Source organism: Miscanthus floridulus, chromosome 9 (assembly GCF_019320115.1).
Source record: "Miscanthus floridulus cultivar M001 chromosome 9, ASM1932011v1, whole genome shotgun sequence".
NCBI lineage: Eukaryota > Viridiplantae > Streptophyta > Magnoliopsida > Poales > Poaceae > Miscanthus > Miscanthus floridulus.
Genome location: NC_089588.1, coordinates 45,455,735 through 45,525,754, shown reverse-complemented (window position 1 = coordinate 45,525,754; position 70,020 = coordinate 45,455,735). Strand labels below are relative to the sequence as shown.

The 70,020-nt window shown below is 44.9% G+C and overlaps 4 pseudogenes; 2 read left to right on the top strand and 2 right to left on the bottom strand.

Moving 5' to 3' along the window:
• Window positions 1-10,270: 10,270 nt before the first annotated feature.
• Window positions 10,271-15,801, bottom strand: LOC136479794 (probable cinnamyl alcohol dehydrogenase 1; annotated as a pseudogene).
• A 13,095-nt stretch (window positions 15,802-28,896) lies between these two features.
• LOC136479793 (uncharacterized) lies at window positions 28,897-30,222 on the top strand (annotated as a pseudogene).
• Window positions 30,223-42,943: 12,721 nt separating this feature from the next.
• LOC136479792 (putative serpin-Z8) lies at window positions 42,944-44,147 on the bottom strand (annotated as a pseudogene).
• A 2,953-nt stretch (window positions 44,148-47,100) lies between these two features.
• LOC136479791 (uncharacterized) lies at window positions 47,101-57,383 on the top strand (annotated as a pseudogene).
• Window positions 57,384-70,020: the final 12,637 nt, after the last annotated feature.

Sequence of the window (70,020 nt, the reverse complement as noted above, 5' to 3'; positions counted from 1 at the left end):
CGCAGCAGGTTCACCTCCTGTGAACTGACCGGACGCTGGACTTCAGAGTCCGGTGCAGCGTCTGGTCACTCTTTTTCAAGCAAATCTTCAAAGTCCTTCATGCTGCCTGTTCCCAATCAAGTCCCAACTTCAATAAGATCCAAATAAACACCAATTGGGACTGATGTGAGTGACCTCCCTCAAATCCTCAAATTTTTCAAAATATTTTGCCTTAGGCTATAATTCTTTTTAAGAAAATAGGCAATAAGAGGGCAATTGAAGATAAACGACAAAGCAACATTCATGCATATGTAATGCAATATCTGAAAGTAAATCTAGTTGCTTGTCAAGTTTGATCCAGGGTTAAGCTTCTTCACAAGCTTTACGGTGGTTATCTTAACCATGTTAGACAAGCCCTAAGTGCATTACCATAAAGTAAACATGTTGTATATTACAATGCAATGCAAAGGACAACACAAGCTCATTTTTTAGTGAAGTTGCTAAAATCAAGAACATTGAGCTCATTCCGCAATCGACAAAAAGTCACCTCATCTAGCGGTTTAGTAAAGATATCTACCAATTGATCCTCGGTCCTTACACCTTCTAATGATATATCATTCTTTGCAACTTGATCTCTAAGAAAGTGATAGCGGATATCTATGTGCTTGGTGCGAGAGTGTTGAACCAGATTATTTGCAAGTTTTACCGCACTTTCATTGTCGCACAAAAGAGGTACTTTTTCTAGAACTACACCATAGTCTAGCAAAGTTTGTTTCATGTAAAGAATTTGTGCACAACAAGCACCCGCGGCAATGTATTCCGCTTCGGTGGTGGACAAAGCCACACTATTTTGTTTCTTGGAGGACCAAGACACAAGTGATCTACCAAGCAAATGGCACCCTCCGGATGTGCTTTTTCTATCAACTTTGCAACCGGCATAATCCGAATCGGAATAGCCAACTAATTCAAATATAGCTCCTTTGAGATACCAAAGGCCAATGCTTGGTGTGTGCTTAAGATACCTAAGGATTCTTTTAACGGCAATCAAATGAGTTTCCATAGGATTAGCTTGAAATCTAGCACACATACACACACTAAATATGATGTCGTGCCTAGATGCGGTTAAATATAACAAGCTACCAATCATAGAGCGGTAGAGAGTTTGATCAATCGTGTTACCTCCCTCATCTAGGTCGAGATGTCCATTAGTTGGCATTGGTGTCTTGATTGGCTTACATTCATCCATCTTGAATCTCTTGAGAAGATCATTTGTATATTTCTCTTGAGAGATGAAAATCCCTTCTCATTTGCTTGACTTGAAAGCCAAGAAAGAATGTAAGCTCTCCAATCATTGACATCTCGAACTACTTCGACATCAATTCACCAAACTCTTTGCAAGAATCTTCATTTGATGATCCAAAGATGATATCATCAACATACACTTGACAAATGAAGATATGTCCATCAAGCTTCTTGGTGAATAGTGTGGTGTCGACCTTCCCAATGGTGAAGCCCTTCTCAATGAGGAAGTCCCAAAGACGCTCATACCAAGCTCTTAGGGCTTGCTTAAGCCCATATAACGCTTTGGACAACCTATAAACATGATTAGGATAACTAGGGTCTTCAAACCTAGGAGGTTGATCAACATAGACTAGTTCATTAATAAAGCCATTTAAAATGCACTTTTCACATCCATTTGATATAGTTTCATTTCATGATGTGATGCATATGCAAGTAGGATATGGATGGCTTCTAGTCTTGCAACCGGTGCAAAGGTCTCTCCAAAATCCAAACCTTCAAGTTGAGAGAACCCCTTTGCAACTAGTCTTGCCTTGTTGCTCACAACAACGCCTTGATCATCTTGCTTGTTGCGGAACACCCACTTTGTTCCAATGACTCTTGCATCTTTTGGTCACTCTTCAAGAGTCCAAACATCACTGCGGGTGAAGTTGTTCAACTCTTCATGCATGGCATTTATCCAATCCAGATCTTGAAGAGCTTGTTCTACCTTGGTAGGCTCAAAACAAGAGACAAAAGAGTGATGTGCAATAAATGAAGCAAGTTTTTGTGAGCAAGTCATTACACCCTTTGATGGACTCTCTATGATGAGATCTTGCGGATGATCTTGTAGTAGAGGTGTATTTCTTCTATTAACCACTTGAGGGGGAGGTTGTGGAGCATCAACATCTTGTGCTTGTACCACCATTTGCTCATGGGAGACATGAGTATCTTCATTTTCTACTCTCCCATCTTCTTCACCATCTTGTGGCATATTTGATGAAGAAGGTGGATCAATCACTTGTACATCATCTTCATCATCTTTAGGCTTGATGTCTCCAACCAAAATGTTCTTCATAGCCTCCCTCAATGGTTCATCACCTACATCATCAAGATTCTCATGTTCTCCTTGGGAGCCGTTAGATTTATCAAATTCCACATCATATGTTTCTTCAACCAAGCCAGTGGCATGAATAAATACTCTATATGCTTTGGACTTTGATGAGTAACCAACAAGAAAACCAATATCACAACGTCTTTGAAACTTTCCTAGGTGTTGCCGCTTCTTGTAGATGTAGCATTTGCAACCAAACACCCTAAAGAAGGAGACGTCCGGCTTCTTCCCATTGAGCAACTCATAAGGTGTCTTGCCAAGGAACTTTTGAAGGAATAGGCGGTTGGATGCGTAGCATGCGGTGTTGATAGCTTCTGCCCATAGAGCTTAGGGGGTGTTGTACTCATCTAGCATTGTTCTTGCAAGAGTGATCAATGTCCGGTTCTTTCTCTCAACTACACCATTTTGTTGAGGAGTATATGTTGCGGAGACTTCATGCTTGATCCCAACTTCATCACAATAGGCTTCTATGTTTGTGTTGTCAAATTCTTTACCATTGTCACTTCTTATCTTCTTGAGCTTCACTTCAAACTCATTTTGTGCTCTCTTGGCAAACTTCTTGAAGCATGATGCAACTTTGGATTTGTCATGAAGGAAGAATACCCATGTGTACCTTGAATAGTCATCAACAATCACAAGACAATAAAGATTTCATCCCAAACTCTTGTATGTTGTTGGTCCAAATAAGTCCATGTGAAGGAGTTCTAGCACTCTTGTGGTTGACATGAAAGCTTTGGTTGGATGAGTATTTGCAACTTGCTTGCCGGCTTGACATGCACTACAAAGCTTGTCCTTCTCAAACTTCACATCCTTCAACCCTCTCACCAAATCATTCTTCATTAGCTTCTTGAGTGAGCTCATTCCAACATGAGCAAGTCTTCTATACCATAGCCAACCAAGTGTTGTTTTGGTGAATAGGCATGTCTTCAAGTTAGCATCTTCGGAGGTGAAATCCACTAGATATAGGTTGTTGTACCTAAATCCTTTGAATATCACTTGATCATCATCCTTCTTAGATACAACAACTTCCTTCTCGGTAAACAAGCATTGGAAGCCAAGATCACACAATTGTCCAGTGGATAGCAAGTTGAAGCTCAATGAAGCAACATATAGCACATTTGAGATTGAATGATCATTTGATATTGCCACTCTGCCCAATCCTTTGTCCTTGCCCTTTGAATTATCTCCAAATGTGATTCTTTCTTGTCCATCTACTTCTTCATCTAGTGAGGTGAACATACGAGGATCACCGGTCATATGTTGTGTGCAACCACTATCAATAACCCAATGACTTCCACCGGTCTTGTAGTTCACCTACACACAAGAGATCAGGCTTTAGGAACCCAAACTTGTTGAGGGCCCTTCACCTTCTCAACAAGTGACTTTGCTACCCAAATTTTCTTAGGCCTATTCTTGTTGGGAGGTCCTAAGAACATGACTTTCATCTTCCCACTAGAATCCTTTTCTAAGCATGTAATGAGCATTGAAGGCAAAAGGTCTAGCATGCTTGGGCAAGGGTTGTGGTGGTGGAGTTTGGCACTCATGGGTAAAGTGGCCTTCTTGTCCACACTCAAAACATCTCTTTGGCTTTGGCTTTGACTTGTGTTGTTGTTGAGCTTGAGCCTTCTTCTCTTGGTTTGCCAAGTACCCAATGCCACTTCTATCCATCTTCATGATAGTGTTCATTAGTAGCTCACTTTGAAGATGCTTGCCTCTTGTGAACTTGCTCAATCCAATCTTGAGATGCTCTTTCTCCAACTTGAGCTTCTTGTTCTCTTCCTTGAGTGCATCATTATTTTTCTCTTCCTTGAGCTTCTTGTTTTCTTCTTTGAGCTTCTCATTCTCAAGAATCAAATCACCATCATGATCAAGAGTTTCTAGCACAATAGTGTTGTGGCTTTTGATCTCTTCAAGATCTTTCTTGAGCTTGACAAACTCATCATAATTATCGGTCTCAACCACTTGCTTGCCCTTGCTACTAGAACTTTGATCAATGCTCTCAATGATCAAATCATCACATGATGTAGCTATATCAATCTTAACAACATCGTTAGTAGCATCATGTGGCTCATTGGATAAAAATTCTTGAGCAATGACAAGATTATCATGATTAATCTTAAGAGTAGTATATTCTTCTTTTAGCTTGTTGTGGCTAGTGATGAGCTCATTGTGTATCCTCTCAAGTTTATCATGTTTATCTTTAAGCTCTTTCTTAGAAGATTTGAGCTCCTTGAGTTTGGATGATATAGCATCATTTGCTTCTCTAAGCTCAACACTAGCCTTTTCCGCTATATCACATTTAGCTAAAAGGGAATCATTCTTAGCTTCTAGTTTTTTCATTCTTAGCTCTACTCTTTCTAATGATCTTAGTGTATTGATTTAGTAATTTAACAAGATCATCATAAGAAGGTGACTCATATTCATCATCATCACTATCGCTATCATCATTGCTAGCATGTTCATCACCACTACTATCATCATTATTTGATACCTTGCGTTCACCCTTGGCCATAAGGCATAGGTGTGTAGTGGATGATAGCAGTGGTGGCAGTGAAGATGATGAAGAGTCAATAACAATGGCAGCCACCTTCTTGTTGTCACTATCATCATCAGATCGGATGAGCCACTAGATGAGTCAATGTCCATGAGCCAATCACCGACGATGTATGCCTTTCCACTTTTCTTCTTCTTGTGGAAGTCCTTCTTGCCATCTCTCTTCTTGTATGGCTTGTTTTTCTTCTTCTCATCTTCTTCTTCATTGCTTGAGTCATCTTTCTTGCCCTTGTACTTGTTCTTGAACTTGTCTTTCTTGGGCTTGGTGCATTGGTGTGCTAGATGACCAAGTTCTCCACAATTGTAGCAATCCATCTCGGAGATTGGCTTCCTTCTAGAGCTAGTGAAGAACTTCTTCTTCTTGCCATCAAACTTGATGCCACTCTTGTTAAGCTTCTTTAGCATCTTGGTGGTTCTTCTCACCATGAGAGCAAGACTTGCATCATCAATTTCATCATCACTTGAGCTCTCATACTCAAGCCTTGCTTTGCCCTTCTCTTGACTAGCTTTGAATGCTAAGTCCTTGTCTTTATTCTTAGTAGAGGATGAGCCATCTTGTGGTGTGATGTGCATGTACATCTCATGAGCATTGATCTTTCCCAAGATTTGTGTCGGTGTAGTGGTGGAAAGATCACCTTGATGAAGCATGGTCATAATATGCCCATATTTGTTAATGGGGAGGACACTCAAAATCTTTCTTACAACATCGGATGGTTGCATTTGAGTGAGTCCAAGCCCATTGACTTCCTCTACAAGAACATTCAAATGTGAGTACATCTCATTAGCACATTCTTTAGGAAGCATCTCAAAAGAGTTAAGCTTTTTCATGACAAGATGATAGCGTTCCTCATGCTCACTCTTTGTTCCCTCATGGAGCGCACAAACGTCCGACCATAGTGCATGGGTGTCTTTGTGGTTCCTCACCCGGTTGAACACATCTTTGCAAAGGCCTCTAAAGATGGTGTTTCGAGCCTTTGCATTCCATTTCTCGTAATTCACCTCATCGCCTTGTAGGTGTGTATCATCCCGAGGTTTTGGGAAGCCTTGTGAGGCGGCTCTAAGTATTCCAACATCTAGAGCTTCTAGATACGACTCCATGCGGATTTTTCAATAAGGAAAATCATCCCCCTCAAAGATAGGAGGAGGTCCATCCCTGTGAGACATCTTTCTCTAGGCGGTTAAGCCTAAATACGTGAGCACGAGGCTCTGATACCAATTGAAAGGATCAAGATGCCCAAGAGGGGGGGTGAATTGGGCTAATTCTAAATTTCTTTGGAATAATTAAACCCTACGGTTAGCCCAATTAACCCCTTGTGCCTAGAATGTGTTTCTAATGTTCTATCGCACAAAAAGTCTTGCAACCTAAGTTCTAATCCTACTCTAGCATAGCAATTCTATTAATGTAAAGACAAGAATTGAATTGCTCAAAGTAAAGAGAGAAGAAGGAACGCGGCGATGTTTTGCCGAGGTATCGGAGAGTCGCCACTCCCCACTAGTCCTCGTTGGAGCACCCGTGCAAGGGTGTAGCTCCTCCTTGATCCGCGCAAGGATCAAGTGCTCTCTACGGGTTGATTCTTTGACACTCCGTCGTGGTGAATAACCCACAACTGCTCACAACTTGAGTTGGGTCATCCACAAGCTCCGTCGGATGATCACCAAGCTCCCAATCACCACCAAGCCGTCTAGGTGATGGCGATCACCAAGAGTAACAAGCACGAACTCTCACTTGACCACGACAAGCCTAATGAGATGGGTGGATAAACACTTTGCTACTCTTGCTTTCACTAATGAGGGCTCTCTTTGGGATTCTCAAATCTCAATCACCTCACTAGGACCTTGCTCTTCTTGGCACTCTCAAAGGTGTTTCTCAGCTGTTGGAATGAGCAAAAGTACCCCCTCACACGAATGGAGGAAGTATTTATAACCTTGGTTGAAAAACAAACCATTATGTGCCTCTGCGGGGTGACCGGATGCTCCGATCAAGTTGACCGGACGCTCCGGTCAGTACTCCCCGAACTCCAGTGTTTAAGCTGTGACCGGACGCTGGACAGCGTCCGGTCACACCGGAACCAGCATCCGGTCAGTATTTGACCCTCCATTCACTTCCAACTCTCAATCATATGTGAATGAAGTTTGCTCCAATAGATCTAAGGGCCTTTTAGGAGCTACCTAGTGCTAGATTTAGCAAGTGTGCACCACACCTAACCCACTAGACTCACCTAGGTCAAGCTATCCGTCCATACCCCCCTTAATAGTACGACCAAAGAAAAAACAAAGTCCTAAACTAGTCTAAGTGTCTCTTCAACTCCAATCGACACTTAGAACTAGTCTATCCTTAACCTTGTCGTCCATCCTTTGAAAACCGAAACGATTTCCATCGTAAGGGCATGACCACCAAGATTGCCCAATCGATCTCCATTACCATGTCCTAACTTAATTGCCTCTGCAAAACACACATTAGTCATAGTAATCACGTATTGTCATTAATCACCGAAACCCAACTAGGGGCCTAGATTCTTTTCACCCATGACAGCGCTGGTACGTCTTTGATACCACTTGTTGGCCCACAGGATCACCGGCACGGGTGAGTCGACCACTCACCAGCGTTGGCGACCACGACTATCGTTGTCCGACCACGCACTATGGCTAGAGGTAGAAGAAGGGAGGGATAACAGAGCACACACATAGCACAAGCACCAGCGTTGGCCGGAGCTCTGCAGAGGAGATGGCAAAACTGAACTCGCTCTCTTTACTGAGTTACAGTGACAAACTATATATACAACTCTACATATCTAGTCCTAGTACAGCTGCCATGCTGCTACAGTGACTAGATGTGACAGCAGGGCTGACTTTGGCCCCTACCCCTGCTGTGGCTACAGTGCGGCATGTGAGCCGTTCGACGCCTGCCCCTGCTGTGGCTACATTACCACAGCAGGGAGCTTTTTCGGCGCCGTCTTCCCCTGCCGTGTGTTCACACAAGGAAACAGTAGTTTATTTAACATCATCCCAGTCATGTATATGTATAGAACTCTAGGTTAAGTCTAAACTGGTGGAAGTGTCAAGTCGATACCGCCATACCGGTTTAGATTTGAAGGATTGGAACTCTAGATGTTGCTTAATGCATTTAAAGGTTTAGCATGTTTAATTAACCAGCGGTTGGACCCCTCCTGCACGGCTGCACCGTTCATTATTGTGTGGCCAGCTGAATTCTGCAATGTACTTCATTTTAGCCAAAACTTGTAATCTTCTCGATGTTTGTTTGTGTCCATAAAGTTTAAGCAGCCCAGTTTGTTCTATAGCGTAACATTGATGGTTCCTTTCGTTCTTGAGCATGTGTGTATGGAATATATGCCTTTTGAGTACTGCAAGCCCGAACACTGAAAGAAGAGGTATTTTTTTAGAACCATTCCTCTCTGACTCTGAAATTGCTGCATTCTTTCTAAAGCTGGTGGATGCAAAAATGAGGTTACGAAAGCTAAAATGAAGACAAGAATCAGAATGGAATGGACGAACGGTTATCTGTATTAGATTTGTGCCACTGCTTTAGATTCAGAACTACCCAATTGATTTCTGGCTGCAAACCTCCAAATAATGGGACGAGCTGCAGGGTGGTCGAGAGGACACAGGAGGGAGCGCGTCAATGGACGGCCGCAACCGAGCGAGGGAAGGGAGCACGTCAATTTTGGCCTCGATCGAATGTGAGGGGGTGACCGACACCGGTGGGTGCCACATTGCCAGTGCCACGCGAACCGATCCTCGGTTTCCTTGACCGTTGTGGAAGCCATGCAGGTGGAATCTATTTGGGGAGATTGGACGACGATCTAGGGATGCTTCTGATTCTTTTGCATTGGTTGATGGCAACTGTCATCTAAATGAAGAATCCTGATTTCAAGGTTAAGAGAGAAATAGAATGAAAAATGAACTAAGAAGGTGATAAAAAAATTATCCACTAGGCACCCACTTTGCATCCTACTCCTACCTACAACATGGCTGTGAGGAATCAGGCATAGATGAAGACGAGATGGCATATTGTTGTCAGGCAAATCTAGGTTCACCGACTAGATGATCATATCGGGGCCATTTGTAGTTTATCATGTCTGTCCACGGACCTCACTACCTCGCTAGAAAAAATATCATATTTTACAAATGGTATTTTGAATTCTATTTGCTATATCTAATATTTCAGGCCAGAAGTGTGGAATTAAGGTTGAAACTGCATGAGATTGCTCACTTTCTGAAAGAAAATGACTGTAAAGAACTGAAATCAGGGTCCAAAAGGAAATGTGAGAATCATCAGACGCGAGGCTATAGCAAGGTTCTGGGATTCTTTTCTCAAAAAATTTCAGAGCCCACCGAATTGGACGAAATTCGGAAAATTCGGCCCGGTATCCACTCAAAATTTGAATGAAATTTGAACAAAATTTCCCCAAATGACCAGGCATGGCAGTGGGCTTGGAGAGGGTGCACGCGGCGCCTACAGGGAACGCGCAGGTGGCGCGGAGGGCAGCGACGGCGCGGTGGTGGCAGCAGGGGGTGCAGATGGCAGCAACGACGCATCAGATGCAGTGACGTCGAGCGTCAAGGAGTGGCCATGGCACGCGGGTGGCGTCGAGGAGTGTACATGGCGCGAGCTCAGACGTAGGGAAGCAACCACAGCTCTCGCAGTGGCTGCAGTAGCGCTGGCGCAGGCGGCAGGGAGCGGAGACGATGCTGCCGGCGGCGGCTCGCAAGAAAGCTAGGCACCGTGACGAAGTTTTTTAGCGTCATACTGATGGACGTACATTCGTGGGCTCTTGTTGGACCATAAAACGGGCAGGAAATTTAATTGGGCCGAAATATTTTGACCGATTTAGTTTTATCTCGGACCTGGCCAAAATGGACGAATTTCGGTGAAATCCGGTCCATTCGGGCCGAATCCCAGAACCCTGGGCTATAGGCAGATGTAGTAATTTGAAACATTCCATTTATTTTTCTGCTAGATGTTTTCATAAAAGGAAAAATGATAAGGTCAATTAGTGGATAAAAATATAATAATTTTTTTGATACATATGTGCATATGTCTACTAGTTGACTCAAACTGTTGCAGGTAAAAGAGCACTACTGCTGATATGGGCATTGCAGATAGACTAGTCTGCTATTATTTTATTTGTAAGAGCAAGCAGCAAACTAGGACTAAGAGGTATTGTCGATCACATTGACACAGTGCTTATTCTAAACACTACCAAAACGGGTCGAACCAGTCCTTCCTTGGCCACCCCTAAACCAAACACGCTTGAGCGACTTTATCATTACAAATATACTTATTTCCCCTATTATTTATTATGTTTACACTTCATTTGGAATGACTTACATTGTGATTGCTCTCATATATTGACAAAAAGACGAGAGAAAGCGGTATTTCACATCTCGATTAACAAGCCTCGCAAGAGCCTCGTTGATATAATCCATCTTGATAATCTCAATCGCTGGATAGATTTTGTTCTCTGCAGAAAAAGTTAATCATATATTCGATGCCTTTTGTACCTCCACCTAAAAAAGAAGTTCAGTTTAAATCTAAATGATTTTGCTTCTGTTACCACGTTTATATATTTTCACTACACGAGTGTCAGAACAGAGAATTACCAAGATTGAGGCTTGCAGGATGCATTTTCATCTCACTTGGAAAGCACACTATTGTCATCACACCACCAAACTTAAGGAGTGAGAGATATGGATCAAATGGATGATCACCAGAAGCTGTGTCAGCTATGAAGTGCAGCAAGTTTTTCAGGGACTCCAAAAGCAAGAGATCAATATAGTCACAATCAATTTTCAGGTTAAGCAGAACAAACATTATTTAGCAACACATCTTTCTTTTCAGCATAAGAAAGCTATCCATGGTCATATACAGAACTGGTTGCCTGGAACTTTGGAATGAAAGATAGTGTTCTGCTGGCCTATTTTTTTCTAGTGAAAATAATGTGATATGCTTGTATATTTGACAATAAAATGCAGAAAAAAAATCTTACCACCAAAAGGTGGTGTCATACCGACTTTATTGTTGTTTTGCTACTAATACAAAATTATGTGATCATTATCAACAAGAAAAACATGGCATCTTCCGTCCTTTCCGAAATGCAATATATTTTAGTTTTGTCCTAAGTGAAATTTCTCTAATTTTGACCAAGTTTATAGAAAATATATATTAACACCTACAATACCATATAAGTGCAATATCAAGACATATTTCATGGTGGATTCAATTTAATGCTGTTGGTACTGGTGCATTTTATTTATTAACTTGATCAAAATTAGAGAAATCTGACTTAGGACAAAGCTAAAATGTCTCATATTATGGAATAGATCAAGTACTAAGGTATGTTGAAACTGTGCAATGTGTGGTACCTCCATCTGCTGTGTGTCTGATGATATAACAAAATTATCTGCTCCAAGGATGCTGATGGCTTCATCTCTCTTTGATTCACTTGTACTGAAAATTGTGACCTTAAGACCAAAGGCTTTACCAAATTTCACTGCCATGTGACCCAGACCACCCAGTCTAATGACTCCTAGCGACTTTCCAGGTTGGTTCATGTTGTGCCGCACCATTGGAGTATAACACAGTGATTCCAGCACATAGAAGAGGTGCCGCCTTTGCCAAATGGTAGCCATCGGGTATTTTGAAACGGTACCTAAAATGTTAATTAATCAACAGAAAGTTTTACCTTATCAGAAAAGCTGTATTGAACTTGAACCAGCATCAAGGTATAACTACTTATATGGGCCCTATATATTATTCTTTCATCATTTATTGATTTTAAAAAAAAAATGGTTGGACAACAATAATACAATTTTACTCACCTCCCATAAGAGACTACACAGTATGATTAAATAAGAAAATAAAATTATAGTGGAACAAAATAAATTAGGAGCCTGTTTTCATCCCTAAAATTAGCTTTTATCAATTTAGAGGTTCTTGTTTGAACAGGCAACTAAAATGGTACTGCCTTACCTTTCATGGACTACAATATGAGTGGAGTAACCCCACTTTGTGATAGTTCCATCAGTATCAGTTCTGTTGAAAGTAAAAACTGTTTCTGGGCAGTAATTCTCTAGAGAGCTGTTGCAGTTCTCACAATCCCGACATGAGTTCACATAGGTTCCCACACCTACATGGTCACCCACTTTAAAGCCTTTGATCTGCACCAACATCAGTTACAACCCCAGCTATCTCATGCCTGCACAAATCAATAACATTGACAAATATACAGTACAAACACCACGTTTAGCCAATAGGCAGCACTTCCTAACAATTTGTTTTTTTACTCTGAGGGATTCAATGTACATATTGATCTAAAAAGCTTACCCAGGAACCAAAGGATATTTGAATTATTGTGCTTATTTTGTGTAGAAATAATGTCAGCATAATAGACTCCACGGTATATGATCTTCAGTGAAACGTCGCTGCTTTGCACTGCTCTGCAAATTATCATACACACAGTACCTCCCATAAGAAGACGTTATGAGAATGAAACCAATAAGCTAGCTGCACAAGAGACAAGCATGTTGCTATTTGCACTCAAATTTCTGCAATCCCATGGACCCAATATATACCCCGTAGTAAGCATCAACTTCACTATTTACTTAGTTTGACACACTGTCACGGGTTCGTAACCGCGGCGAGCATCGTGGTTATTCGTCAGAAGTCGATGTGTGGGTCTCCGGTGGCTTGGGCACTCAAAAACACAAGAGAGACATGGCAATCTATCGTAGTTCGGGCTTCTGAGCTCTATGCCCAGCAGTGAGGTGTTCTTCGTGTTAAGGAGCACCCAAATCGGTGGTTACAACAATGGAGATCGAGAGTTTAGCGGGGGATCGCTCGGTGCTATCCTACGGCCCGTCGGAGGTGTTCATCCGCAGCGAGTAAGGAACCGGCCTTCTCTAGCTAGGTTGTCGAATTGGCCTAGTTGGGGATTGTCTACTATTCGATCCTCCTCTCTTCTCTTCTCTTTTTGTTCCAGGAGCTGACCCTCCCCTTATATCCTAAGGAGGGGTCGGGTACAAGTTGGTTTTGGGTTCGAGTCTATGGTGTACGTACGCCGGGTGTAGGAGTATGATGCCGCGGCGTGTATGGACCTTGCCTTCGTCACGTAGGGAGGAGTCGATGGAGCTGCAGCCACTGCCTGACATTGCTGCCACCGCCTGGCACTTGACCATTAGGGGCTGTCGGCTCCGGTGCGGCCTCCCTTGGGTGAACCTTCTCGAGGCTTCCTTTGTTGTGAAGGAGCCCTAGGTCACTTGTCCTATTGTGTCACCCAGTTGTGTGACCCTATCGAAGGAGTGGCCAATAGAGCCTCACGCCCGTTGAACAGGCAGGCGCTATGGAATCTCCGTACTTGTCGGGCCTCTGAAAGCCCTATGTTTGGTTTTGGCTAATTGAGACAACCAAGTGAACTAACCCTATGCTCTAGTGTTATTTATGAGATAGGTTGGTTCACATCCAAGGCGGAGCAAGGATGGCACTCAAGGTGATGGAGATGGCCAATTGATGATCAAGTGCTACAAACTTGGAAAAGAAGAAAGAGAAAAACAAAATGCAAGGGCTCAAGGCAAAGGTATAAGCTTGGGCATTTTGTTTGCCGGTCAAGATGCAATAAGAGTGCATGATAGGGTTTAGGATAGATAGCCGTACTATAAAGAGTGGAAAACTCAAAGTGAAATGCAGTTATCTAAGTGTCACTAGGTGAACTAACTCTTTGCATGTGCATTAGGACCTAGTGAGCTAACAAAACCTTGTGAAAATGCTTTGGAAGATGCTAACTCATGTACACAAGTGATGGAAACGCTTCCGAGTTAGCACATGAGGGAAAGGGTTGACGAAATAGAAAAGAAGGTGGCTCTGCGTAGCATCGGACCTTGATAAGGTAAAGCATCGGACCATTGGAGGCAAGGTCCTACGCCTAACCCTAACTGCGCAGAGAGGCCGAGAGCACGTGAGAGCGTCGGACCATGGTGAAGTGCACCGTTGGACTATACTGTGGCACTATTCACCATGGTCAGCTGAGTGGGCGCACAGTCAAAGGGGCGTTAGACCCTTGGAATTGGTTCGACGGTCTGCGTCGGACTCAGTCAAAGTCATTTTGCGCTCTCTGGCCCCTCTCTGGACTGCATCGGACCGTGAGTGGCATTGGTCTGATGGGTGTCGGCCTCAGACCATGTAGTCGACTGTTTGGGTACGTAACGGTCGAATTCAAAGGTGCGGACATGTGGCGATCGCGGAAGAGGTCAGACCGAGCCGTCGGCCGGTCAAACGGTCCCATAAAGAAGGTCTGACGGTCGGTTTGTTGGAGTAACATCTAGTGGAGATCTTGGGGGTCTATTTAAGGGGCTTGGCCAGCTTGTGGCCGGCTCTCTTGGCATTTTTCATGTGTGATACACCCCCTAGAGCTGAGCCAAACACCTACCTCTCATCTCCTTGGTCATTGCTTCATCCTAAGTGAGATTAGGAGTGATCCTAGTGCACTTGCATTGAGTTGAGGCATCTAGTGGCACTAGTGATCATGTTTGCTACGAGATTTCTTGTTACTCTTGGTGGTTGCTGCCACCTCGACGATTTGGAGCAGCAGAGGATCGTTGAGCGGCTTTGGTGATTGTTGCCGGCTCCGATCAAGGCATTGTGAGGGGTTCTTGTGCTTATTCCCCGCGGGAGATTCGCAAAAAGCAACTCTAGTGGAATTGTGGCTTGTGGAGTGCTCTCTAGTGTGGTTCTTACGGCGCCCTTGGTGTGGGCTTGGCGTGTGATGCCAATTAGCATGTGAGCCACCTAGCTTGGACTCGCCACAACATGGACGTAAGTTGCCAGCAAGCAACTGAACAACAGGAATAAATCTTGGTGTTCACACTACTACAGATCGAGCGATCACTGTTGCCATTATCACCGCCATTTATTACATAAGCGATGGTGATGTAGTTCCACCGCCGGTTGGATCGATAGCGGGGCCTGGAAAGGAATCAAACCGGTGAATCAAACCTTGGAATTGTGATCTTTTGTGCATCATTTTAGGGGAGGTTATTGTAGATGCTTGTGTAGATCTTCTCCCCCACACTTATTGTTGTACCTGGTTTTTATTTCAAGACATAGAAAACACAATACAAGTGGAGATAAAAGCTCTACCAGTAAAAATACTGGGGAGCTGAGTTTTTATAAAATTCAAGATGATATAGGTGCATTACATGATTGAAATAAGTAAAGGAAATAAAACTAATCAGGAAAATAAAATGCGCCTAAGTTATTCTAGTAGGGAAGGTTTAAAAGTATGGGTCAACCGCGTCTTCTTCCCTATGGCTCTGGCTAGGCGATTCATTTTCATGCCCATACCATTGTGGATGTGGTTGATGCCATCCTCAAAATTTATAGTTTTGATGATGTACTCCGCTAAACGGTTGTGAAGTCGCCTATTTTCTAAGCGCAAGGATCTAATTGCGGTGCTTAGCTGAGCGATGGTAGGCTCCTTTGGTTCTTACTCCTCATTGCTACTTTCAAACTACCTGGGAGGTTGCTTGATGGTAGGAGGCAGGATGTGCCTCCTGACTTTGATGTGCCTGTGAGAAGACTCAGGCTGCTCCTTATCTTTTGGAGCCAGCACTGGTTTTACAGCTTTCCCATACCCACCTCCTTGCTTGCGGATTCCTATAACAGTGAAGCGAGGTTTCGAAGGAGGGCTTTTGGGAGGGAAGGACGAACTAGAGTAAGTATGGTAGCACACGTCGCCTGATGGCGTTACAAGAGAATTCTTGTATGTCTCTCCCGGTTTCATGGTTGGACCGTCATCCCCTTGGAAGTTACCCTTCTTCTTGAGATCGATGGCACCCGTGGTAGGTCTTTGATAGGGATGCATGCGCCCCACTTTTGCCTTTTCGTTGCCATTGGGTGCAACGGACCTTGCTACTAATCCAGAGTTGTTGAGGCTTGACCCTTGGCTGGCTCCGATCTCCTTTTCTTGTGGTGTTAGAATGGCTAGGGGTTTTAGGGTGATGGCTCTAGCTTCTTCTGTGATGCACTCATTGGTGAAGAAAAGCTGGTTTGCAGGTGATGGAATTCCTTAAAGCTCATAGGTGGAGCTAGAGCCAGTGTAGAGAGCTAGTGTCTTACCAGCCATGAGAATGTTTGGAGGAAGAGAGGGAGAGGTGTTGGTGTGAGGAGAAGGCAAAGGCTTAGGGGGTTTAAATAGTGGAGAATGGCCTCTACCGGAATAAAACGCAGTCAAGACGTGCCATAACTCAGGAAATCAATGTTGGGGCACCAAATCTACTGCTGACAAAAAATCTGGGGCATAAAGAAGCTAGGGCTGGGTCACCCGACCCCTGGAGTCAGTCGACCCCACTTGATCTCCGCTGGATCCCAAACTTTTATGATATTTTTAAGTGTATTTAAGTGAGAGATATGTATGTGGTCAAGATTATTTGAGAAGAGTGAATAGAGGAAAGGCTAATGCAATGCATTGAAATCAATTAATTCTATGACATATATCTCCTCTTCAAATTTGTGCAAGGGTTGAAGAAAAACTTTTAATTGCTGACCATTTACCTTTGAAATATTACCTTCATCATCTTGAATTGTGATCGTGCTATGTGACGATGTGTTGATGATGGTGTATGGCCCCTTCCATTTTCTATGAAGTTTTCCTTGCCCAAAAAGCCTGACCTTTGAGTTAAATAGTAACACTTTATCTCCCTTTTTATTTCTTTTGGTTTGATTCTGCGATCGTGCCATCTTTTAGTTCTTTCTTTGTACAACTTGGCACTATGGTATGCTCTTTCTCTCCATTCTTCTGCATTTGCCTATTTCTATTGGCTAGCTTAATATCCATGTTCCAGCTCTTGATGGCCCAGTGAGCTATGTGCTCTAGCTCAACTGGTAAGTGGCAGTTTTTTTCGTACACAAGCTAGTATGGTGACATGCCGATAGGGGTCTTGTAAGCTATTCTGTATGCCCAAAGTGCATCAGGTAGCTTGTTTTCCCATCCCTTCCCCATCTCGTTGACTATTTTCTACAGAATGTTTTTGATTTGTTTGTTGGATGTCTCTGCTTGACCACTTGTCTGAGGGTGATGAGGTGTGGCGATGTTGTGCCTTGCTCCAAGCTCTTCCAAGAAGTTTCGGAAGGTCTTATCAGTGAAGTGAGACCCTCCGTCACTTATGACCATCTTGGGTGTTTCAAAGCGAGGAAAAAACACTTCATGGAACATCTTCTGTGCATGCTTGATGTCGATAGCTCTACATGGTAGTGCCTCCACCCACTTGGACATGTAGTCAATGGCTACTAGGATATACTCGCATTCATAGGACTTTTGAAATGGTCCATGAGGTCAAAACCCCATACGTCAAATAACTTCACTTGTAGGTTGTATGTCAGGGGCATTGCATTGTGAGCAGTGATGTTCCCATGTAGCTGGCACTTCTGACATCTTCGGATGAACTCTTTGATGTCTTCGTACATTGTGGGCTAGAAGAATCTACATTGCTAGATTTTTGCTTGTGTGCGGAACACTCTGTAGTGGCCTCCGTATTTTGCTGCATGGCATCTTTCTATGATCTGTATCCCTTCTGCCATTGGTACACATCTCCTTAACAATCCGTCAGAGCATACCCTGTACAGGTATGGGTCATCCCAAAGGTGGTGTCTACTTTCGAATTGGAGTTTCTTCTTATTCTACCCTGGTGGCACATATCCTGCAACCATGAAGTTCACGATGTTTGCATACCATGGGTTGGAGTCCATCACTTTAGTAGCATGTCGTCGCATAGAAAATCATTTATGGGGAGCTCCTACATGTTAGTGACTTGCATACACGACAAATGATCTACAACAGTATTCTCTACTCCCTTTTTATCTTTTATTTTGAGATCAAATTCTTGGAGTAGAAGTATCCATCTTATTAATCTAGGTTTAGCATCTTTCTTAGTGAGTAGATATTTTAAAGCAGCATGATCAGTGTAAATGATAATCTTTGTTCTAACTAAGTAAGATCTAAACTTATCAATAGCAAAAACAACTGCTAGGAGTTCTTTTTCAGTGGTTGCATAATTAAGTTGTGCTCCTGTCAGTGTTTTGCTTGCATAAGCAATAGCATGATGCTTCTTATCTTTGGTTTGGCCAAGGACTATCCCAACAACATAGTCACTAGCATCACACATGATCTCAAAAGGTAGCACCCAATCATGGGGTTGAATGATTGGCGCCGAGACGAGTGCTTTCTTAAGGATGTGGAAAGCATCTAAACACTCATCGGTAAACTCGAAAGGTGCATCTTTAGCGAGGAGGTTCATGAGGGGTCTAGTCATCTGAGAGAAATCTTTAATGCAGCATCGATAGAACCCTGCATGACCTAGGAAGCTATGGACTCCCTTCATGTTTACAGGAGGCAGGAGTTGTTCTATAACTTTGATTTTTGCTTTGTCCACCTCAATCCCCCTTCCGGACACAAGGTGTCCAAGAACAATGCCTTCTCAGACCATAAAATGGCACTTTTCCCAATTAAGCACCAAGTCCTTTTCTTGGCATCTTTGCAAGACTCTGTCTAAATTTTCTAGACAATGATCGAAGGTTTTCCCATAGATAGAAAAGTCATCCATGAAGACTTCCATGATTTCCTCGATCATGTCAGAGAAAATAGACACCATACACCATTGGAACAAAGCGGGTGTGTTATAGAAACCAAAAGACATTCTTCGATAGGCGTACGTTCCATATGGGCAGGTAAAGGTGGTCTTGCTAACCGCAATGGCTAGTCTTCTTGCTCAATGAGGCGCTAGAATAAGTGACACAATCACCCTATGCACAAGAATTATTCTAGCCGCTCAAGATCTTCATAGCAAAAGGATAGACCATAGAGGATCCAGCGGAGTCGAGAGCGCTCGAGGGAGCAGATGGAAGAAAAACATGGCTAAATTGATTGAGTCGCTCTCGCCAGGGTCGGATAGGCATTTCATAGCCGGCCCGAGAAGATGAATCCAAGTGCCCGTGAAGCAGTGACATTCTTGTTAAAAGGTTTTGAGGCATGGGCTCATGAGTGGATGCAAGCGGCGATAACAGTGGGCCCCAGCTCAAGGTTCTCTACCCATGACTGTGGACCAATCAGGGATACAGACATGATAATTTTGGAATAAAATTACTTTTATCCCAAAATTGGGGGCATGTGTTTACACCAGAATTTGGAAGAAGAGTCGCAGGGACTCGAAAGCTCCCAAGATCATGTCATCAAGGAATCAATTGCGTGCAGATCGGAACCAGCTGATTCGGATGCAAAGACTGGAATCGGCTTTCTTCAGATAGCGCCAGTGGATAACGACAAAGGCTACGTTCGGCGCCAGGACAAAACATGTTGGACTCTACAAAAACGGAAAGATTAGAGTCCAAGTTATCTTAAATTAGGAATGTTTTCTTTAGGGTTAAAATTGTGATGAGTCATGCTTAGATAGGAGTCATGCGCAGGTTCCAGGTATAAATATCAAGCCCCGGCTATTGTAAAGGACAACAATCAATCCAATATACCAGTTATTTAATTTTTCGGCTCCGGCCACCCTTAGAATAGGAGTAGAGTAGATCTCGGTGAGTTCTTCAGCAAGTACATCTGCATAGATCCGGTCGACCTCCACTGCTTGTTGTAAGTACCGTCATGGCTTATACCTCTGTTCGTATGGCTGCATTGATCCGGTCGACCTCCACTGCGACTCTGGTATAAGTTAGTTATCGACTCTTGCCTAGTTCAAGTATGGCTGCATCGATCTGGTCGACCCCCACTGCATGAACTAGATCAAGGTTAAGTTATCGGCTCTACCTTAGGATGACAGCCTTTGGTAGATTCATTAAGTTACCGATATTGCTTATTGCTTTCATTATTTATTTAATTATAGCAATATCACTCTACCCGATTGGGATTGATCTAGATCGGCCTTATATCTTATTTAGCCCATCGTTTGTTAATCTAAATTGATCTAATCTACACCTTAAACGATGAGTTATATTTTATCGGCTGTTTTATGTCAATCCTGATCATGCATAGCGTGCGGTTAAGGCGTGTTGCATCTTGAGTAGATTTATTGGCTAGCGAGAACCGTTCCATGGCCCGTTATCACGACCTGTGTGATTCTGCCTCACACCCCACTGTTAGCACCGTGGAGTGAGGATCGTTATTTGATAGATCTATTGCTAATAAGGCATGACTTTAACTATGCGCTATGCCTGAATCGGCTATTTTAGCCGATATCGAGTGGTTTCATGAATAGTTCGCATCACGAGACCATTGAAGTAAAGATAGGTTGAAAGATATGTTAGCCCCATGATCTTATTATTGTATTACGACCTGCATGATTTAGCCTCATGCCCCACTGGTCATAGCGATAGATTAGATCTAACATGTTCATTAGATTTATCTCTATTAAACGGTTAAATGGTGTTGAATTGTTTCTTTATATAAAAAGGGGTTCGGTTACTTGTAATCATTGGCTCAGTACAAACCAATCATTGTTGACATCTTATTGCCATTGATTAATATTTGTGTAAATAATGACATTTATCCTGAATGATAACCGATTCTTCTTATGCAACCCAATGAGCTTTAACCAATTGATTCTCATGAATATGCTGGAATCGACTATTTAGTCGATCTCCTTTCATATCGGCTCTTATAGCCGCACATTTGGGACTGTCTGGCAACACTAGCAAGTTCCGCCCTTAATTACTGATGAACTTTCTCTCCTTGTCAATTACAGGGTCAAATTGACTAGCACGTCTCGGGAGGAGTGCACAAGATCGACCACCCCTGTGCTGAAGCAAGGCGGATCTACAGCTCCATCGAGCATACCCTTCCGGCTTGCTGCGTGTGTCCTCGGCACAGGACGAAAATTCTATGTCGATAGTTGCTCCATTAGAGAAGAATAAAAAGAAAAGAAAGGTAAAACAAAGGGATACACAGGTGAACTAGGTTTGGAGATAATACGATGACCATTCCACGGCAACGGCGCCAGAAATGCTTGTTGGTATTTATTAATGTTCACAAATAAATCCACAAGTGCATGGATATACCGTTGTAGCACTTCACCCGGGAGTATTCAGGGTATCGTATTTTCACAAGGAATGGAAATGTACACGTCTCTAAGCTAGTTAACCCAAGATGACAAGAGGGAAAGTGGCTCAGGTAGCGTGGTTTTCTAGGGATAGAGATCTTAGGATAAGTTAGCTTGATCACTATGAGCTTGCTTAGAGCACCGGATCGCACCTGGTCTGCCAAGTGATGTCGGCCAATAGCTCTACACCAAACCCAAACGTGGAGGGAAATAAAGGATGGACATGGCTGTCACCACCTGCCTCCTACCTCTCAACTGTGGGGAACAAGGCAAATGAAGGTAACCTATAGCTTAGACACCATGTCTAAGCTACCGATTACTACTCTAGTGTCGGCCAAGATTTTTCGTCTTTATCAGGAGTCCTCTATTAGAGCATTCGTTACTAGAACGAATGACAAACCCGCAAGCAAATAGTAAACAAAACTAGCTTTGCCTTGAGAACTCACCACCGTAGAGAACACGAAACTCTGTACTCCAAACAGCAAGAGATTCATTGAGGTACAAGCTTAGAGAGAGTCGACAACTTCGGTACTCCTCTAACTCTTCCTCACTCACTCCCTACAGTAACCATAGCTAAAGAGCTAAACTTGAAATGGGGCTCTTCTCTTGTCTCTTGTGTATTCTCCCCGTTGGATGAGAGCTCTTCCTCTCTTTAAATAGTACTCCAAGGTCAGTTCTGGGGGAATATTATAGGAATCCACCCTCTAACCGCCTTCAAGGAGTAATGCATGGTTGCCACATGGAGGCTGGGGGCGAAAGGCGCGGACAGGGGGTCGGCTGACCCCCTGGGTCGCCCGTCCCTAGGTAGTGCCGCCCCCAACCACCTTTGGCTGGTCGGTTGTGTGCTAGGCCTGGGTCTGGTCTTCTCGTGCTTTGGCCCAGGTTTGTCTGGTAAGTGGTCTTTTTCCATTTCTCTATTTATTCAAGGTATTTTCTTGGCCCTTTTTATGTATTTGCACACATGTCCTCCTGCAAATGAACAATCACCAAAACTTATGGAATTTGTTAGTTATAATCCCTAATACTATGTTTGGTGTTTATATGAGTGCATTTTATGCGAGATTTGGTGGTTGATTTTAGGAGTTAAGGACCGCCAACACTCCCACTAAGTATTGAAGCCTCTCGATTAGTATGTATAAGTACTGCATAATTGTTGAACTATTCTTTTGGTTGAACTGTTAATTCAATGTGTGCCTCGGTCGACTATATATGTGTTGGTCTTGATTGTGGTCCACGTGTACATCTCTATGTATGCAAAAAAGAGGCAAAACGGGCCTCCTTCTATGGTGGATAGTTCCATGAATCACCGGATAGAGGATCTCATCTTGTTAGGAGTGCGAGGGTTTTCCAGGACGTGTTGAAGCCTTGGAAGGAGGCACACAAAGCAAAGACAAAAGACCCTGGCCGACCTTATGACTCAGTGCACATTGAACCCTGATTGCTCGATAACTAGATCTAGCTCCAACTCCTCGCAGTGGTCGGCACCATCCCCGGGCAGCCTCGTGAGAAGAACACCGGCTTCCAGCGGAGGAGGCTACAATGGGAGGGGGCCGCCCATCCTGTACCATGACCACCCCTTTGCATACCGGCCACCAATTTTGTGTCGCTGCGGCTTGAAAACGCCTCGGTGGATTTCATGGAGTGACGAAAACCTAGGACGTCTGTACCACAGATGCTATAGGGCAAATGTAACTCGATTTCTTTCTTGTTTATTCAGTTTTCCCAATGCAAAAGCTGAAATCGCGATGTACTTATAGTATTTTGGTTTTTTTTGTAGTCCGACTTAGATTGCGAGTTCTATGAGTGGTATGATCCCCCATATAGAAAATTTCAAAAGACTTTGCTTTTGGATTCATGCAACAAGATAAGGGATCTAAAGGAGGAGGCGAATGTTAGAACAAATGAAGACCTGCAGGAGGTGGAACATATGCCATAGATTGAAGAAATGGCGAGGGTTCCAACGAAGATGAAGGAAGATTTAGTACCTTTGAGAAAGAATTGTGCTTACTATTCTTCTTTCACCTATTTTGAACTTACCTTAGTCGTGGGCATCTTCATTGGCAAGCTTAGTTCACTGCAGTAGTTCCAAGTATCAATTGATGTGTCCGACTAAATTGTGTCACTTTTGTAAAACTATTTTTGAACTAAATGCATCGTGATTAACCTGGTGTTGAATTAAATGCATAAGAGAGGCACTGCTATAGGAGCGAACAATTTATTGAGCTCTATATAGACTCCCACGGTCCTACCACACCTCCTTCCCATCCATTCCCCTCTTTGCTCCCTTTCTCTGCTTCACCTTGCTACCAGCGGACGGAAGGGAGCCTCTCTCTTGCTCTCTGCTACATCACCTCCATCCTCGCCAACGCACAAATCTTTAGCGCATGGTTAGCGCTTATATGCTTCTCCCGGATCTATGGTAACTTCACTTGATTCCATCTTCCTTTGTACTGAATCGGACCTTTTTTGATGGACCCAAACTCAACTACAGTACTGTTGTTCCCTCAGTAGATGAAAATGCATGTTCTTGTTTTGGAGTTTTTGGCCTTTTATTTCCGTGGAGTACAACTTGTGAGCCTTATTGTCCTCAGTATTGGTTCTTCAAATCAGTGCTTTGTGGACAAAGACGATGAGGTAGATGAAAGTGTACTAATGGATGTGGATAGGGTAGTAGTGGTGAATGCTCGTGATGACATGGAGATTCACAACGATGCCATGGAGGTCGACCAAGATCTACAGGATCTTATGGAGATTTATTAATTATGGAACAAATGATGCACATATCATGACCTTTTAGCTTTTGCGTAGTGTGGGCCTAATTATTATGTTTAAAACAAATTATATGTGCATTATAGCTTTAGGCATGCTTGTTAGCTTTGTACTATCGCCCTACTTAGTAGCTATGAATGTATCAAACTCAAGTTGGCTTCCTTTCAATCCGAGTAAAGGCATTGTGCTTTTCTAAGTGCGTAGATTGCCTTTCTTTCAATCCGAGTACATGCTAAACGTTGAATCTGCTATCCAGCTGATATGTTCATCTTCCGGTGTTAACATCTTCGTAGGCCACAATCTCCACCGACGGTATGTACAGCATTAGTCGCCACTTCTATCTAGTTGTGATGGTACTGTACATTCACCGCCGCTTCATTCCAAAATTTGCATTCCCGCGTGGGAGCCCTCTCACGTGGAATTAGGAAGTTTTGATGAATTTTTCATTCCCACGGGTCGTAAAAGTTACACGGCGAGCCCATCCCACCACCCTTTCTCATCCTCATTGCTGCTGTTCCTCACCTCCGCACCTGGTCAACACTGCTCAATGGCGACACCAGCCATACTCACAGGCATGCAAGCCACCAATCACCGGCAGGACAGAATGTAGACAAGGCCCGATCTTCCGATAGGTACGATAGCATCGATTGGTGGAGACTTGACGTTCACGATCTAGGCTTCGAACCAAGACTGATTTGGACCCTCGTAACCGTTACACCACTGCTCCTTTGGTTATCAACCACGCGAACGCGATTGACCTCGCCGAGAAGGCTTTCCTGCAAGCGAATCGAGAACACAAGCAAGAACGGGATGAACACAATCTGAAATTGCAAATAAATATGAGGCTTATGATAATGAGAAGGAGTTCAAGTCTTTATTCGAAAGGACTAATTGCCACAGGCGAACAAGATTAAGAACTGGGGCCCTAGTTCACAGCAAGCGGCCTTGGTGGCACAGTTACAGCAAAACGACGTTTGTTTCATGAGGAAATCAAGAACTAAACAAAACCCAAACCCTAAGGAGAGCGATAGCTGCTAATTATAGAGTCTTGGGCGTCCCCCCTGGATGCGCCCCTAACGGGCCCAAACACGATACACGGTCCAACGGACCAAAAGACAGTGTCGCAGCACCCTGGCAGATTTTGGATGCTGACTTGTTTCGACGATTCCCATTGATTCTGAAGGTCTTTTGATGTGAGACCACTTGCATTGGCTTCCTTATCTAACTAGCTTTCCATCCATATGTGGATCGTCGAAAATGGAGCCCGGACGCGCCCGTGTGACCAGTTTTATGACAGACTGGTCCTGGAACCCGAGATGGACTCGAACTTGATTTGGGCCTCCACCTTGGTGACTCGAACCTGATGAGCTTCGGGCCTCCTTCTTGGTTAGGACACCCTTGCTGATCTGCTTGGTCTCCATATGGTTCTCCAAGAATGGTCATATGTGTGGAGGTCATGTCCTCATCATCCTCCCTTTCTTGACGAAAAGTCATCCTCGGCGTCGATTTTGTTTGAAGTCGATCCTGCACAACATGAGGACAAACGAGGTTTCCAAAATAATGGGAATGGACAATGTTGTGAGAAAGAATATGACCACATGTCCAAGTTTGTAGCATGTCTTGTCCTACAGACATGTGGTCTGCTCGATTGAAATACACATGATCTTTGCCAATACTATCCTACAAAAGATTAGTACTAACAAGAAACATATGCTCCCTTTCTTGGATTCCACTTGTGTTCGAAAAGCAAAACTAGAGGAATATGACATAACAACAGTGTTGATTTTATTGTCCTCTAGTTGATTATTACTTTGCACAACAAAAGAAGAATTCGGATTTGTACAAATGTTAACTCGTTGTATCAAATATTGTCCTTGGTTGTTATATTTACCAAAAACATGATATGTATGTCTAGAGAACCATGGCAAATCAGCATATGCATAAAGTTTCTCCTCTAAAGAACTAAGATTACACAGAACATCAAATTCAGTGTAACCCAAAGTATTTAAAGAAGACAACAATTTCAGCTCATCAACTTCACTAGCATTATGAATAACAAGTCTATTTTCAGCACAAGTGCTCGATTTCAGCACACATATAGCATGATCATTCTTCAATGATTGCATGGGTATAACATAAATATCATCATGCAAGTCATCTTCGTCATAAGGAACATCAAGCAAATCATCTTGTGACAAAGGTAAATCAAGCGAAGGCTCCACTAAAATTTGCTCTATCACAGCATGATTGGTGGAAAAATTCAGCACATCAAGAGAACTCTCACCTTCCGTGAGTTTAGCATCATGGGCATTACCTTTGCTCTCATGTTCAGCAGGAGTAATAGTTGATGGTTCTAAATTTTCATATGAGGCTGTGAGCATCTCATTTTCTGTCACGTCATCCTCGCTCTTTTGTACATTGTCCTGCAAAAGGTTAGGCATAGCAGGAGGAATAACAAGAGACTCTTCCTCTAAATGGTGCACCTCAGCATATAAAGTCAAAACAGGAGGTGGATTAACAAAGGTTTCTCGCATAAGGAGTTTCATATCATTCCAAGTTTGAGGTTTATCAGAAGGATCTAAAGACTCCCACAAAGATAAAGCAGAATGTCGCAAACACACTAGCTGCATTTTTTTACCTTCCTCCTTGGACCCATAAAGCGAGTAGCAAATATGTTATCTATGGCAATTTCCCACTCCATGTACTCATCAGCACCTATACCATCATAAGTCAATGGATACGAATAACATGTCATTATTAGAAGACAACAAAAGACAATACAAAAGTATTATCCCTATCAACTAGCAACTACTGGGTGGTGGTGAAAGTGGAAAGCAATATCTCAAACGGCTTACCACCGTCTTGCAAGTGTTCTTACCAAAGCCAACAGGCGGTGCAATCGGTCGGTGACTGTGATACCGTTGTAGCTTGAGTGTAACAGTTGCAAGGCGAACCTGTACTTGGTTAGAAGAAAGTGGAGCTTGGACAGGCACAATATAGTAGCAAGGAATAGCAAATATTCGCAACTGAATAGCAAAGCTGAATAAGTATCCCGAGTACTTGTCTTAGTTGCTGGCCTATTCACGTTCCAAGTACCAGATGTATCAAGTGATGTGAACAGTAGAAATATGATTAGGAATAAGATGAAAATCTGCACACACAAACACAGCTCAAATTGTGCTCTCTATGTGCTCCTCTAGATATTGTTCCACTTTTGCCCCTCTTTTTTCTCTATTTTTTGGCTATTGTTGTTTTTTGGGGATTCTTTGACTTTTTCTTTTTATTTTTTTGATATTTTTTCTTCACTTAGGAGCAGAAAAGAAGTAACCATAGAAAATATGAGCATAAACAAGTGAAAGTCGTGGCCTATGGAAAATTCAAAAGACGTGCTCAAAATTGACAAAAAGTTTGTGACCACGAAAAGAGGATCTTGTGACCAGTTTTTAGCCAAAATAAAATTTTCCGAACCCGACAAGGCAGGGGACGAATGGATCTGAAATATTTTTCTGATCGATTTTCATATATGGAATGTCGAAATCCGAGTTCGTATGCGAAAACTAGACCAGTTTTGAGAACGGACTCCGAATTAGAGGACAAAACGGGAACAATACGCACAAAAGTTGTTGCGGCGGCTATGGATAGATGCAAACGGGGAAATAAGCGTAATAAATTAGATGGCATGGACTAGGGTTTGATGGATACAAAGGAAACACAACAAGACGTGAAGGTGTTCATGGATTATGATGAACAACAAAGGAAAAGACACAAACTGGACTAAAAAACAATCTATAACTAGCAACCAGAACTTGCGCTAGGACACAAACTCAACAACACAAAACAGAAACAAAATTGCACGGCACAACGAGGCTATAGGACAGGGAATATGAGGCGGTGTATATTTTTTTTGCTTTTTGTGGACTATAGATAAAAGGAAAAATAAAAGTATACCTAACGGGCAACAAGGTCTCTGATACCACTTGATGTAGACAAGGCCCGATCTTTCGATAGGTACGATAGCGTCGATTGGTGGAGACTCAATGTTCACAATCTAGGCTTTGAACCAAGACTGATTCGGACCCTCGCAACTATTACACCACTGCTCCTTTGGTTATCAACGACGCGAACGCGATTGACCTCGCCGAGAAGGCTTTCCTGCAAGCGAATCGAGAACACAAGCAAGAACGGGATGAATACAATCTGAAATTGCAAATAAATATGAGGCTTATGATAACGAGAAGAAGTTCAAGTCTTTATTCAAAAGGACTAATCGCCACAGGCGAACAAGATCAAGAACTGGGGCCCTGGTTCACAGCAAGCGGCCTTGGCGGCACAGTTGCAGCAAAACGACGTCTGTTTCACGAGGAAATCAAGAACTAAACAAAACCCAAACCCTAAGGAGAGCGACGACTGCTAATTATAGAGTCTTGGGTGTCACCCCCCTGGACGCGCCCCTAACGGGCCCAAACACGATACACGGTCCAACGGACCAAAAGACGGTGTCGCAGCACCCTGGCAGATTCTAGACGCTGAATTGTTTCGACGATTCTCATTGAGTCCGAACGTCTTTTGACGCTAGACCACTTGTATTGGCTTCCTTATCTAATTATCTTTCCATCCATATGTGGATCATCGAAAACACAGCCCGGACGCACCCGTGTGACGAGTTTTATGACAGACTGGTCCTAGAACTCGAGATGGACTCGAACTTGATTTGGGCCTCCACCTTGGTGACTCGAACCGGATGAGCTTCGGGCCTCCTTCTCAGTTAGGACACCCTCGCTGATCTCCTTGGTCTCCATATGGTTCTCCAAGCATGGTCATATGTATGGAGGTCATGTCCTCATCAGGACACCTCTTGCTCCACGCCGGTGCACCTCACCAGCCTGCCCGCACAGATCCACCAGCGACTGAGCTGCTGTTGTCACTAGCGTGGTTGCTCGTGCTCACCGCCGCCAGATCCAAAGGCAAGGGCAATAATTATTTACTTCCATCATTGGTCGTTCTCCTCAACACTCATCTACTTACTAATATTGGTTGATACAATTGCACGGCAGGCAGCCTCATCTCTTCGACGGGTGGTGTCCTGGCTCTTCCAGATGGAGGAGGCCCCCAACACGAGGAACGTAGTGGGCAGCCTCACAAACCATGTGCTTGTTGAGATCCTCCGCCGCCTCCCCGCTCGGTCCTTGTGCTACTGCAAGTCTGTCCGTCACTCCTGGAAGCGCGTCATCTCCGACCCCGACCACCGTAAGGAGCTTTCCTAGATTGTTGTTGGCTTCCTCTTTGGCAGTGGGTGGAATGACAATCGCCACTTCACCAGCATCACTAGTTAATGACACTCCTTGTCCTTCATGCCCTTCCCCCTTGACAAAGTCCTGGTCTCAGATTGCTGTAGCGGCCTCATCCTCTGCTAGTGTCTTGGGCCTGATAGATTACGTTGCTATGTTCTCTGCAATCCGACGACCAAGAAGTGGCTTGTACTGCCGCATAGCATCCGTTATGCTAGTGAGGCTCGCTTGGGTTTTGATCCAATAGTGTCCTCGCACTTCCATATGATTGAATGTGTGCAGGTGGAGGGTGTGTGCGTAGGTGTAGAGATCTACTCATCTAAAATTGCAGCTTGGGTCTTTAAGGAATCTGAATGGGGCGAGGGTATTGTACTACGTTCATAATGGTTTTATGCACATGCTTGAGTACTCTATGATAGTTGCTGTGGATATGGAGGACAATTCCTAAACCACGTGGTGCTAAAATCTCCATCCATCAAACTCAGGGTCACTTGTGTTTGTGTTGTGCCGATATTCACAATATGTCCCAGCTTTCAGTGTGGATACTTGAAGACTATGGTACTAATAAATGGAGATTGAAGCATGTTGTGAGCACGCAGGAGCTATTTGGATAGAACAATATTGAATTTGGTTTTGAGCTTTGTGATGCAGACTATAGAGTGATTACAGTTCACCTAGAATGGAATTTGATTTTTTTTGTTGGGGAGGAAAAAACACTAATTGCATATGACATGGACCGTAGAAAGGTTCATGTCATCCATGCCTGTGTCATCCGTTATCATAGACCAAGAGGGCATATGCATATGAACAGGCCTTACTATCTTCCTTATGTTCCCTTATTCTATGAGTCATTAGCAGAGTAGTAAATGTGCATTTGCTGTATTTTGTTGTTACGACATGTCTTTGTTCAGGTACACAGTTCTTTTGATTGTATATATAGGCCAATTTTGGCTTATTAACAAAAGGAATGGTATGTTGAATATTATTAATTCTGCTGCTTTTGTGCAGGTTATGGAGTCTGAGTACTTTTCAACAATTTTCCTGCAAAGGCTAAGGGAGGAAGAAGAGGGGTTCCATGGTGCATTGGTTACCAATCTAAAGGAAGCTTTGCCTTGCAGCAGGAGTGCCACATAGGAGTAGCACAACTACCTCGTTTTCATTGTGTAAGTCTGTAGAAAGCAGTACCTTTTATTCTGCAATCTATATACCACTTGTTTTAGTACATCAGTTCACACAGTTGTTATGTTAGCATTAATTGTTATTGTAAAAAGTACTCTTGTTTGTGGACATGATGTATGGATATAACGATTATATCTGTATGGTGTATGTTCAGTAAGCTATTAAGGCCCAATTAGTAAATATAATGTAATACCAAATGCAATTCTGTCACCGTCGGATATGCATTTAAGCGCTGTTGATTGTTTTGTCATCACCGTGAGGGCATGTTCAAAAGAAAATGAAAGACAAGGCGGGAGGTCAAAACAAAAGAGCACCCTTGCAACATTCCCATGCGAGGGACTCCTAACCAAACCTCACCTTGCCTTTCAAAAGAAAACAAAAGACAAGGGGGAGGTCAAAATAAAAGAGCACCCTCGCAGCATTCCACGCGAGGGACTCCTAACCAAACCTCACCTTGCCTTTTGAAAGAAAACAAAAGACAAGGCGTGAGGTCAAAACAAAAGAGCACCCTCGCAACACTTCACGTAAGGGGTTCTAAATCAAACCTCACCTCCCCTTCAAAAGAAAAAAGAATGGACAGGTGTGAGATCAAAACAAAAGAGCACCCTCGCAAAACTTCACGCAAGGGGCTCCGAATCAAACCTCACCTCCCCTTCAAAAGAAAAAGAAGGGATAGGCGCGAGGTCAAAACAAAATAGCACCCTCACAACACTTCATGCAAGGGACTCCGAATCAAACCTCACATCCCCTTCAAAAGAAAAAGAAGGGACAAGCGCGAGGTCAAAACAAAAGAGCACCCTCACAACACTTCACACAAGGGGCTCCGAGTCAAACCTCACCTCCCCTTCAAAAGAAAAAGAAGGGATAGGCACAAGGCCAAAACAAAGGACCACCCTCGCAAAAAACACGCGAGGGGCTCCGAATCAAACCTCACCTGACAGGCGCGAGGTCAAAACAAAAGAGCACCCTCGCAACACTTCACGCAAGGGGCTCCTAATCAAACCTCACTTTGCGTTTCGAAAGAAAATGAAAGACAAGGATGGAGGTCACAAAAAGGACCACCCTCGCAACCTTTCATGCAAGGGGCTCCCAACTAAACCCTAGCAGGGGCCTTCTTCTTCCTCAAGTAACCAGAACCTCCGCCGAGCCAACAACAAAGAGCTAAAAATGCACAGGATCATCACCAATGCAACCTCCGCACGCACCAACAACACCAAAGGGCATGTATCAACATCGGCAAAGAGTACAACCTCCTACATGTATCTATGTATCCTAGGGACAAAAGAAAGTGTAACCCTCGCATGTATCAATGTACCAAAAAAAGTCTTATTTGAAAACTTATACTCTAGCATCAAACGATAAAACATAACCCTCGACTAAATCAAAAATCCAAACGGACCACGTGCAATGCCACATTCCAAACTCCTCTACCCTCGCCGACACGTAATATGTCAACAAGACGCCAAGCCCCACTCATTTCAACACCCTCCATAGCAAACGATAAACATGTGAGCCTTCCAAAAGAAAAAAGTGGGCGTCGCTTTGACCAAGTCATTTCAAGCAATTGCGCGAGCCTCGCCAAAGAAAAAAAGGGGTCGTCGCTTCGACCAAGTCATTTCAAGCAATCGTGCGAGCCTCGCCAAAGAAAAACGGGGATGTCACTTCGACTAAGTTGTTTCAAGCAATCGCGCGAGCCTCACAAAAGAAAAGGGGGCGTCACTTCAACTGTGCGTTAGGAAAAATGAGTGAGCCTCGCTAAAGAAAAAGGGAGCACCGCTTCGACCAAGTCACAGAACAAATCGAGCGAACCTCACAGGAACAAAATAACATGGCGTAGAAGCCCAACCTTAGTCAAGCTCATGCAGTCTCATCAGTACAACAACAACCATCGCACTCCACCTCCACACCTTCTAAAAAACACATAAGTGATTACATATTACAACACAATACAACAACAACCACAAACACTGCACTGCCTTCCCAACAACCAACAAGAATACAATAGTCGAATAACATGGGCCTTACTACTCCACAACAAGAGGCCTCACAAAGATACCAGAAGCAAGGTATTCGGCTAAGCAACCCTACGACGGTACTCCCAAACGCTAGGTGCATCTTCTTCAAAGCAGACATCAAAGCAAACCTCCTCGACCATCTCCTCCACAACCTCTTCAAGAATGCCTTCGGCAGCAGAGCCAACACCACACTCACCCACCCAGGAACCCCTGTTAGTATCCACAATGGAACCTGAACCACCCTCACCCGAGTCAAAGCCAACCAGCGGCCCCTAGAGCAAGGGCCCCACCGTCACAATAGGCAAGTCCCCGACAAGAACCCTCGCTCGATACATATACCGTCGATCCCTGTCGTCTATCTCAATCGGCTCAGGTTTAGGCACCCTCTACAAACTGTCCTGCCCAAACGTTGTGTTCCCACACCTGAGCACAAAACTTACCGCATCATCCAAGCTCACATGGTCAGATTCATATCCCAACCCCTTCTTACCAAAAATTTCTTGCCCCGCTCTACGCTCCGATAAGTCAGAGTTCTCCTAGAAAAGACGAGCGCACCGATTCTTAACATCATAAGACCGTACCTTCGCCCACCAAAATTTTTCAAAACCCAACCATGGCCGCCAAGCCCTCACACGCTACCACGATTCTCTAGAAACAAACACGTCCTAATAATTCGTCATGAGCGAAACCATGTCCAAAACCTAGTGCGCAGGCCCCAGAGGAACCTGCGCAACAAGGGCAACCGTCAGACCAACTGTTACTTTTTACAACTGCCAAGGCATTCAAGCCCAGCTCAAATGACCAAAATTCCCTACGGCCTACAACCTCCCTAATCCCATGCCTCAGACCTGATCCGATGGATTAGCAGAAGTATCTGCGGGAGCAGTGTTAGCATCAACACCTTTGGCTGACTCTCGCCCACCATCGCCGGCACCCTCCAACGCATGAGCCTCTGCTGTACCCGATGCCTCCCACGAGCCATGAGCACCCGAGGAATCCCCCAAGGCACTTGGTACAGACACCGCCTCAGTCTCGGAAGAACCACCACCAGCACTTGCATTAAGCTGCATCAAAAAATAACACAAAAAAAGAGGTCAACACAAACCAAATAATATGCATCCCCAACAAGCCTAAACACCCAGCACACAAATACCTCCGCCTGAGTAGCAGCAGCCTTCTCAGCGGCAAGAACACGACCACCCTTCATCCAAAACTTAGAAACAAATCGCTTCGCAACGTTCTGGCAAGCTTCGTCAGACCGTCTGACCTCATCCACTGAGGGGAACCTATGCGGAGGACGCCCCAAGGTAGGGACGTGGTTACAACCTGTGTGCTGGAACCACCGAGCGACAACCAAGAGCCATGGCAAAAGCTCCAAAATCACCAACATGGCTAATAATGGGAACCATCAAACCAACTACGGCCCGGAGCCACTCAGCAAAAGCTCCCGCATCTGCCTCTGGAAGAGCTCTGCTAGGGGCAGGCCCCGCCTCCGCCAAAACAGCGTCCAACGCCTCCTTCGTGGGCAACATGCAACCACGGAGGATCCTCACTCATACGCTTCATACGCGCTTTACCTTTGCCTCCTCCACTTCCCTCAGCTCTGACCGAAGGTCGAGATTATGGTTCATAATTTGCTACTACTCCTCCCAGCTCTTCTGCGAAGCCTCCTTCTCCTTTTTAGCCAATGCCTCTGCCTCCTCAAGACTCTTTTTAAGCCACTGGTTCTCCTCGGTAATATGGACAACCGCAGCTTTCTCCGCCTTAATAACCTTCTCCTGTCTAGCCAGCCGCTCACGCAACTCAGTCTCAATCGCATCACCCTTACGCTTTAGCGCTCGAGGAGCAAGACGGACCGCAACGCGCTCACCTCAGCATCATCACCAAGATCGTCAAAATCCTCCCTCAGTCGTTTGGCCTCAGCCTCAGGAAGGCACGTCCACCGGAACACACTAGCTAAGAACCTCTGCTCCTCCACATTAGACTCAAACCTATAGGAGCGGGGGTCGGGGCTAGTATAAAGCTCCGTCCGCTCGTCGTCCATGCCCAATTTGTTGCTCAAGTGGACTAGAGTCCCCCGACTAGCTTCACCATAGGGTGTGGCTCCGATCCAATCAATGTCCTCATCACTCCCCAACTCCTCTCCATCCACCAAAATATGAACACCCGGCTATCCGCGGTGCGAACTGCTGAAATTCCGGGCTGCCCCAGCAACCCCTAACCTTTGATCCAAGTTGGACCCAGCCTCCTCCTCAGCCACATCCACCTCCACACCCAGAACCTCCGGATAGTTAACTCTCGCATTATCATCAGCCTCCTCCTCCTCTGAGGACCTGCTTGTAGCAGCAGAGCTCCCTTCGGCGCTGGAGCTCCCAGCTGACTCATCACCCTTATCAATGGAAGCCTCCCAAGTTGGAGCTTTCTCCCCCGCCTTACCAACACCAACACTACCCTCATCCTCTTCCTCATACTCCAACTAAATGAACATGGATCCAAGGCCAACCATTTTCACGCTGCCATCTGCACCCGTGATCCCGCAGGAACTTGCGGCGACACGAGCTACCTTCGCCGGTCGCTCTACCCCAACTTTAGAAGCAACAGAACTGTCGGCCTTGGCTCTCAACGCGGGTCTCTTCGCCGCAACTGCCCCCCCCCCCCACGAGGAACCTTCGACTTACCACGGCCACGACCACCGCGCCTCCCTGCCTCGAGAGCCCCCTTCTCGGATCCATCTCCTTTCTTCCTTTTTTGGATGCGCCGACTTTACCAGCCGTAGCGGCAGCCGTGTCACCTTCCAAGTTTGGCCAATCCGGGTACACAACCCCGAGAAGGTCAAAAATCCGATTAACCCGATGACGGTCACCTAGCGAGGCACAAATCTGGCGGATCTCTATGATGCCCAGATCGCCAACTATATCCTGCACCGAGTGCTGGACATCCTCGTAAATCCGCGCCACACCTTCATCACGGTTCGCGACCTTGTTCATCACGCAAGACCACCAGGACTCCACATCTATTATCGGGCATTGTCACCCTTTCCCCTCATATTTATCCCCGATACGGCAAACCACTCCTCGCTAGCGCATAGTCGAACAACCCTCATCGCACATCATCTCTTCAAAAAGATCACGGGCACACAAATGGCAGCCCAACAAGCACAGCGCCTCAACAACCCCACAAGCAACCTCCGTCACCGCCCCGGCATCCTGGGCAAGCGAAGTCAACTCCCCACAAAACTCAGTACCAACACCCTTGCCAACTCCAAGTTTGCAATAAAACCAATACTTAAGCCAGGGCGAGGCCCACTTGTTCTTCTAAGCCTGCGCTGGCAAATTCGCGCCAGACCGGCCGGTAGCAGAATGTGTACACTCCAAACTGACAAACTGAAACCAAAGTTTCGCCCACTACCTTCCTCGGTTAATAATGAACTCTGTGTGTACGTAAGAAGGCATTAGCGTCAACCTTGACCGCCTAAGATCTGCACGCCCATACAAACGCAGACAACTGTGAATAACAGGAAGCCTCCGCATGACCTCCAATACAAAGTGAATAACAGGAAGCCTCAAGCCAGCATAAAAAACTCCCGAAAAACAACAACCTCGTCATCACGTGGCTGCGGCACTGTCTTACTTCCAGATGGCCTCGCTTCACCAGCCACAAACCACTTTGGCTTGGCATAAGTCTCCAGATCCTTCTTAGTGATAGGAGAGGCCCCAAAGTCAAAAGACTCAATCTCTGGTTTGGACACACTCTCCGAACCCTCGACCAACCTCGTAGTCTGCTTAGTACGAGCCATCACTGCAAAAAAGAGAGACAACAGCAAAAGCAAGATATCCACTCAGCCTCCGAAACAACGGACACGCCCTCAAACAAATCCGCAACGAGCAGAACAACTCACCTGCAACCAATCCGAACCAAGCCCAACAAGCCTAATCAGCAAAGAAGACCTTCGCCAACCGCAACCCTCGTCAAGCACCAAACCTCCGCAGCAGCTGCAGCAATCAACAACAATCGAAACAGGAGAGAATGCACGCCACCTACCGCTCCTATTTATAGGCCCGAACTCCCCACCACGCGCCCGCCAAGGCCGGCGCCATCCCAAAAATTGAGGAACCAAACGCCGAAACACATGAAAACGCGTCCCCACGCACACCCGACGCGTAACTTAAAAATAAAAATACAAGCCGATCACCTCAGGTCCAACACCAGCGGCCAAAAGCAAACAGGTCGTCGCTTCGGCTGAGAGGCCCACGAGCTCGAGCTCCACTCATCCCTCTCCAGATCTAATGCTGCTTCGTCCCCCTTGGTTGGACCAAACCCTCGAGGGGCTACTATTGGGGGGTCACCCACGGCGCGCCACCCTAGTCTGCTTTTGGCTAGAGGCGGAACCCTCGCCCGCCCAGGCGGAGGTCCTCACCGCCAAAGGAAATTCCCCATTAGGCTGTGATCGACTGACTCTTGTGAGGAGTAGCAAATTATGAACCGTGATCACTCATACGCTTCATACGCGCTTTCCCCTCAGCCACCTGCCCCTCAGCCTTTACCTTCGCCTCCTCCACTTCCCTCAGCTCTGACCGAAAGTCGAGATTACGGTTCATAATTTGCTACTCCTCCTCCCAGCTCTTCTGCGAAGCCTCCTTCTCCTTTTTAGCCAATGCCTCTGCCTCCTCAAGCTTCTTTTTAAGCCACTGGTTCTCCTCGGTAATACGGACCGCAACGCGCTCACCTCAGCATCATCACCAAGATCGTCAAAATCCTCCCTCAGTCGTTTGGCCTCAGCCTCAGGAACACACTAGCTAAGAACCTCCGCTCCTCCACATTAGACTCAAACCTACAGGAGCGGGGGTCGGGGCTAGTAAAAAGCTCCGTCCGCTCATCGTCCACGCCCAATATGGGGTGTTACCTCCGATCCAATCAATGTCCTCATCACTCCCCAACTCCTCTCCATCCACCAAAATATGAACAACTGGCCACCCGCGGCGTGAACTGCTGAAATTCCCGGCCGCCCCAGCAACCCCTAATCTTTGATCCAAGTTGGACCCAGCCTCCTCCTAAGCCGCATCCACCTCTACACCCAGAACCTCCGGAGAGTTAACTGTCGCATTATCATCAGCCTCCTCCTCCTCTGCGGACCCACTTGTATCAGCAGAGCTCCCTTCGGTGCTGGAGCTCCTAGCTGACTCATCACCCTTATCAATGGAAGCCTCCCAAGTTGGAGCTTTCTCCCCCGCCTTACCAACACCAACACTACCCTCATCCTCTTCCTCATACTCCAACTAAATGAACATGGATCCAAGGCCAACCATTTTCACGCTGCCATCTGCACCCGTGATCCCGCAGGAACTTGCGGCGACACGAGCTACCTTCGCCGGTCGCTCTACCCCAACTTTAGAAGCAACAGAACTGTCGGCCTTGGCTCTCAACGCGGGTCTCTTCGCCGCAACTGCCCCCCCCCCCCCCCACGAGGAACCTTCGACTTACCACGGCCACGACCACCGCGCCTCCCTGCCTCGAGAGCCCCCTTCTCGGATCCATCTCCTTTCTTCCTTTTTTGGATGCGCCGACTTTACCAGCCGTAGCGGCAGCCGTGTCACCTTCCAAGTTTGGCCAATCCGGGTACACAACCCCGAGAAGGTCAAAAATCCGATTAACCCGATGACGGTCACCTAGCGAGGCACAAATCTGGCGGATCTCTATGATGCCCAGATCGCCAACTATATCCTGCACCGAGTGCTGGACATCCTCGTAAATCCGCGCCACACCTTCATCACGGTTCGCGACCTTGTTCATCACGCAAGACCACCAGGACTCCACATCTATTATTGGGCATTGTCACCCTTTCCCCTCATATTTATCCCCGATACGGCAAACCACTCCTCGCTAGCGCATAGTAGAACAACCCTCATGCACATCATCTCTTCAAAAAGATCACGGGCACACAAATGGCAGCCCAACAAGCACAGCGCCTCAACAACCCCACAAGCAACCTCCGTCACCGCCCCATCGGCAAGCGAAGTCAACTCCCCACAAAACTCAGTACCAACACCCTTGCCAACTCCAAGTTTGCAATAAAACCAATACTTAAGCCAGGGCGAGGCCCACTTGTTCTTCTAAGCCTGCGCTGGCAAATTCGCGCCAGACCGGCCGGTAGCAGAATGTGTACACTCCAAACTGACAAACTGAAACCAAAGTTTCGCCCACTACCTTCCTCGGTTAATAATGAACTCTGTGTGTACGTAAGAAGGCATTAGCGTCAACCTTGACCGCCTAAGATCTGCACGCCCATACAAACGCAGACAACTGTGAATAACAGGAAGCCTCCGCATGACCTCCAATACAAAGTGAATAACAGGAAGCCTCAAGCCAGCATAAAAAACTCCCGAAAAACAACAACCTCGTCATCACGTGGCTGCGGCACTGTCTTACTTCCAGATGGCCTCGCTTCACCAGCCACAAACCACTTTGGCTTGGCATAAGTCTCCAGATCCTTCTTAGTGATAGGAGAGGCCCCAAAGTCAAAAGACTCAATCTCTGGTTTGGACACACTCTCCGAACCCTCGACCAACCTCGTAGTCTGCTTAGTACGAGCCATCACTGCAAAAAAGAGAGACAACAGCAAAAGCAAGATATCCACTCAGCCTCCGAAACAACGGACACGCCCTCAAACAAATCCGCAACGAGCAGAACAACTCACCTGCAACCAATCCGAACCAAGCCCAACAAGCCTAATCAGCAAAGAAGACCTTCGCCAACCGCAACCCTCGTCAAGCACCAAACCTCCGCAGCAGCTGCAGCAATCAACAACAATCGAAACAGGAGAGAATGCACGCCACCTACCGCTCCTATTTATAGGCCCGAACTCCCCACCACGCGCCCGCCAAGGCCGGCGCCATCCCAAAAATTGAGGAACCAAACGCCGAAACACATGAAAACGCGTCCCCACGCACACCCGACGCGTAACTTAAAAATAAAAATACAAGCCGATCACCTCAGGTCCAACACCAGCGGCCAAAAGCAAACAGGTCGTCGCTTCGGCTGAGAGGCCCACGAGCTCGAGCTCCACTCATCCCTCTCCAGATCTAATGCTGCTTCGTCCCCCTTGGTTGGACCAAACCCTCGAGGGGCTACTATTGGGGGGTCACCCACGGCGCGCCACCCTAGTCTGCTTTTGGCTAGAGGCGGAACCCTCGCCCGCCCAGGCGGAGGTCCTCACCGCCAAAGGAAATTCCCCATTAGGCTGTGATCGACTGACTCTTGCGGCGAAGGTATGTTCGATCCTATATCCTTGCAGGGTATGGCGATGGATGACGGAAGACGGAGCTCCCAGAGGACGGCGTCTGGCCGTGCTGTTTAAAGGGTGGTTGAAGCAGGGGCGTAGAATGACCAGCGTACCCCTGCATTCCTGCAGAGTAGTGCCCCGAGCGATAGGGGCAGGCTGTAATATTCGCCTTGCCTCCGGGTATGCCCTATAAATACCCGGTGGGTTGCGTTGTAATAGATGACGAATAATGGCCATTTACTCTAGAATTTATTGCCTCATTTCTGTTCCGTGACGTGCTTTCACCTTCGCTCTCTCTTACCTGTGGGAAACCCTTGTCCTCCCCCGCGCTGGTCCCTAGCAAGGGTGGGAGGCCAGGTACAACCCCACATCCAACTAGTCAATGCATTTCACAAGTGTGAGAGAGCTATGTCACTGTCCAATGTTAGACTTGCCACATTGTGGTCTTGTTCAATCATATTTTACGTATCTTACTGTTGGTAACATAAGAACCCCTTTGATCAGACTTTGTAATGATATGAGGTAGTTTGAGATTGTGACAAGTATTTTGCAGTTTACAAATGCTTAACTATTTTGCGATTTCATAAGTTGTTGAGTGAGTTTCCTTGGGTGGTATTTTTACTAGCCCTAGGTGGATGAGTATGGGCTTGCAGTAATAAAGTTAATTGTCTTCCAAGAGTCAATGTGAAAATTGACTGATCTAGGGTTGTAGAAAATTAGTATCTATTCATTATTGTCACTTGGATAACTGGTTCTCTAAGTACTTAAATGTATTGTTTGTCTTCTTTGTCATGTTTGCTTCTAAACTGCTTGATCTTTCATAGATCTTTGAGTGTAATCCTACCACAATCAAGAACTATGGCATTTGGCTCTATCGTTACCAGAGCCGGACATGTTACCACTACATGTACAAGGAGCACTGTGATACCACCTTGAATGGTGACATGGAGCAGATGTTACGATGAGATGGCCTCTCATCATCATTTGAGGTCTTGCTGCATCTAGCATCTAGATCACCAAGATGGCAACAATTCACTTTGAAGCTCTGCAAAATGAACAACACCAAGCAGTTCAATAATGCGAAGGTCAAATTTCCTTTGGTTTACCGCAATGTCAAGCCACCAATAAGGAAGCTTAAGACCACCTTCAAAGCTTTCAACATCAACAATTGAAGAACAAATTGCAATACCACCCACTCTTTAGTACAACCTTGACTCTTCATACAAAAGTTCCTTCAGTGCTTTCTTCAAGGCCTTCATATCTTCTGCAAGTAACATTGAGGGCTCCGAACAATTGCAGCACTAGAGATGACTATTAAGCCCCGTAATTATAATTTAGACATAGATTAATTAAGATAATATGGTTGTATATGGAATATATTTGTATATTATTATTAGCCATACAAGGGAGATACTTATATGTTGCATTTCTACTATAGGGAAGCGAGTTGAAGAGCGTGCTATAAGTTGGAGAGTAGAAACATAGCATGGTGATCTATAGAATCAATTTCCATCTCTTACCCTATGAATTTGAGATAGGCTTATATGTGAACTTGAGAAAGTTGTGGAATGTGACATTCCAAGCCAAATAGCCTAATCCACTAAGTAGATTCCAATTCCTCCAAAATGAAAGGATCCAAACGGCCGCTTAGTGAATTTCAAGACTTGATATGCAACATATGAGTTCAAACTTTCGATGTATATGTGATCTCTTTGATGTGTATGTATATATGATCAATGGTCTATGGTACATGGAATATGTATTAGTGTTTGTGGATACATGAAATTGTGATTGCCTATGATTTTTTATTTCAAACTGCTGTTATAATTGCCTGTGGTGTCTACTTGAATTTGAATAAGATAAGATTTATACTAATATGGTGGAAACATTTGAATTTTAAAATTACTTTTACAGATGGTTTATGTTAAACAACCGCCTATGGAAATCAGTTAACAAAGATGGATATATTACACAAACTGCATGTGTAAATTAAACTGCAGTTTGTGTAAGCATACAACTAGAGTAAATCGATTTGCTCTGGTGACAACCTTAAGGCAACTGCCAATGTATGTATTATTTACACCGGTGGTTCTCAAATTTAAGTCCAATGGAACGTCACCATTTCCACTGTGGCCTTTCACACTGTCGATTTAGAAAACCACCAATGGAAATCGAAAAAGTGCCGCCGCCAGTATAAACATTTTCTGTACTAGTGGTATTGATTTGTACACCCATGTCCCCATGCAAGCAGGACTATATAATAAGAGGTACAACAAAAACCACGGTACCACTAAACATGCAGGAAAAAATAGGGTTGAAGATGGAAAGTCACAAAAAGATTCTTTGGTTCACGACAATAGTGCTGCAAGAAGAGTTGACTTAGTTCAAACCAATGTCTGAGCTATTCAAATGTCGAACACACCTCAAAGGGGTGACCCAAAGGTAAAAAAAACTATGAATAGCGAAGAAAAATCATATGGAGTAATTGGTAACCGTAGTCTGTCACAAATGGATAAAAACATGCATACTATGTATACCTTAGGTTAGTGGCTAGGATTTAACAATTTATGTAATATTATAGTATTTTTAATATTTTATTACATAGCATTAAGGGGTTTGTTTGGATCACATTTTGCATTATTACAATCCAGATTATGAATCAGATTGTTATAGTCAGGATTATGGATTATACTATTCTAGGTTGCTTAGATTTCTAGGTTATAGGCGCTGGATTATTGTCTATTCACCTATAATCTCCTATTAGTAGGTTTAAGATCGATCATAGGATTACAATACTATCGGTTGGAATATTGTAATCCAACAGATTATTTTATCTGATTACTATGGTCCAAAAAAAATGACCCAATCAGATCCTAAGTTTATCCCCAATCAAAAATTGTTTTGTGAAAAATTGTGTGGCCTTGGCATGGTTCCTTTGTCCAATTTACGTCCAAACAAGTGCTTACCGAGGTTTCAGTAACAAGAATGCAAAGAAAAAGAAATTCCCCTCTGTCGATGATTTCAGAAGCGATATCACACAAGAAAATTATACTAATAAAAAGAAAAATATGGGGAACGTGATCTGAACCCAAGAGAGAGAGAGCAAGAAATAGGTTTGATAGCTCTCACCACAGGATGAATTCAATCAGAAAAACCACAAACGAAACCTTGGATACTTTAGCAGGTGCGCTTCTCTTGTTATGCCATATATTGTCTTCTTCTCGATCGTTTCATGTCACTATGTATATGCGTGAGATATTGGTCAGCAAGAAATTCTAATTTCTACGGAGGAAACTCGATCGAACTCTAGCTTACAATTTACTAGGCCACATATTAGTGTACTTATATTAATATGAAGTATCAGAAGTTTACTAACAAGCCATCACCCTGAAATCGAAGGGTCGAGGACGCGGCCAACAAAGATGATAGCATGAGACACCTCCTCGATCACAAAGAACACAAATGGGTGGTCAGCAACGAAATCCACCTTCACCGGCTGATCCATTATCGGCTATCGCACTTGCCCCACAGAGCATGTAGCTGGCAGTGGCACCAATGGCAACGGTGCCACCCTCGTTCACCTCGAGCACCGCCTTATGGCAGACGTCGGCAACGTACAGCGGCGTGCAGCAGCGTCCTCATCGCGCTTGGCCGCCATGTCGGCCAGGTCAGCTTCGCCAGCAACGAAAACGGAATTGATCCCCATGCCGTTTCTCAGCACCTGCCTCACGCTGCCGGAGGCGGACAGCTTGAACTTGGGCAGCCGGCTACAAGGTCGGCAGGCGGTAGTGCCAGAACCCGGGGCCGGAGGACATCTTCTCAACGAGACCTGGGAGCCCGTCCCGCTTGTCAGGCAGGAAGATGCACATGGAGTATTTCGGGGCGGGTTCATCGCCAACATTGCTCTCTGATGATGATCCCTTACGTGGTGCTGGTGCCGGTGATCTGTATGGGAGCTTGAGCACCTTGTGCCCGTTGCGGATGGCGATGTACTGGCTGCGCACTGAGCACATGAAGGGCACGTCGGCAGTGCTGCCTTGGCGAACGGCGCCACCCATCTGCCCCTGAAGTGGATGGCGCAGGAGAGCACGAGGCTTGTGAGTGTGTTCACTGAACTTGGATCAAGGATCGAGTCAATGTGCTTGTTAGTCGCCGCCGCCAAACAGCCGTTGATCTCGCCAACTGCCTTCTCCGGCTTCACGAAAAGAGAAAACTAAATTTTGTTTCAGTGCGATCTATTAATTAATTAAGACCTCACCTCGTTACTGAAGTCGACGGCGTGCGCCTCGGTGTTGTAGGACGCGGCGGCGGCGTCGCGGAAGGCCGGCAGGAGCGCCCACGCCGCGTCGTGCGACGCGCCGCACGCGAACGCGACGGCCGGCCCGCCCGACCGCGACCGGTCTGCTAGCGCGCGCTCCGCGGCGCGGCAGGCGAACGCGGCGGGCGAACTTTTGTCCAGTTCTCATACAAATCCAATATCCACGATTAATGATACCATCTTAAAACTCGTATTCCATTCCAATTTCTATGCCATCATGCCGGCGGAAGGCTCCAGATCATGCGGTCTGCAACCCTGATGCCGTCATGTCGATGCACGGCACGTGGAGTCGTGGACACGCACCAAAAAGATATCGAGACGCCCTGCGCTCCCGGCTCGGCTCCAGATCAACATCAACTCGGATTGGCTGTTAAGCGAAGAGACGGCCGGCTCGCCTTCCAGAAAAAGCGCTGTACCGGTACCGGTACTGGTGGCACACAGTCGTCGACCGAAAAACGGTAGCTCCTAAAGTACAAGCAAGCGCACGGGAGCTCCTACACATACTAGTGAGAAAAACGGTAAACACTAACTAAAGTCTACACTGTTAAGCTACTACACAAGGCACGAGCTCAACAACACAAGCACAATGTATTGCAATTAAGTAAACTTATGTTGAGATATGCAAACCACGGATGACACACAATATTTTTCCCATGGTTCAGTAACTTGCCGGTCACTTAGTCCACGTTGAGGCGAGTTCTAGGATTGCTGCTCCTCTTGCTAGCTCCAAACCCCGCAAGCTTCGGACTGCCCCGCAAGGTAGGCTCCAACTTGAGCATTAAACCTTGAGCCAGACAAATCAATTAGACACCCACACAAACCTCGATTCTACTAGACATGCTCTTTGCCTTCCTCCGGTGGGGATGAGCTCAATAGCCCCTCACAAATCCTTCTCCGGAGCACCCACAATCTTCTTACGTGTTTCATGGAGATACAATCACCAAGCCATCTAGGAACCGGCAAGTTCCAAGAGTAACAAGAAACCACACTTGCAAATCACCACCTAGTGCCACTCGATTAGTCACTCAATTAATTGCACTAGGATCAATATCCAAGTCACTAAACTTGTCTCACATGAAGTATATGAGTAGGAGAGGTGAGGAGAGGCTCTCTTGATGTATGTCAACTTTCCAAAGTGCCAAGATGTAAAAGTTCCTTTCATTTGGTATCTTTTGGCATCATATAAACTTTCCTTTGCATTGCATCCTAGCAAGTAGATAGGTTTTTCATTTAGTATTCATTATTATTTGCTTGCTTTGGTCGTGTTGTCATCAAGCACCAAAAAGGGGGAGATTGTAAGGAAAACGGACCCTTGGCCCATTTAGTTTGGATTTTGGTGTTTGATAATCAACATGACCAAGATGGACTAATATGTTTGCAAGTGTTTATTTTGTAGCCCAATAGGTTTCATGGCGGACTTGGATTTATTTGGAGCGAGAAGAGTTTGTTCAACATCAAAAAGAGAACCTTAGAAGATGTGTTGACAACTTTGAAGAGAAAAGAAGAATCCAAGACGCAAGAAGGAAGAAGCCTGAAGAAATGAAAACGAAGATACGCGAAGAATGGAGCAACGGGCTGCTGCATCAGCAGCACCAGACATGTCCGGTGTTGCACCAGACACCCCACCGGACGGGTCATCCAGAGAGCATGCAGCACGGGCTTTAGCAACCAGAGGGCATCGGTGTGACCGGTGTGCACCAGTTATGGTGCACCGGACACGGCGTCCAGAGAGGTTGCAATCGGGTTGGAGCAGTCCACAGGGCACCAGTCATCACCGGTGTCGCACTAGACACCTGGCATCGGACCGGCCCGGTGCACCGGTCATACACTGTGCTCCAATCACTAGTAGAGAAATGACCTTTGATCCCACCTCGAAATTTGGCTTTAGTCCCGGTATTTTTCGCGCCCGAGAGTATACAGACCTTTAGTCCCGGTTTGTATCTCCAAACGGGACTAAAGGTTCCTGCCCAACGGCTACTGCGGCAGGCTTTTGCTGCAGGGGACCTTTAGTCCCGGTTGGAGCTACCAACCGGGACTAAAGGTTCACTTTTACTCCCGGTTTGTACCTCCAACCGGGAGTAAAAGTCTACTCCCGGCTGGAGGCTCCGTCCGGGACTAGAAAGGGATATTTAGTCCCGGTTTCTGTATACAACCGGGACTACAGTTCCCCTCCTATATACCCCTTGTTCCTCCCCGAGCCCGAGCCACTTCGAGCTCAGTGTTCTTGCTTCATCGCCGGCCTCTCTTCTTCGGTGATCACAAGATTTCTTCCATTCCTCCATCGATTCTTCGGTTCTAAAGGTTACCAGCTTTATACTCTCATGTTTCATCAGTAGCTTATTTCATTTTGTGGACTAGATATATGTAGTTTTTTTTATGGTAGATTTTTTTATTTGTAAGCCATTTAAGCTCAAAATCACTTTAAAGTTTGCATATTTGGATGAAGGAAGGTTAAAGTAGTTATTCAAAACTAGTATTGAGCTTTCATTTCTAGCATGCATAGCCCACTTCATGCTTTAGAGATATAGAGAATTTTAGAGTTTTTTTTAATTTTATTTGTTTATAAAATGAGAAATTTATATTATATTAAAAATGAGTATAGAGAGTAGATGGCAACTGCTTCCGGGTCCTCGGCCTCTCATCGGGTTACAAAGCGACTGAGGCCGGACCTCCCTCTCATTGCATGCGGCAAGTGTGAGGAGAAGATTGTGATGGAGTACCGGGTGAGGAAGGAGTGTCCCAACAAGGGCCGTATCTTCTACAAGTGTCCGGATCGCAATGTGAGTTATTTTGTCGCATTTGATGATTATGGTTAATTTATACTTATTTTCATGATGATTGTGATTAAAGTTCTAATTTTTTGTTTTAATTTCAGTGGGATGGCACTGGATGTTCAGGCTGGTACTGGGAGGAAGAGTATGTTGAACACGTGCAAAACTCTCTTGCACAGGCGGTTACGGCGGCTGATGAGGCAGTGATCCTGCGGAAGAAGCCCATAGATGTTGAACAAACGCATGATCTGTCTGTTTTAGTTGGGATTGGTCGCGAAATCCTTATGCTGCTGAAGTGCATTTTAGCTTTAGTTTTTTTAGTGATAGTTGGGATTGTCTACATTGTAGCGAGACTTTCATAAATTAATACCTTGTGTGGTGGCATGCATGTCGTATAATTAACTAATTATGTTCTAGGTTTTAATATGGTATGTATGTCATGTAATGCAGATGAGACGGTATTGGATGTACAATGCTGATCGCCGCTCCCAAGAGTTCATTGAGGGCGTGCATTCTTTCTTACGTGTGGCCGAGGCAAACAAACGCGATGGTTTCATGTGCTGCCCATGTGTCATATGTAAGAATTTGAAGGAATATGCTAGCTCAAGGAGTCTTCATTCACACTTGTTGAAGTCGGGTTTCATGCCAAACTATATTTGTTGGACGAAGCATGGAGAAACCGGGGTTATAATGGAAGAAGGTGAAGAAGAACAATGGGACGATGATAACATTATTGCTGAATATGGGGCCTTCAATGATACTACAATGGGGGAAGCTAAAGAAGAGGTAGGGGCAGAAGATGAGCCCGCTGATGATCTTGGTCAGGCCATTCGTGATGCACAAAGAGAATGCGAAAGTGAAAAGGAGAAGATCAAGTTCGAGCGCATGCTAGAGGATCACAAGAAATTGCTATACCCAACTTGTGATGCGGGGTAGAAAAAGTTGGGTACCACACTGGAATTGCTGCAATGGAAGGTAAAGAATGGTGTATCTGACAAGGGATTTGGGGAGTTACTGAAAATCCAAAAGAAGATGCTTCCGAAGGATAACGAATTGCCCGCCACTACGTACGAAGCAAAACAGGTAGTCTGCCCTTTGGGATTAGAAATCCAGAAGATACATGCATGTCCTAATGACTGCATCCTCTACCGTGGCGAGGAGTACGAGAAGTTAGATGCATGCCCGGTATGTCAAGCATCGCGGTATAAGATCATGCGAGATGACCCTAGTGATGTTGAGGGCGAACGTCCCACGAAGAAAATCCCTGCCAAGATTATGTGGTATGCTCCTATAATATCACGCTTGAAACGTCTGTTCAGAAACAAAGACCATGCAAAGTTGTTGCGATGGCACAAAGAAGACCGTAAGGTAGACAATATGTTGAGACACCCTGCTGATGGGTCCCAATGGAGAGCAATCGATAGAGAATTCCCAGAGTTTGCAAATAACGCAAGAAACTTAAGGTTTGCTTTAAGTACGGATGGTATAAATCCTTTCGGGGAGCAGAGCAGTAGTCATAGCACTTGGCCTGTTACTCTATGTATCTACAACCTTCCTCCCTGGTTATGCATAAAGCATAAGTTTATTATGATGCAGTGCTCATCCAAGGCCCAAGGCAACCTGGCAATGACATCGATGTGTACCTGAGGCCACTAGTTGAAGAACTTCTACTTTTGTGGAACATACCAGGTGTACGTGTGTGGGATGAGCACAAACAGGAGCACTTTGACCTGCGAGCATTGTTGTTTGTAACAATCAATGATTGGCCTGCTCTAAGTAATCTTTCAGGACAATCAAACAAGGGATATAATGCGTGCACGCACTGTTTCCATGACATTAAAGGTATATTCTTGAAAAAATGTCGAAAGGTCATGTACCTTGGCCATCGTCGATTTCTTCCTATGAATCACCCCCTAAGAAAGAAAGGCAAGCATTTTAAAGGTAAGGCAGACCACCAGACCAAGCCGGGCAACCGAACTGGTGAGGATGTACTCAATATGGTCAAGGATGTGAAAGTAGTATTTGGAAAGGCACATGGTAGTGAACCTATTCTGAACGACGCCGACGGTCACGCAACCATGTGGACGAAGAAGTCCATATTTTGGGAGCTACCCTATTGGCAAGTCCTAGAGGTCCGCAGCGCAATCGACGTGATGCACCTGACGAAGAATCTTTGTGTGAACCTGTTAGGCTTCATGGGTGTGTATGGGAAGCCTAAGGACACACTTGAAGCACGACAGGACCTGCGGTGTTTGAAAGAACGAGACAACCTGCATCCAGAGAAGACAGATGATGGACGCCATTACTTAAGTCCTGCCAGCTACACTCTTAGCAAAGAAGAGAAGGAAAGCATGTTTGAATGCCTAGCAAGCATCAAGGTACCATCTAGATTCTCCTCGAATATAAAGGGTATAATAAATGTGCCAGAGAAGAAATTCCTAAACTTAAAGTCCCATGACTGCCACGTGCTCATGACACAATTGCTTCCCGTTGCATTAAGAGGAATTCTACCTCCAAATGTACGTCTAGCCACCGTGAAGCTATGTGCATTCCTAAATGCAATTTCTCAGAAGGCAATCGATCCAATAGATCTAGCTAAACTACAGAATGATGTGGTTCAATGTCTTGTCAGCTTTGAGTTGGTGTTCCCTCCTTCCTTCTTTAATATCATGACACACCTCCTAGTTCACCTGGTCAAGGAGATTAGCATTCTCGGTCCTGTGTTCCTGCACAACATATTTCCCTTTGAGAGGTTCATGGGAGTCCTAAAGAAATATGTTCACAACCGTGCTCGACCAGAAGGAAGCATCGCCAAGGGCTATGGAACAGAGGAGGTCATTGAGTTTTGTGTTGACTTTATTCCTGACCTTAACCTGATTGGTGTTCCTAAATCGCGACACGAGGGGAGACTAAGTGGAAAGGGGACACTAGGAAAGAAACCATATATTGGTATGCAGGACAATTATTTTAATAAAGCACACTACGCAGTTCTACAAAACTCCTCTTTGGTGGATCCGTATATCGAGACACATAAAGAGTTGCTCCGATCAGAGTTTCAAGGGAAGTCTGAAGCTTGGATTACGCGACAGCACATGGAAACTTTCAGCGACTGGTTGCGAAAAGAATGTCAGGGTGATGAGAGTATTGATGAGCAACTTTATTTGTTGGCTAGGCAGCCATCGTGGCATATCCTCACATACAAAGGGTACGAGATAAATGGGAATACATTTTACACAGTAGCCCAAGATAAAAGGAGCACCAACCAAAACAGTGGTGTCCGCATAGATGCCACCGACCCTAATGGAAATAAGCAAACATATTATGGCCGCATAGAGGAGATATGGGAACTAAACTATGCACCTACTTTTAAGGTACCTTTGTTCAAGTGCCAATGGGTAAAGGCGACTGGAGGCGGGGTAGCAGTCGACAACCAGTATGGAATGACAACCGTGGACCTCCACAATATTGGGTACAAAGACGAACCATTCGTCCTTGCCAAGGATGTGAATCAGGTGTTCTATGTCAAGGACATGGCTACAAAACCGAAGAGAGGGAAAAACAACAACGACCCAATCAATGAGCCAAAGCGCCACATAGTTCTTTCAGGGAGAAGAAACATCGTCGGAATTGAAGACAAGTCAGACATATCAGAAGATTATGAAAAGGATGACCGAATTCCACCCTTCACAGTGACTAAAGACCCAAGCATCCAGTTAAATGATGAGGACACTCCATGGTTACGGCGCGATCATAACCAAGGGTTATATGTTAAGAAAAAGTTCACTACTGTGCCCGCTTGATATATATAGTGATGTATTAGACCTATTATGTAATAATTGTGACTTCAGATTTTATTGTCGTGTTTTCATATTTTCTACGGTTCAAATGAATTTTTTGCTAGACGGTGGATTTCCCGTGGAGAATGTGTGATGAAAAACCAAATGATGAACGTTAATAAGATGTGAAAACTAATTTCCTGTCGAAAAACAATAGTTTTAATGATTTTAATTAAGTAGTATATTTTTGCATGGTGTAAATTGTAATTATTATTTACACTATGTCAAATATTTATACAGTAAAACAAAAGAGTTTAGTTTACAAATTTTTGTTGCGTATAATAATGCAAAACCAAGTCAAAGAATTTTTTTTATAATTTTTTTGGATAATATTTTATTTATTAGGTAATTAATAACTCTCTGCATATTTATATAAAAGAAATATATAAAAAAGGAAAAAACTTACTTTACTCCCGGGTGGATCAACCACCCGGGACTAAAGGTTGTGCTTTAGTCCCGGGTGTATACACTAGCTGGGACAGATCCCCCTTTACTCCCGGGTGGATCAACCACCCAGGACTAAAGGTAGAGCTGCAGTTTTCGCAGCCCGCCCAAATGCCCTTTACTCCCGGGTTGTGGGTACACCCGGGACTAAAGCTCGGACCTTTAGTCCCGGTTGTAATAATAGCCCGGGACTAAAGATTCTTTAGTCCCGGTTGGTAGATCCAACCGGGACTAAAGGTATCCCTTTATAACCCACGCCCTAGTTCTCTTCCTCCCTGTCTCCGCCACGTCGTCGTCTCATCTTCTCCACCAGATCGATCCAGCAGTGCCGCCGCTCCGAGGCGACCACCCTACCCTCGCCTCGTCAGCGCACCTCTTCTCCGGCTGGCCAGCGCGCTTCTTCTCCGGCCAGCCAGCGCGCCTCGCTCGTCCTCGCTGGAGCGCGCGCCGTCCTCATCCCTGACCCCAACCTCGCTCGTGCTCACCGGAGCGCACCGAGCCTTCACCGTGCTGCCTCACCGGAGCTCGCCCGAGCCTTCCCCGCGTGCGCTGCCTCACCGGAGGGCGACCGAGTCTTCCCCGCACTGCCACACCGGAGCTCGCCGAGCCTTCTCTGAGCGCGCTGCCTCACCTGCCAAGCCTTGTAATTAGTTTCGATCTCTTGTATGTGCCTGTCTTGTATGTGCCTGTCTGTTGCGTGTTTGAGCCTTCTCCGAGCGCGCTGCCGATCGACTCATGCTGCCTATCTTGTATGCGCTGCCGAGCCTCACCAGCCGAGCATTGTATGTTTGAGCTGCCGATCGACTCACACGAGCCTCCACGCGACGTGCGGGACGGCGGAGAACTCGTGCTGCCGATCGACTCCACACAGCTGCGGTGCCTAGCGGTGCGGCTCGTTTCCATCGGTAGCGCCAGGCAGGCGTCAGTCATCGTCGTTCAGCTCTGCCGGTCATGGTTTTGCGGTTGCGTTGCTGTCTTTGCACTTCGTTCGTAGAATCGGAGCCCGAATAGCCGGCCTGACAGTTTTCATTTCGTTGCTGCGGTCCAGGGTGCAATGCAACACAATGACAATTGACAATGCGTTGCTAGGTCAAAATATGGTCGTTTCGACTCCGCGACTAAACATTTTATTTTAACTTTTTATGAAATGAAAAACTTAGAAAATTATAGAAAATCCGTACTAGTTGAACTTGCGGACCGTGATCAGCTCGGCGAGCATGTTCTCTGCCGAGCGGTAACGGACGTTAAGGAGGAGCTTTGATTCTACGAGGGAGAGCGACAACGGTCGTGGAAGACAGTGTTCCCTTCCTCGTAGAATCGGAGCTCTTCCTTGGCCACGTACGGTGCCGTCCAGTGGAGATATGCTCGCCGAGATGATCACGTAAGCAAGGTCAACTAGTACGGATGGTTATTTATTGAAACATGTTTTTGAGCTATAATTTGATGGATATTTGATAACTTTAGACCTACAAATGTCACAAATGTTACTATCCTCGGCAACCTAAACGCCTGCGAGCTCGCCGATATCGAGCAGGGCACTTAGAATTATTTTTTCCATGAAATGAAATACTTAGAAATCATGCCTTTTATTTTTTATAATTAATTTTTCCTTGAAATGAAAAACTTAGAAAATAGTTAGAAAATTGTAGAAAATCCGTATTAGTTGAATTTGCGGACCGTGTTCATCTCAGTGAGCATGTTCTCTGCCGAGCGGTAATGGACGTCAAGGAGGAGCTTTGATTCTACGAGGGATAGCGGCAACGGGCGTGGAAGACCGTGTTCCCTTCCTCGTAGAATCGGAGCTCTTCCTTGGGCAAGTACGGTGCCGTCCGGTGGAGAAATGCTCGCCGAGATGATCACGTCAACAAGGTCAACTAGTACGGATGGTTATTTACTGAAACATGTTTTTGAGCTATAATTTGATGGATATTTGATAACTTTTGACCTACAAATGTCATCTGCAAATGTTACTATCCTCGGCAACCTAAACGCCCGCGATCTCGCCGATATCGAGCAGGTCACTTAGAATTATTTTTTCATGAAATGAAATACTTAGAAATCATGCCTTTTATTTTTTAGAATTAATTTTTCCATGAAATGAAAAACTTAGAAAATAGTTTGAAAATTGTAGAAAATCCGTACTAGTTGAATTTGCGGACCGTGTTCATCTCGGCGAGCATGTTCTCTGCCGAGCGGTAACGGACGTCAAGGAGGAGCTTTGATTCTACGAGGGAGAGCGGCAACGGTCGTGGAAGACAGTGTTCCCTTCCTCGCAGAATCGGAGCTCTTCCTTGGCCAAGTACGGTGTCGTCCGGTGGAGAAATGCTCGCCGAGATGATCACGTAAGCAAGGTCAACTAATATGGATGGTTATTTATTGAGACATGTTTTATTTTTTATAGATATATCTAGTGGAGTAAAAGCTAGATGGCTGCCCCGAGAGACAACATGGATGAAGAAATGATGAATATTATCAACACCGGCACTCAATTTGCCGATGGTGACTAGCAGGATGTAGATGACGGGAGTCAATACCTGGCTCTTGAAGAAAACCAAGAAAATATTGTGCAAGAAAATACTGGCGAGGTATATATATATATATTTAAATATTGTATATATATATTTGAATATCTATCATCTATTATGTGTACACATGATATTTATTTATTCTTTTTTTATACGTAACCCTCTGGATCGACGACCACAACAGTGAAAAGCAAAAATATTCGAGGCCCGAAAAAGCCATTGGAGGGGCGCTACATAATATTGGAATTCAATATCGAGACAGGCGAACCACTTGGTCCATATGCAAGGAAATTCGTGCAACACTGTGGGTACCTTGTAAGGGACAGAGTTCCGATCAGTGCTCGTGAATGGAAGCAAAAGATCAACGAGCCTCATGTTAGTTTTGTCTCTGATCTTGATAAGAATTTAATTTGGGATGATATCCTTCAACATTTCACGTTGCAAGCGGATGATTATGATGATATCAACGATCGTGAATTGAAGGAGCTAGTTCGAAAGTGGGCTATGAAGAAGATGGCCACACAATTCCAGACTTGGAAGAAATCCCTATACACGAAATACATCAAGAAGAACCTAACGCCCAATTTCAATACTAGTGGCCCGCTCGCGAAGTTGAGGCCCTACTGGAATGATTTTGTACAGTACAAGACATCAGAAGAGGGTGAGGAACGGGTCAGAAGGAACCAAGAGAATGCCCGACAGAAGGTATACCACCATGGCATGGGATCTGGTGGCTACGCGACTGCCATTCCCAAGTGGGAAAAAATGGAAGCGGACATTCTTGCCAAGGGTATCACACCAGAATCACTCAATTGGCCCAAACGCGCGAAGAATTGGTTTTTCGCTCATGGGGGAAGACTGGACCTAGAGAACGGGAAGCTGGTTCATGGCCCAAAACTCGAAAGAGCAACACAAAGATTATCTTATGCTGTACAAGCTAAAGCTATTGGTGCGTTCAGGCCTAATAGAGAGAAGGATGAACTGACGTATGCCATCGGGACTGCTGAACACAGTGGCCGAACAAGAGGTTTAGTACGGAACATTCCTTGGGAGCATGGTTTCCCTAACGACAGAGATACCTACAGAAGCCGGCAGAGAAGGAAGGATGAGGAAGCAGCGTGGATCAGGAGGTTGGAGGAATATGTTCGTGAGTCACGGGAGGCATTGCTTCAAGCACAAGAGCGCGAAAAAAACATGCAAGCTAGAATACAAGACGAAATCATAAAGCAAGTGCAAATAGCAATGAGTGCCCAAAGGCAGGCATCAGATGCAGGAATCAACATTAATATTAGCCCCCCAGATCAGTTGAAAAGTAGCTACGCTTCCACGGAGTTGCCAAATCAAGATGACGCAATGCTACGTTTCCCTGTGGATGACATCACTGCACCGTTTACATCATGTGAGCTACATATTCCAAAAGAGAATGCCACAATCATGGTGGCTCTCGGTGTTTTTTCTCCTCCAGGTCCTACCAAGACACCAAGAATCCATGGGGCAATAATACCACCTGGATATGTTAGCGTCTCAGTGGATAGAGTTAACAAAGGTTTTAGTGATCTGGCTCTTGACATTCTAGGAGGTGATGGGGAGAAGACTCTAGGAGAAGCAGAGAAGACATTCATACTATGGTGCAAGCGCTACATCATTATTCCTAGGGTCTCTAGTCCACCGCCGCTTCCTCAATTGCTAGACAATAGGTGCGGACATAAGTGAACAAAAAAAATTTCACTAATTTTCTATTGACATGCATGATTAAAAATAACAATTTCTTATACCTAATTATTCTTTTTTGTACTCACTCTGCAGGGTCTCCGCCATCCTAAGTCCAATTATCCAATCTCCAGATCATCATAGTGCTCCGGGAAATCAGGTGGCAACGCCGCCACCGCCGCCACCTCCAAGGGGGTCTCCAACGTCTCCAAGGAGGTCTCCAACGCCTCCAAAGAGGTCTCCAACGGCTTCCCCGCCTCCCTTGATGACTAAGAAGAAGCCAGCTCCTAAGAGGTCCGCCCCGCAAACGAAGCCGTTGGCCCACCAGCCGGCAAAGAAGAAAGCCACATCTAATCCAATTATTCCCCAAAAACTGTCTTACGAGAAAAGTGAAAAGGAATTAAATGCTGCAGTACAAAAAGATGCGGACAGTTTCTTCAAAAAACTGAAAAAGCAACGAAAAGCAAGGGAGAACCCAGAGAAACCGTACTTCTACCTACCTCTAGATCTTCTAAGAAAGAAGGTGGACCAGAAAAAGCGGGAATCTCAAAAGACCCTGCCAAAATCAGACTACGACCGCTCTCTCACCAAGTCATTTGAGGCGGCGCAGAAAAAGACTAGACCAGGGAAATGTGTTGCACAACTTGGACAACAATCGCAACAATCAGTCCCCCCTCTTGTCGTTCGTAATGAATATGGTTCGAACTTAGACTTAGACGTCGATTTTGAGGAGCTGGCTGAGTTTTACGAGGAAACTGGTTTGGACCTTGCCCAAGTGCTCGCTGAAGGACCATCTGCTCCGAAAGTGGATCTTTGGAAGAAATTTGAACATAGAAAGAGTCTATGCAACCCTGAGGCCTTAGGTGATCTGGGTACGCAAATGTACCTGCTAAACAAGTGGTACATGGCAGCGTGTGAATGGGGAGAGGCCTTTGTTCCTGTCAGAGTTAGAAACCAACATTACTTCCGTGGCGATGACGTTATATATGTCAAGTTTGAAGAATTACACCAACTATGCCACCTGGACTCTCTCGACAAAAGTCTCATTAGCTGCTATTGTCTGTAAGTGTGATTATTTTCTACTATTAAAGTGTATATATATAAAGCTACATGTATATATATAAATTATATATTCTCACACTATATTTTTATATATGCAGATATGAGATGACAGAACTCAGAAAGAGAAAGGATAATGATGTTGGTTTCATTGATCCAAATGTCGTATTCAAACACCCTAACCCCCGCCTCAATGGAAAGCTGAACTCGAGAAAAATCTCATGAGGTTCTTAGTGAACCAACAAAACAAGAACATACTCTTCCCCTACAACTTCAAGTGAGTGTTAAATAATTAATGTCGATCATATGGACATTTGTTCAATTATTTGCTTACTAGCTAAGCTATCTCCCATATATATATATATATATATATATATATATATATATATATATATATGTGTTGACTCTAGTTAATGTCGATCATATTTGTGTATAAAAACATATGCAGCAATCACTGGATATTGATGGTCATCGATATGGCCAATAGTCGCTTGAGCATTTTAGACTCGTTAAGAAAAGAGCAAACAGAGTACCAAGACATGATAGATATTATCCAAGGGTAATTTGATCTCTCTAGCAACTATATATACCCCGATCTCTTAACTGCAACAATTATTAAAGGCCAAATTAATTTTTTATTTTATTGGGCGCAGTGTTTGGAAAAGTTTCATTGAGGAACACCACATGAAACATTGCAAAGCGCCACTGGATGTAATCGCACACAAAGTAAGTACTAGCTACATATATATATAATTCAATTAACACCATGCATGCTTTCAATTCACCGGATCTTTTTTCTCGTAAAAGTGGGTTCTAAGGCAAGAACAGGGGAACAACTACTGCGGATACTATGTTTGCGAGTTCATCATGGCGTACGCAAAAAGAACTCCTGAAGAGATCCTCAAAGTACGTTATATAAATATATTCATATATTCACAATTTCTTTTGTTGCTCATATATATAAGTAATCACGTGACCAACACATATATATATATTAATACTTTTCCTTTAACTTTTATTGAAGACTCTATGGTTGAAGGAAAAAGTCATACGACGTGACCAACTGAAAGCAATTCAAGAGACCATAGCAGGATTTCTTAACGACCAGGTCCTCAACCCCGTCGGCGAGTTCTACAATGATGTCAAGGAAACATGGAAGCCAAACCAGATGGAGTGAATTTGTTATCCCAAGGATATGATAGAATATACAATGCAAGCTTTATTTGTAATATATATATATATAAATATTATATGTACATAAAATAGCGTACAATATATGTATATGCATGTAATATATACGTTAGTTTCATACTTTAGTTTGTACAAAATGTTCGAACATTATAAATGTGTAGAATACGTATATTACTAGCAGCGTAGAATGCGTATTCGAAAACCTATTCGAAAACCAAAACGAATCATCAATTGAAAATAGAAACAAAAAGAAAAAAAGGAAACCTTTAGTCCCGGTTGGTAATACCAACCGGGACTAAAGCGTCGCCCCACGTGGCCAGGCCAGGAGGCCTCTTTAGTCACGGTTGGTCTTACCAACCGGGACTAAAGGATGGGCCCTTTAGTCCTGGATTCGTGCTCCCGGTTGGGAAACCGGGACTGAAGGGGTTTCCCAACCGGGAGTAAAGCCCGTTTCTGTACTAGTGAATGGTCGGCTGTCAGAAGCCTAATGGCTAGTTTTGGAAAGGGCACCGAACATGTCTGGTGTGCCACGCTGGACATGTCCGGTGACTGCGCAAAAAGCTGTTGCAGTTTCCAACGGCTAGGTTTGGCATGGGGGCTATAAATACTTGCTCCAATCGGCCATTTGAGGGGTGGAAGAGCTGAGGGAAGGTGCTAAGGTATTCATACACCACATTGGAGCTCTCCATATGCATAGGGATTAATAGATCACTTGGTGCTTAGCGTAGGTGCTTTGCGAAGTGCTTATGTTAGTTAGACCACGCTCATATGCGCTCGCTCTAGGTTTAGGCCTAGTGTTTATTGAGGTTGGCACACCTCTTGCCACTCGGTGCTTGCATGCACCATTGTTGTACTCGGCGGGGCTTGTAGTCTTCCGAGACCACACCAACCGTGTTTGTGCTGTGGCCGCCACTGTGTACCAACAATAGACTCGATGACCCTAACTTATCACTAATATCAGTGGGGCATGAGGCAGAATCATGCAAACCATAATACAATAATAAGATCATGGGGCTAACACATTTTTCAACCTATCCCTACTTCAACGATCTCGTGATGTGAACTGTTCGTGAAAGCGCTCGATATCGGCTAAAACAGCCGATTCAGGCATAGCGCACAGTTAAGGTCACGCCCTCTCAGGAACATATCTACCAAATAACGATCCCCACTCCACGGTGCTAACAGTGGGGAGTGAGGCAGAACCACATAGGCCGTGATAACGGGCCATGGAACAGTTTTCGCTAGCCAATAGATCTACTCAAGATCAGACATGCCTTAACCGCACGCTATGCACGATCAAGATTGATATAAAACAGCCGATAAAACATAACTCATCATTTAAAGTGCAGATTAGATCAGTTTAGATTAACAAACGATGGGTTAAACAAGATATAAGGCCGATCTAGATCAATCCCAATCGGGCGAAGTGATATTGCTGTAATTAAATAAACAATGGAAGCAATAAGCAATATCGGTAACTTAATGAATCTATCCGAAGGAACGCCACCCTTAGATAGAGCTGATAACTTGACCTTAATCTAGTTCGAGTAGTGGAGGTCGACCGGATCGATGCAGCCGTACTTGAACTAGACAAGAGTCGATAACTAGCTTATACGAGAGTCGCAGTGGAGGTCGACCGGATCAATGCAGCCGTACGAACAGAAGTATAAGCCATGATGGTACTTATAGACAAGCAGTGGAGGTCGACCGGATCGATGCAGCCATACTTGCTGAAGAACTCACCGAGATCTACTCTACTCCTACTCCTAAGGGGTGGCCGGAGCCAAAAAAAGTAAGTAACTTGTATTTGATTGATTGTGTGTCTTTACAATAGCCGGGGTTTGATATTTATACCCGGAGCCTAAAAACGAATCCTATTTGAGTATGACTCGGTACAATCTTTGGTACAAAGAAAACATTCCTATTTTAAGATAACTTGGACCCTAATATTTCCCCTTTTGTAGAGTCCGACATGTATCTTCCCGACGCCAATCATATCTCATCATCGTTATCTGCTGACGTCATTCAGAGAGAACCGATCCCAGTGTCGCATCCGAACCGACTGATATCAATCCTTATGCAATCGACTCCTTGATTGGCACAATCTTGGAAGCCTGCGAGTTCCCGCGCACTTCTCCCAAATTTTGGTGTAAACACATGCCCCCCAATTTTGGGATAAAATGATTTTATTCCAAAATTCCGGTTCATTGGCTTACCACACCGCAACTGTTTTATCCCGAGATATACGCATGACTCCTGACTTCCCGGCCCAAGTTTTATATAACACCCCAATAGTATTTTTTCCAACTCACTCGGCCTGTTTACTTTCTCCTTCTTTCTCGAGCCAACTTTAACAGCCGACGCCGTCATCGCCAAGGCCTCAAACCCTAGCAAGCCGTCATCCAAGCGATCCTCGCCAGATTCAAACCTATTTTGGCTACAATGGCGACCATCGACCACGTCCCTGAGGTATGTCTCCAAGTATCTACTTCCCAATCATCGGCCGCTACCTTGTATTTCTTTTTTCCCCAAATTTATTTTGTTTGATTTCTTAGGAAATGAGGAACGAAATCCTGATTCCATCAGCTGTTGCCTCCAATATCTATTTTCTTGGGCCTATGGGTGATCCTGATCCATCTGATTTCATCCATCAAGAAACCAACCAAATCCCCTTTAAACAATCTGCAGTGGATTTGTCCTCTTGGAATACCAAAACTCTCTTCAGGAAATGGTCAAAGATGCCTAAGGGATGGAGAAATTGGTTCCATAGGGTGTCTGAGAAAAAGGGTGGAGATTGGGAGCTTTATGATCTGAATCATTGTTTGACCCTCTCGTTGTCCGGGATGGAGAGGAATGATTCACTCCTGATTTCTGCACCTTATTTCTGGTCCAATGCCCTGAATGCCTTTCTATTTGGTCATGGCCCAATGACCATCACTCTAGCTAATGGTTACATGTTGACTGGCCTTAGAATTACTAGATCAATGCAGCCTTACGAGTACTTGAGTGCTGGCTCCAAGAAATTAGCCAAAATAGCAGACTGTACAGGATGGGCCAGTTACATTCTGAACCACATTGGAGATGGATCAGCCGTCAGCGAAAGGGGATACGTGGCCTTTCTAAACATGTGGCTAGAAAGATTCATTTTCTGTGGGTCATCTTGTGGTCCAACCTACAATCACAAACTCATGGCAGAGCACCTAGCATTAGGCAAAGATATCCCTCTTGGAAAGTATCTGCTAGGAGCCGCTTATCATCTGATGTACCAGGTGGCTGCCCAATTACTGAAGAATGAACCAGTGCATACTGTCAGTGGCCCTTGGTGGTTAATACAACTATGGCTTAACCTGTATATGCATAAGTTTGTGAGGTCTGATCTCAAAAGCCTAGGCTTCCCTTCTTCCAACTTTGATGGGGAATATAGAGGTGAAGAAGGAAGAACCCGGCAGTGCATGAGCCATGGTGAGGCTGCATCGGCCATAACAATTGATTTTGACATTGGCCATCTCTTCATGAAGTTCTACAGAGGGTTTGATGTAGACATCCTGACTTCGCTACCATATGATGATGAGAATGATGAGCTAATCTTCCCATTCAAGTTTCGATTTGAGTCAGGCTGTTCGGACGATGAGGCGGCCGCAATCCTCAATTCTTTCGTCAAGCCATGTGTTCTTCTAGCCGAGTTTCATCATGGCCGTGGCAAAATGGCTATAGGCTCTTTCATTCCAGGCAACCTTCCAACTTATGAGTTTTACAACCCATCCTTTGTAGCTCGTCAGTTTGGTTTCGGTCAATTGCCTCCTTAGCTATTTTTCAAGAACATACTGAAGCAACAGGAAGATATCAATGAAGTACTGGAAGCCTCTATAGTTTTTCAACTAGGATTAGATCTTCCCTCCTTCTGTTTGCATGACTGGGTTAGAGTCAGCCTCTCTTCCACTCTCTTCGACTCCTGGTGGCAAGAATGGTGCTCCCATCTTTTCTGTGGATCGGTCCATCCATTGTGTATAGCCATAGATGGAGAATTTGCTTCTGACGGAGAGGTAATTTGCTATTTCTTTTCAAAAAAATGGCTCGACGAATTTCTCTGCCAACCATTCTAATCGACCTTTTCAGGATGCTGAATTTGATCCTCCGGGCTTAGATAGGAAGGGGCGTCCTATAGATTACCAGCCACCGTGCCTGGTTTCAAGAATGGGATCGGCTACGCCTTCACTGAAAAAATTAATGAAAACTCATGCTGCCTCTACTATCGTGGCGTATCAATCTTCAAAGCGCAAGGCAGCTCAAGGGACAACCCAGAAAACTACTACTGGGAAGAGACTCTGCAGAACGAGGCCATCAGCTGCTCAGGTAAACAATTCATCTTCTTCTCGAACCGATGTTCACCTTTCTGATCCCATTCCTTTGTAGTTATCAAGTATTGCGTCCCAATCTGCGGAACTGCTATCCTAGGCGTTTGATTCAACACCAACTGAGCCCCCATCGACAGATCCTCAAAAGGAGCCGATTTCGGTTGAAATGACCAATGGTTCCACAACAACAGAAAATGTGAGTTCCCTCCTTGCTGCTTGTCGGAGTATTTTCTCTAACTCTTGATTTATTCAGTTTTTCATCCTCTGTCTGACTTCTTATCATGCCAGATACTTCCTGAGGAAACACCTATGTAAGAGCAGGAGCCTGACAGTCCACTCAGTGATCCTATCGGTGTTGAAGGTGATCTAGTTGTTGTCGACACTCAGACTGTCCATTCCCCAGTTCGGCATACAACTGATGGTAAGAAAATCATACATCCCTTTTACCCGTCTGCAATGATTATGAACTAAAAATTTTCCTTGATACTTGCAGATACCAATGTTGAAAGTTTAGAGCTGATTCAACCAGTCATCACTGGTGCATCACCAGCCGTCCCTTTTCTCCAAATGGAGGCTATCTTAGAAAAGGTGTTGTATCCACTTCGCCATCCATTTTGTCATGAACTGATCCAAACCTTATAATCAAGATTTATATATATAGGCACTCGATCTCCCAGCTTAGAGCTATTCATTCAATCTTGGGGAATATTTAGATGAAGATGAAGTCAGTTCGTCAGCCATCTCTTCTAAGGAAGTTCTGTCAGAAGAGACCAGAAATCGTCTATGAGACGTATTGCCAATGTTTGAGAAGAATATAGCTTATCTGGTCCAAGACACCAATTCAATGCAGAGAGTCCTCTTGGCCATCAAGAGGAATCCATCCCTAGTTCTCTCCAGAGTCTTATCATCTTTATCCATCTTTGAAGTTTAGGCCCTGAAGGTGAAAAAGGCTCAGAGGAATCTGTCCGATTGTGAAACTTTACTGGCCAAGAGGAACTTCAACAAGCAAGAGGCTAAAGAGCTGACGCAGTTGATTGATGACCTGAAGAACTCCTCCCTTAGGACCGATCCAGAATTATCCCAACTGGAAATCAAGCGTGCAGAACTTGAGAGGGAGCTGGAAGACGTGAAGGCTACCATTGATCATCGCAAGTCCACCCTGGCCCAAATACCTGATGCCATCAAATAGAAGAAGCAAGAACTGCTGGCCAAAGTTATAGAAGGCAGGGTCATCCACAGTAGCCTTGAGGACATTCCTGGATTAGCCGAAGAAGATAAGCAATGAATTGTAGAAGCTGATGCTATTCGGCTAGAAGTACTGAACGCAATCCAGGATGTTCTAGCCTTGTAATCTGTATGTTAACGCGTGCCTTGTGTAGAATCGATCCTACTCTCCATCGCCTAATTGTACTTCTTGTTTCGGCTAAAGAGCCAATTTGAAACAGTCGATTCCAAACTTCTAATCTGAATCCAATTAAGTCTAAAAACACGGCCTTCATTAAGCGAACCCCTCGTTTTTTCCGTCCTTGATCACCCAGCGCCGTATTTTCTTTGGCCTTGGCGACGTGGCGCATCGCCTTCTATTAATTGCGGTTACCTTTTGCGCGTCTCGAGGCGTCCGCCTCTTCGCTTCGTGTCTTCAAGTACTAGCTAAGGGTTCCGGCCTCGAGCACATCCGCATTTGCAACCATTCCTATTTCTCTGCATTTCTCCACCCTCGCAGAACAATGTAGCGGCCTTCCTCCCTTCCCGTAGATCCGATCAACTCCATGGCCGGCAAGGAGAACCGCGGCAAGCGTGCGGCGGAGGAGGTTCCGGAAGAGAACATGCCGGTGAATCAGCGCCAACGACGTATGAGGTGAGATCGACATCCTCTGCTTGTAACGACAAACTATTCTGATTTGTCTATAGATTCATTTTGAATGACAGTCTCTGTCTTCTTCCTAGGGTCGGTGAGCCCTCTGATGCTGCATCTTCCGCACCGGTCTCATCGTCGGACTCCTCTGACTCGTACAATGGCAATGACGCCCGGCGTTTTCTCCGAGAGTGGAGGGCGGCTCAGAACCGCTATTCCAAGGCGACTTTGGAGAATGGCCAGCTCGAGATTTGCCTCGGGGTTTCTCAGGCCGCTCTTTATGCGGCCGAGGAAGAGGCCAGTGCCGTTCGAGCGTGGCTGGCTAAATCTGACGCCGCGGTGGCAGGTAAGATGAGTTCTATGAATGCTTCCATTCTGATTTCCACTCTCTTTATCTTGATAGTCTTTCTGTTCCTGTGATTGCCAGCCCTGACGGTGCAGTTGGAGTCTCTCCAACTGGTGGCGAATGCGGCCGCGGATGCTGTCAACGCTCAGGGTTCCCTCATTGACGCTCATCTCCAAGACATACCGGCCCACGTTCAGGAGATCACCCTCCACGGCATTTGTCATGGCGCGTTGGTGGCGCTGACCGCGGCGTCCAGACCAGGTACGAGCTCCATGCCATGGAGACCGGTTTCCCAATGGGTGATGGTCCTGAGGGACATGAGGACTTGATGGAAGAATTCATTGTAGCGGCGGAGGCCATTGTGGACATCACATCCGCTCAGGATGTGGTGAACAAAGTCTTCGATTAGATTGTACTTGGGGCGAATAGATGAATGAAATCTTTTGCTCTTCTATGAACGTGTCTTAGTGCAATGCTCCTATGTATGACTGTTTTTGTTTTTATTTCTTGCTCTGGAGATGATACATATCGTATCGGCTTTTATGTCTTTGAAGATTTTTCATTTTTTGAACTAGAGGCGATACCTTTCTGGTACCGGCTATTAGAGAAGATGACTGAACGAATCGGCTATCAAATGTTGATCAAATGCTAGGATAACATCCCTTTAAATATTTTGCCGCAGAACTTTTCATACCAAAGGTTAAACAATTTGATCAACCCAGGTTAAGCATCCCATCAAGCAAAATAGAACTCCTTTAAGAAATCTAGCAACTCTGAATCGCACTTACGATTTGATTTAGCATTCACATACGTCGGCCTAAACCCATCTCCAGGACTAATGCTTATTTTTTCCTCAATCCAATGGCCGACGTGAATCCATGATTATTTATCAAAATAAACTCTCAGAGCCGATTGCTTGCATCGGCTGTTGGCTTTCATTGCTGATTTTAATGAAGCCTCCTTCCAATAACTTGCCAGAAAAGCATTCGAAGTCTCCTAGTTCCCAGAAGACTAGATCGGCAGTTGCAATGCTCGCAGACTCATCAGTGCGAACCAGTTCGACATCATCTCCATGCCATTGAATCAAACACTGATGCATGGTTGATGGTACACAACAGTTCGCATGAATCCAATCATGACCAAGGAGCAAACTGTACGACCCTTTTCCATCGATGACAAAGAATGTGGTGAGCAGAGTCTTACTCCTGATTGTTAGTTCGACGTTTATTGCCAGCCGAGTCTTAGATGCATTACCTCCAAAATCCTTAACCATCATGTCAGTCTCCATCAGATCTCCTGGTCCTTTGCTAAGTTTATGAAAAGTGGTGTAAGGCATAAGATTGACAGAAGCACCTCCGTCCACTAACATCTTGTTCATCGGCTTCCCATCAACAAAACCTTTCATATATAAAGCTTTTAAGTGCCGATGCTTGACTGGCTTATCAAATATTGCTTGTTGTACAACCGTCAACTTGGCAACTATCTCCTCATACTCCAATTCATCAAAATCCGAATAAACTTCTTGATCTGTCGGAGCTCTAAATTCTGATGGCAACAGAAAAGCCATTTGGATATTAGCCGATGGTTGCTTTCTATCGGCTGTTTGCTTAGTACGCCATAACGCCGATCCATGTTATTATGATGATATGCATCTTGAGCATGGATAGACTGGCGGTTGGTTTGAGATTGCCTAAACTCCCAATATTGATTGCTGCATTCTGGACAGTCATGTCTGGTAGGCAACTTCAAACCTTCATTCCAGCAATGTCTGAAGAAAGGACAATTCCAATGTGATTCGGCTTGTTTCGTTTCATACCTCTCTTTTTCCAGTTGACGCTGGTATTCTTGATCCTTTAACCAATGCTAATAATCATTTTCCTTCTGCCGCTGTCACTTATTCAACAGGATCCGAGATGTAACTCGCGGCTTTGTCGCCCCATCCTTTGATGTTTCCCCCTGCTCATATCGGCTCTTTTGCTTGTCGTGACGTCTTCTAATTTCTCTGTACTCCTCAGCCGATATTTGCATCTCGGGATCAACTGTTCTAGCTTCTCTTGATTTGGTTGATGTTAGGACCTTAGTCTTTCCTTTGATCAGCCTAGCGTCAACCATGTTTCGATCTCCTAGGAAAGGATTGTCATCAACTTTCATTTTTTGAGGCGTGTCAAATTTGAGCCTTCCTTGCTGAATAGCCCTCTGTATATGCTATCGGAAGATTCTACATTCATTAGTGGAATGGGAAGTAGCGTTATGGAACTTGCAGAACTTCTTATTCTTCAACTGATCAGGGGGCAACATAACATGATTATCGGGCAACTTGATTTGTCCCTTCTCAAGCAAGAAATCGAAGAGCTTGTCTGATTTTGTGACATCAAAGTCATAGCTCTCCTCGACTCCCCTTCCCCAAGGATTTGGCACCATTACTATCTTTTTGCCCCAATTCCATTTAGCCGCAACAACCTCTTCTTCTTCTTCTTCATCTTCATAGCCGTCATCGATTGAGTATGGATTATATGCTTCGGCCACTGTGGTACTCTTCTGAAATCGGGTATCTCTGTGCATACTTTGGAATTGGCTATTAAGTGCTGCCACTCATTGAGCCAATTGACCCAAGTTATCAAATTCTTGTCCCAGCAGCTTTTCTTTCCACATTGGCAGCATTCCTTGAACGACTAAAGCAGCTAGTTGATCATCAGCCAAGTTTAAGGAGAAGCATAAGTTCCTAGTTTCTCGGAACATCTGAAGAAACTCAGTGCTCGATTCATTAGTCTTCTACCTTATAGTTGCCAGATCGGTAATCTTCTTTTCTCTAGTCCCAGTATAAAAATATGTATGAAATTTCTTCTCGAGGTCAGCCTAGTTGGTAATGGAGTTGACCGGCAATGATGAAAACCAAGTGAAGGCTGGCCCTGATAGGGACAAGGAGAAGAAACGAACTCAATGGGCCTCCTCAACTGATGCCTCGCCCAATTATGTAAGATACCGACTGACATGTTCTATCGTGCTTGTACTGTCTTGGCTAGTGAACTTGGCAAACTCTGGGAGTCTGTAATTTGTGGGAAGAGCAACCAAATCGTACCATTCTGGATATGGGTGTTTGTACAAGAAGGTCAGCCCTTTTGGCTTCAGACCGAACTGATTCTTCATCATCTCGATCACCTTTAGCAACAACTCATCAGCTTGCAGATTTGGATTTCTCTGCACCTGCTGACCCATCTGTGGATTGAAATCCCGTGTGCCTTGATACCCTGGATTCATAATCATGTGAAGGGTGTTATAATCTATGCCATAGTGATACCCTTGTGGAATCTCTATCTGTTGGGTCCTTTGCTGGCTTACTGCTTGATGGCTGGTACCGACTTGATTAGTCCCTTGGGTCGCCGGATGTGGAATATTGTAATAAGCTGGCCCAACTTGACCAACTAGAAACCCATGAATCACTTCTTTCATGGCGATGTGGAATGTGACCAAGAAAGCTTCATTATGGCTTGATATGGCATCACGAACAGATTTGTCCACAATTTCCGTGAAGAAACGCCTGTCTTTAGCTTCAACTGTATGTCTGCCCGTGTAATAGAACTCTTGGTAGTGGAAATTTCTGAACAATTGTGTTGTCACGTGTTTTGGTGTAGGACAACAAAAATTTATTCTGAAATTCTTCTGTAGCTTTGCCGATGACATCTTTATCTCCATCAGGTAGATCTTCATATTGTACCATAAGGATGTCGTTGTTGTTGTGAACCGCCATGACGATTGTGGGGTCCCACCGGGCATGCCAGAAACATGTGTCGACACGGAATTTCACCCCGTGCTGAGGGCACACGAGCAAGCCGAAAGGGTCCGCTCGATGGAGCTGGAGATCCGCCTAGCTTCAGCGCAGGGGTGGTCGATCCTGCGCACTCCTCCCGAGACGTGCCAGTCAATTTGACCCTACAATTGACAAGGAGAGAAAGTTTATCAGTAATTTAGGGCGGAACGTGCCGGTGTTACTAGACAGGCCCGAATGTGCGGCTCTGAGAGCCAATATGAAAGGAGATCGACTAAATAGTCGATTCTAGCATATTCATAAGAATAAAGCAGTTAAAGCTCATGGGGTTGTGTAAGAAGAATCGATTATCGTTCAGGATGAATATCATTATTTAGACAAATATTAGTCAATGGCAAAAGGATGTCAACAATGATTAATTTATGCTAAGCCAATGACTGTAAGTAACCAAACCCCATTTGTATAAAAGAAACAGCTCATCACCATTCAACCATTTAATAAAGATAAATCTAATGAACATATTAGATCTCATCTATCGCTATGACTAGTGGGGCATGAGGTAGAATCATGCAGGCCATAGAAACAACAATAGACTCGACGACCCTAACTTATCACTAATATCAGTGGGGCATGAGGCAGAACCATGCAGATCGTAATACAATAATAAGATCATGGGGCTAACACATCTTTCAACCTATCCCTACTTCAACGATCCCGTGATGTGAACTATTCGTGAAAGCGCTAGATATCGGCTAAAACTGCTGATTCAGGCATAGCACACAATTAAGGTCACACCCTCTCAGGAACAGATCTACCAAATAACAATCCCCACTCCATGGTGCTAACAGTGGAGTGTGAGGCAGAATCACACAGGCCGTGATAACGGGCTATGGAACAGTTTTCGCTAGCCAATAGATCTACTCAAGATCAGACATGCCTTATCCGCACGTATGCACGATCAAGATTGACATAAAACAGCTGATAAAACATAACTCATCGTTTAAAGTGCAGATTAGATCAGTTTAGATTAACAAACGATGGGTTAAACAAGATATAAGGCTGATCTAGATCAATCCCAGTCGGGCAAATTGATATTGCTGTAATTAAATAGACAATGGAAGCAATAAGCAATATCGGTAACTTAATGAATCTATCCGAAGGAACGCCACCCTTAGATAGAGCCGATAACTTGACCTTAATCTAGTTCGAGCAGTGGAGGTCGACCGGATCGATGCAGCCGTATTTGAACTAGACAAGAGTCGATAACTAGCTTATACCAGAGTCGCAGTGGAGATCGACCGGATCGATGCAGCCATACGAACAGAAGTATAAGCCATGACGGTACTTACAGACAAGCAGTGGAGGTCGACCGGATCGATGCAGCCATACTTGCTGAAGAACTCGCCGAGATCTACTCTAGTCCTACTCCTAAGGGGTGGCCGGAGCCAAAAAAAGTAAGTAACTTGTATTTGATTGATTGTGTGTCTTTACAATAGCCGGGGTTTGATATTTATACCCGGAGCCTAAAAACGAATCCTATTCGAGTACGACTCAGTACAATCTTTGGTATGAAGAAAACATTCCTATTTTTAGATAACTTGGACCATAATCTTTCCCCTTTTATAGAGTCCAACATGTATCTTCCCGATGCCAATCATATCTCATCATCGTTATCTGCTGACGTCATTCAGAGAAAACCGATCCCAGCGTCGCATCTGAACCGGCTGATATCAATCCTTATGCAATTGACTCCTTGATTGGCACAATCTTGGAAGCCTGCGAGTTCCCACGCTCTTCTCCCAAATTTTGGTGTAAACAATAGGCTAGTTGTTAGGATTGGAATTTAGGTTGCATAACTCTTTTGCGATAGAGATATCAACACACCTAGCAAAACCATAGTTGCACATTTACATAACTTACTTTATTGCATAGGTTTTGCTAAGGCTGAAAATAGAGGCCATAGTTAGAAAATAGATTTTAAGTTGCCTAATTCACCCCCTCTTTGGCATCACGATCCTTACAAGTGGCATCGGAGCTAGGTTGGCTCATATTGGACCCTTGGTTTCATCGCCGTTGAGCCGACGCCATTTAGAGAGGGAAGGATGGATACCTCTAGGCCTTCGCACTTTGACTGCACTAATTTCCCCTACTATAGTAATAGAATGGCTTGCTACCATGAAGCGGTAGATCTTGGTGTTTGGAGAGTCACCCGTGACGGGATGAAACCCCTTAAGAATCCCGAGAAACCAACTGCGGGTGATGAAAAAGAAATTCACCTTAATG